Source organism: Molothrus ater, chromosome 14 (assembly GCF_012460135.2).
Source record: "Molothrus ater isolate BHLD 08-10-18 breed brown headed cowbird chromosome 14, BPBGC_Mater_1.1, whole genome shotgun sequence".
Taxonomy (NCBI): Eukaryota; Metazoa; Chordata; class Aves; order Passeriformes; family Icteridae; genus Molothrus; species Molothrus ater.
This window is the reverse complement of record NC_050491.2, coordinates 896,716-957,663: the sequence shown is the minus strand read 5'-3', so window position 1 is coordinate 957,663 and position 60,948 is coordinate 896,716. Positions and strand designations below refer to the sequence as shown.

Sequence of the window (60,948 nt, the reverse complement as noted above, 5' to 3'; positions counted from 1 at the left end):
TCAAAGAATGGAGCTGTTTTATTGTTGTTTGATAAAACTGTCCTGAAGAGACATTACACGCACCAAAGCTTTGGGAGATCCCAGCTAAGCTGTATTCTGTGCATTTTTCTGGATCACATGCACAGGGAGAGACCCTTTCCCCCCTCATTCATCCCTTCCCTATTCAGCCCTTTTCCCCTCATTCGCTCCTCTTCCTCTCTCCCTTCCCCTCTTCCCTCACTTCCTCACCTTTTTCCCTCCTTTCCTTTCCTCCCCCTCACTCTCATAGCCCCTCACTTACCCCCTTTCTACCATCACTTACCCCATTCCCTCTCACTGCCTTTTCCCTATTCACCTTTTCCCCCTTTTAAACCTTTTCCCCTCATTGATCCCCACTCCTCTTCCTCCTCACTCACTCACCTCCTTCCCACCACCACTCCTTCATTTTCCCCTCATTCATCTGACCCTTTTCCTCCTCTCACCCCTTTCTCCCATCAGACATCCCCTTTCTTCCCTCACCTGCTCCGTTTCCCTTTCACCCTCACTCCCCTTTCCCCCTCAATCGCCCCTTTCCCTCACTTACCCCCTTTCTGCCATCACTTACCCCTTTCTCTCTCACTCCCTTTTAACCCTTTTCCCGCCACTCCCCCCTTTTCCCCTCATTAATCCCCATTTCCCTCATCCATCCCTTTTCCTCCTCACTCACGTCCACATCCCTCTCACTCCACTCACCTCCTTCCCATCATCACTCCCGCTTTTCCCCTCATCCATGCCCTTTTTCCCCTTCTCACCGCCATTCCCCCTCACTTCCTTTCCCCCCTTGCCCCGGCCCTTGTCCCCTCACTCCCGTGCCCCTCACCGGGGCCGCCCCCCGCCCGCCGCCGCCGCCTGAGGCGGCCCCGCGCAGGCGCAGCGCCCCCATCCCCCGTTCCCCACACAGGGGCGGAGGCGGCGCCTCCCGCCGTTCGCGGGCCGGGCTGAGCCGCCGGAGAAAGGCGGCACCGGCACCGACCGGGCGGGCGCCCGCCCTCCGACCGACCGCCATCCGCCTGTCCGGCCGTCTGTCCATCCATCTATCCATCCATCCATCTATCCATCCAGGTACCGTCCGAGGGGGGAGGTGCCCGCCGCGCTCGGCTCTGCCGCGCTCGGTGCGGACCGGCCGCGCCCGTGCCCCCCGCGGGGGTCGCGTCCGCCGGTGCCGCACAGCGCGCTCCCCCATCACGGCCATCGGAGCCCGCTCAGAGCCCTCCTCAGAGCCTCAGCCCGTCCCTTGCCTCACCCCCCCGGCTCTCGGAGCTGCACGGAGCTCCCCCAGCCTCCCGGCCATCACAACCCCCCGGCCTCTCAGAGCCCTCTCACAGCGCTCATGGCCATCACAGCCCCGCAGCCCCCTCACAGCCTCCCCTCCAGCTCTTCCAGCCCCACGGCCATCATTGCCCCCCAGAACCCCCCACGCAGTCCCATGGCCATCAGAGCCCCCCACAGCCCCCTCATAGCCTCCCCCCTGATTCTCAGAGCCCCCGAAGCCTCCCCAGAGCCTGCACCTCCCTTGAGCCCCATGGCCATCATTCCCCCAAGACCCCCTAAACCCCATGGAAGCCCCCCCAGGCCCCCCCCAGTCCCTTCCCAGCCCCTGCAGCTCTCGGAGCCCTCCGAGCCCCCGGCCCTGGCGGCCCGCGGGGTGAGGGGACCGTTACCCTCGGTGAGACACCCGGATGTCTGCTCGGCAAACTCCGAATTATTGTCTCCGACCCGCTCACGGCTGCCGCCTTTTTGCCTTCTTCTAAACGTATTTTATTTCTTTCCCCCGTTACACGATGAAATTAACTTTCACAGGTTTGTATCTCTTCCCCCGCATGTCTATGCGGGGGTTTTTTTTTTTGGTGGTTTTTAGGCTTAGTGGTTGTGGGGAAAGACTGAACGCTTTTCAGCTGCTCTTTCCCCTCAGTGTGTGTTTTTTCCTCACGTTAGGTTTTTTTGCAGCTCCTCACCCTTGGAAGAGAACCAGTTTTTTTGGGTGACCCATCTCCTTAATTCCCTCCTTGAGCCACTGTTTTGCTTGGACAGTGGAACTCCTAGAACGCTCCACTGGTGCATCCTGAGAGTTGCTGAGCTTTGGGATATCTCTGGGAATCACACTGCCCCTTCCTCGGAGATCTCTTTGGAAATCTCAGTGCAGTTACCCGAGGGCATCCTATGGGTTTGGAGGAGTGGGAATCCACGTGAGGAGCTTTTTGAAGCTGGCACATGGGTGGGAATGGGATTGCTTGGTAACTCCACAGTAAATTTCCTTTCCCCAAAGCAAAATGCCTTCAGCAGTGCTGCTTACAGGCACAGGTTTGGAATATGGGTGGAAAGTGTGCTCTGTTCCTCACAGCTCTTCCTAAGGGCTGTTTGTATTTTTTTATTAAATTGAGTGGAAGTTGAAAATTTACATCTTGCAGATAGAGGACCAAAATAATAATAAAAAATCAATTAAAAACCCCAACAAAACAAAATGTATTTTAAAAGAAATTTACCCAACTGTTGCTGTTACAACAGCCTAAATAATAGAGAGATGCTGAGGTACCTATGGGGGTGTCTGTTTGTAACCTTGCTTTGTGTGACACTGAGTTTTTGTGGTTTCCTTTGCCTGCTGTCACTTAAAAACAGATGACATTTTCAGGCAGCAGAGGGAGGGGGAAGAACATCCACAGCCACAAAAAGGCAGGGTTTGATTGCAGTTGTAACAAGTGCATCAATTTTTAAACTTTGAATTGGTTGTGTTGACTCACCCCCTCTTCTCCTCCTTCTGCAAAACAGAGAGGATTTCTGACTTTTAACCTTTTTATTTTTTTACTTTTAACCTTTTTTTAAATCTTTTTTTTTGTGGTTTTACTCCTCCATGGACCGTTAGTTTAGGGGTTTTCAGTGAAGAGTCAGTTTGGAAATGAATGTGCCCAGTGAAACTGAGAACTCACGTAAATCAAGTGGAGGGGAAAAGCAGTGTTTGCCCATGTTGTAAAACTAGTGTGAAATACACTTCAGGGTTTTTTGGCTCAGTGGAGTGTGTAATCTTAAGTTGGGTTTTTTTTTATTTTTCCCTGTTTGCACGCCTCTCTTTTCAATTTTAACAGGAAAATACACCAGTAAAAACATTACTTAAGGTTATTTTCATGTACCACAGTAACTGCAGTTCCTGTTGTTATTTTGGCATAAGGTGATACAGAAATTTTTCCAAGTTTTTTCTGCTTTGCCAGGATAGACCTGGTAATGAACAAAGGATGTTTTCACCATTTTCTTGACACTGTTGTTGTCTGACGTCAGCACCTTGTTAATGATGTTTCCTGACTTTGCTCCATCAGTGCTTTTCTCAAGTGTTTTGTTGGTAAACAGATGGAAACTAAACTATTGTGGGGGATTAAATCAGCTTCCTTCTATTAAACTCATTGATAGCAGAACAGGTGCACATCCTTGCAGTTCAAAAAGAGGAATTTGTGGGCTTTGCAGCGTTCAGCCCTAATTTCAGTCATTCTTTTTGGGTTTGGATGAAATTCAGACACCTTCCACCCCAGTGTCATTAGCCGATGCTTAGAAAAGCCAGAATTTTTGGTGTCGAATTCCACTTGCCTAAAGCTCTCGTGGCTCTTTGCTGTGTTTGGTGCCTTGCAGCGGGAGCGGGCATCCCGGAGGATGGTGGTGCCCGGGAACGCGCCGCTGATCCAGCAGGACCCCGCTCTGGAGCCGGCCCTGGGCAGGGACGCCCCCGAGCACTCGGCCATGGGCCCGGAGCCCCCCGAGGACGTGGGCCCCGAGGTGCGGAAGCTGCGCGAGCTGGTCCGCAGGCTGGAGCTGGACAATCAGCACGCCAGGAGCAGGAGCAGCAGGAGCCTGCTGGGGACAAACGTGCCTGGGGACATCCGCGCCGGGGTGGACAACCACGAGCCCGGCCTCAACGGGATGGAGATCAACAACAGCATCAACGCCATGGCCGAGCAGCAGGAGCTGCAGCTGATGGCGGATCTGCACAGCCAGCTGAGCAAGATGAGGCAGGAGGAAGGGGAGAACAACTTCAGAAGAGCCCTGGATGCCCCAATGCAATACAGCTGCAACAGTGCCCCCGAGGAGGTGTCTCCCAATGGGGGGCAGAGGCACAGCAATGGCCAGTGTCCCTCGCCTGTGGATCCAAGTGACAGCGCTGAGCTCCTGGGCAGCCTGCTCATGGCAGGGATCCACACCCCGGCTGCAATCCATGAACAGAACCCCGGTGAAAAGGGTGCAGATCTGGAGGGGCTTCCGAGTCACGCGGATCTGGATGAAGTCAAAGTGTTAGAACTGGAAAATGGCCCTGAAGAGGAGGATTGCTGGTAGGTACCCCCAGGCCTGGGGGACAGGGATGTGCTGTGGTTAGGTGAGCAACTCCTTTAAAGCTATAAACTGATTTCTGTACAGGACCTGGATTTTTAGCAGCAAGTATGCAGTTCTCATTAGTGACTGTTCTTATTTTTATGTCCATTGTGCCAGACCATTATGTTTTAAAAAATAACTTTACCTGTTGGTGCTGGTTTTTCCCCCTTCCTTCCAGCCACTGCTGCAGCTTCCTTTCCTTCTAAGTTTCGTTATATATAGCACATGCAGATGAATGAATAGTGGAGCTTTTAAACCTTATATACAACTGTCAAATACCATATTTTAACAACAATTTTGTCAATAAGAATCCATAGACCATCTAGAATTTGTGGCTTTTGCTAGGACCTGAGGAGACAAACCATTCCCAGCTCCTGGAGGCTGTTTCTTTCCAGTTAAGCACCTCTTTTGTTCAGAGACATGAACTGAACCAGATCAATGATGTAATCCTTAACTGACCCGACTCTCTGGGACTCTCCCCTCCACCACCAGCCTTGTTTAGAACTTGTTTTATGAATCAGTACATTAACAACCTTTGGAAGGGCAAGGGAAATGTAACATTTAAGGCTTATTCCAGCTCCTGCAATAGCTGGGACTTGAGATTTTACCCGGAGTTGTTAATTTGCAAGGAAGGAAGAGCCGCAGGGCTCTGCAAATTGGGTTTCAAATTTGTGTAGCCAGATTAATCTGGCAGCAAGGACAGGGCTGCTGAACACAAACCAAACCTTCAGCTCCAAACATTCATTAGCTGTTAGAAGGGAAGGTAAAGTTTTTGTTAATAGAATGGAGCTCAATGAGGTCATGGCATCAGCTCCAGCCTGAATTTGAGGTTACATTTAAAACAGGATTTTTTTTTTCTTTGCAAGTGTACTTTTAAAACCCAAATACTTGATCACTGGAACTCTTCAATATACCTCAACAGCATTTTGAGCTGATTTCTTAAAACTATATAAGGGAATATATTTAACAGGTTGCATATGGAAGATGAGCTTTATTATTTCTGTGTTAATGGAAGCAGCCAGGTTTATATTCACATTTATAGAGCCTGTGACAGGGGAGAGTTCAAATTCTGTTGAGTCTCAGAGGCTGAGATTTATCCAGGCAGGGGATGCTGCCCAGTGTATTAGGAGAGATTCTGTGCTCAGAGTTCTCTTCTTTGACCTTTCCTTCAGTTGGTGGCTGGTAAGGCCCTTCTTTCCCAGGTACCCTTCACTCTGCACCTTGTAGGATCCTTGTGGCTTTGTTAGTTCTGTTTTATGCCAGATTTGGTTGGAACAGGGTAACCTGTGACAAAGAGGCCCCTGAGGAGCTGGATAAGGGTGGTGATCCAGAGCACTTGTGCAAGTGCTGTTTCCATAAATTATCTTTGATTGTGCTGCATCACTTCCATCTGTTCCCTTTTCCTCTTGTCAAACAAACCTGCTGAAACAGGAAGCTGCTTTTAGTGGTGGCTTCTCTGTTCTGGAGCTCGTTCTGAAAGTGGGGAATGAATCCTGTGTACAATCAATAGTGCCTGTGCTCACTGCCAAATATCCCAAACTGTCTCCATAAACACATCCCACATGCAGCCCCTGCAGGTGTTTGTGCTTTCCCACAGCAAGAACCAGTAAACTGCTTGGAGGGGAGGGAGGGTTTTCTTAAAGCAAACAAGAAGAAAACCCAACAAATGCCTTTAATTCTCTGTGAATTTAGGATCAGCTCTAACAAGGTGGCTTTGCTGATGGGGGCAATTCAGTGCTGCCTGGATTGAGCAAATCCAGAGGGAATGGCTGAGTGTATTGTGTATTTGCAATCCTTTTTAAAGCATTGTACATCCTTCTTCCCTGGAAGGAGGATGGACTGGAGAAGGATTTCTTGCTGTTCTCTGCAGGTGCAGGTGGAGTCTCAGTCCCTTCTCTATTTTGAAATTATTCTCTTTATTCAGCTGGAAGTGTCAGAAGTGTCTGTGCAGCTGACCTGGTCAGCAGCTCTGAGGTTGTGTTTTGGAGCTGTGTTTGCAGCGACTGAGCTGTGTGAAACCCGAGGCAGAGCCCACTCCCAGCTGCTGTAACTCTGCCCTGGCCTGCCTGGCCTGGGCTGCTCCCTCAGCTCCCTTTCTCAGATAGCTGCTCAAAATTGTAAATATCCTGGAGACCAATGCCATGGAGCTGGGCTCTGGCACTGAGGAGCTCAGTGATGCTCACCTTGGACTCGAGCACAGGGCAGCTCCGGAGCTCTTTTGGAAAGGCTTTTATCCAAATTCCCTCTTACCCAGGGAGCAAACCAGATCTGCTGCTGATAGCATTACATGGGTTGTGTTCCCCAGTGTTTGTCATTCTGGGGTTTTTCCATGGGGTGAGAAGAAGAAGGAATCCCTGGCACTCAGGTGAATCCCTGAATTGCTGCTCTCGTTCCCAAAAGTCTCTCTTGACTGAAACTGGGTCATGCTGTCTTCTCCTCAGTGTTGAGTTGTCTGCTGCCTGAATCCGTGCTCAGCACAGCAAGTGGGGTGCCCTTGAACTGGTGTTTGCAGGGAGCAGGAGTGTGTTGTGCTCTCAGAAATGCCAGTGCAGGAGTTTCCTGGGTATGCAATTCTCAGCCTTAGCTCTGTGTCCAGTGACCCTCTTCTACATTCATGTTTAAGTCTTTAATTCAGTGTACTGGAGGAAAGCATTGCTGCTTGTACCATCAGAGATAGGGAGAGAAATTCTGGGGAAGTTCCACCAAGTGAGGATATGATGCTGCACAAAATCCAGGAATTCTACCAGTGCAGCCCCTTGTGCCTCCAGCCTGGGGGAGAAGGTTACTTACAGAGTGTCTGAGTAATCCATTTATACCCTTCACAGGCTGTGCTGTAGCTTCCCTGGGATCTCTCCTGGTCACAGGGTGCTGCTGACAAGATCTACATGACTTAGAAACAGCGATTTTCAAGGTCCTGTTTTCTCAGACTGATCATTTTATCAGGTGTTTTTACCTCTGTTGCATTCAATAATGCACAAGTGACTTCTCCAAAGCTTTCCTGACTGGTTTGAGGTGAGTGCTGCCTGTTTGTGCTGGGTGACATCTGCCCTGCTGGGACATCTCTGGCACAGGAGCTGCTCAGAGCCCCGTGCAGCTCTGTGGGAACGTCCCTGGTGGCAGAGCTGAAAGGCAGAACCTGCCTGGCGCTGACATCGCGTGCAGAGCTCGGCCTGGGAGGGAGAGCTGCTTCTGATGGCAGGGCCTGGCTGAGCCTGGCTGAGGCTGGGAGTGCTCCAGGCTGTGCCTCCCGTTCCTCACATCTCTGTGAAATCAGGGGGAGCAGGGAAATCCTCAGGGTCAGTGCCAGAGAGGTGGGGAGCAGGCTGGGCCTGCTGCAGGATTGCTGGGGGGTGTGTGTGTGGGTGTGGGTGTGTGTCTGTCTGTGTGTGTCTGTGTGTCTGTCTGTGTGTCTGTGTGTCTGTGTGTGTCTGTCTGTGTGTCTGTGTGTGTGTCTGTCTGTGTGTGTGTCTGTGTGTGTGTCTGTGTGTGTCTGTGTGTGTGTCTGTCTGTGTGTGTGTCTGTGTGTGTGTCTGTGTGTCTGTGTGTGTGTCTGTGTGTGTCTGTGTGTGTGTGTGTGTGGGTCTGTCTGTGTCTGTGTGTGTGTGTCTGTGTGTGTGTGTCTGTGTGTGTGTGTGTCTGTGTGTGTGTGTGTGTGTGTCTGTCTGTGTGTGTGTGGGTCTGTCTGTGTCTGTGTGTGTGTCTGTGTGTGTGTGTGTGTGTGTGTGTGTGTCTGTCTGTGTGTGTGTGTCTGTGTGTCTGTGTCTGTGTGTGTGTGTGTCTGTGTGTCTGTGTGTGTGTGTCTGTGTGTGTGTGTGTGTCTGTGTGTCTGTGTGTGTGTCTGTGTGTGTGTGTTTGTGTGTGTGTGTGTGTGTCTGTGTGTGTGTTTGTGTGTGTGTGTGTGTGTCTGTGTGTGTGTGTGTCTGTCTGTGTGTGTGTGTGTCTGTCTGTGTGTGTCTGTCTGTGTGTGTGTGTGTCTGTGTGTCTGTGTGTGTCTGTGTGTGTGTGTGTCTATCTGTGTGTGTGTCTGTGTGTGTGTCGGTCTGTGTGTGTGTCTGTCTGTGTGTGTCTGTCTGTGTGTCTGTGTCTGTGTGTGTGTCGGTCTGTGTGTGTCGGTCTGTGTGTGTCGGTCTGTGTGTGTGTGTGTCTGTGTCTGTGTGTCTGTGTCTGTCTGTGTGTCTGTGTGTCTATGTGTGTGTGTCTGTCTGTGTGTGTGTGTGTCTGTCTGAGTCTGTGTGTCTGTCTATGTGTGTCTGTGTCTGTGTGTGTGTCTGTCTGTGTGTCTGTGTCTGTGTGTGTGTCTGTGTGTGTGTGTCTGTTTGTCTGTGTGTCTGTGTCTGTGTGTGTGTGTCTGTGTGTGTGTGTGTCTGTGTGTGTCTGTGTGTCTGTCTGTGTGTCTGTGTGTGTGTGTGTGTGTGTGTGTCTATGTGTGTGTCTGTGTCTGTGTGTCTGTGTCTGTGTGTCTGTGTGTGTGTCTGTCTGTGTGTGTCTGTGTGTCTGTCTGTGTGTCTGTGTGTGTGTCTGTCTGTGTCTGTGTGTCTGTGTGTGTGTCTGTCTGTGTGTGTCTGTGTGTCTGTCTGTGTGTCTGTGTGTGTGTCTGTCTGTGTCTGTCTGTGTGTGTGTGTCTGTCTGTGTCTCTGTGTGTCTGTCTGTCTGTCTGTGTGTCTGTGTGTGTCTGTGTGTTCACAGCAGCACTCTGGAGCTGCACCCCAGCTGCCTTGCCATCACTGTGGGCTGCTGGCTGGGGCAGGAGATTAATTTAACTTGAGCTTTGGAGCTGCTCTGACTTGGGGACTGATTTTTTGGTGTTTTGTTCAGCTGGATTAGTCCCTAAATAGACATGAGAAAGTGTCTTTGCAGTGTCATTTTTTCCTCTCTTTGCAATTTCTTAGGAATAAAGCTCAGTCCTCTCCTTGGGCTAACAGCAGAATGTTTTTGTGTGGAGTGTTGTCCACAGGATTTTCCCCATTTTTTCCTTTTATGTTTCTGTCATTTCAGAACCTGGATATTATTGTTTCACTGTGACTTTCTCCTCCTGTCTTGTCTGTGTTAGGATTTCTGTTCAGCAGGAGTGTTTAGATTTGAGATTAGCACAGTATAAGCAGAGTACTAAATGTGAAAATCAGCTCTCTGAAGTCTGATATGTAAAGGAAAGGAAAATGAATGTATTACCTGTTTGAAGTCCATGCTTTGGAGAGGAATTCAGCTGCCTTTCAGCACTTGAAGGAGGTGTATCTCATACACCTGAATCGTTCTAAACCCTTTCAGCTGTTTGAGTTCTACTTGCTGTGTTGGTATAACTCAGAGGCCTGCAAATCAGTGCAGTGATTGCCATTTTTGGAGCTGCTGCAGACACTGGTGCCAAGTGCTTTGGAAGATGGATAATAACCCAAGCTGTGTCTTCAGCAATGGCCTTTGCTTTACGCTCAGTTTAATTTCCTAATGCACTGGTTCTAGAGCCTTCTGCAGCCTGAATTCTGCTCTTACAATTTATAGATTTCTGCTGCAGATCCTCTGCATGAGCAGGATCTAAAATTCCCAGGATTTCACTCTTAAAGCTGCTCTGATCAGTTTTTCAGTGTGAGGATGCTTTTTCTCGGTGCATTGTGCAAGTTGAGAAAGTTGTTGTGTTTCCTGCATTCTTGGGTTTGGGTTTTTTTAAAGCAGGAATTTCAAAGTCCAACAATAGTGGCCATTAGCTCCAGTAAATCCTTCTGTGACATTGATTCCATAAGGGAAGTAGTATCTCTGGAATATTCCTTGGTTTTAGTGCTCTGGATTATGTCAGAATAAAGTGCAGAGTGTATCCCAAATTTATTTGTGAATGGCTACAGCTTAATGAAAGAAAAATCCTTGTGGCACTGGGTCCTTACCAGAGATGTTTGTCACAAAATACTCTGTTTTACAGGGTAAACACAAACATTAGTAAGCAGAAAGTAAAGATACTTTATTATTGAAGGGTTTCCTCTCAGAAGCTGAATAAAATCTCATTTGTACTTAATAATTTATACAACAAACCCCCAATCCATCAAACTGGGAATATTTGCCCAAATGTTTACTTTGTGCATTTTGCATGAGGCCTTGTAAGTATCTAAATAACCAATTTTCATTTGCAGTTTGACAAAAGAAAACATTCAGAGACATTTAGAGGGAACACCCAAAGTGCTGAGCTGAGGAACTGCAGGGTGGTGAGGCTTGGTCCTGAGCAGGGCTGTGTTCAGCTCTGCCTGACTCTGGGGTGGCCCTGCTTTTCCAGTGCTTCTGGGATTCAGTTCCCCTGGCAAATCAAGCAGCCTGGAGGCTGAAAGTGCCAGAAGGAAAAATTCTGACTGTTTTTAAACAAATCCAAGACTTTTTACCTTTTCACCCCACCCTTTTTCCAAGGTTTTAGCTCCCTGGATGTGAGGCTGGGTTAAGTCAGCCTCTGGTGGGTGACACTGTTCACTGGACTTTCCTGAGCCTAGGAAAAGGTGACTTCTGGCTCTTAATATGGCCAGAGAAATATTCACATTCACATATTTGAGGGGCTGGAGCTTTTAGTTTAGTGCTGTGCCAGCACCTTTGGAGGAATCAGGGTGCTGAGCCCTTCCCAAAGCTCCTGCAGAAGGAACATTGGAATCCTGGTGCTGTGAAATCAAACCAGAATTCCTTTTGTTTTAAACTAAGTTGCCTGTCAGTGCTCTGAAGAATTGAGCTGTGTTCACTTAATTGGGTTTGGGGAAATTGTGAGAGCTTCTCTTGCCAATGGATTTGTCAGCAGAAAAAATCAGAGTCCTGTGGCAGAGCCCAGAGGACTCCACAGCTTTCCCCATGTGGGAATGGCTCTGCCAAGCAAACAAGTGTTGCCATCCTCAGCTGGGATGGAGCAGGGAAGGAGCTGGGCAGGATTCTCTCCCTGAACCTGGAATATGTGCAGAGCAGCCTGACCTGCCCTGAGGAGGCTGTTGGCCTCTTTTTTGTCTGCTGGTTTTAGTGCTCCTTTTGTGGTCTGAGCTGTACAGTAAATCCAGGGAGAGGGAGCACTTTGCTTCCTGGATTTGATTGGATTTGAGTGCTTGTAATGCTCATTTATCCATGCAGAAATGCAGCAAGATTGGCTGGGGGGGTCTGTCCTGAGAGGTACCTTTGGAGAGTCAGGAATATTTGCATTCATTCTTCAGCATTTATTTTATCAATAACAAATTAGCCTTTGGATTTTTTTATTTGCATTTGGGTTTGTGTAAACCTTGGTGGGGAAGAGCTTCTGTTTGAGTTGTGACTAAAGAGGCTGAGTCTGTTCCCTGAAAAAGATGGCTCTGGCCAGAGGCAGGGCTGGCAAGTCAGGAGTGGTGTGTCAAAAAATAGAGAATAAATGTCCTTCTGCAGGTGACAAACAGAAATAGAGAATAAATGTCCTTCTGCAGGTGACAAACAGTATTTGGAGAGCTGTTGCATGCAGTGGTGCTCATAGCCCCAAAACCTGCCATGTCTGGGGAGTGTTGCTTTCTGCATTCCCTGTTACCCCTGCCTGGATCAGGGTTAGGGTCAGGACAGGAGCCAGGGCAGTAGGTCAGGCAGACCTGTACAGCATTTTCAATATCCCAGCTGTTTGTGTTCTGTCTTGGCCAGGTGTTGGTGTTCCAGCCAGGACACCTGACAGCTGTAAGTCCCACAGTGTTTCTCTGTAATTTAAACCTAGGTTTTCAGGAATGAGTGGGATAATGACTGACATTCCTGCTGATTTACTGCAGTTTTGTTGAGGAAATCAGTGTTCTATGGGTTGGATCTGAGCTGGCTGTGAGAGAGTGAGGAATTGGAGCAAAAAGGCTCTGTGTACCTTGCTGCAGGAGTGACAGAAGTTGGGAGAGAGAGGAGGAGGCAACTGAAGCACAGGCAGACATCTCTTGAAGTCTTAACTCCACCCCCAGGGTTCCTTTATGCTTAAATACTGGATTTTGGCCTGAGGAAGGGGAAATGCTCTGGACACAGGTATGGCTATGGGTGTTTGCTGGTGACCAGGAGGGTTCTCTGTCAGCTGGGAGCAGTTCCTGAGGTGAAGCAGCACCAGGAGAGGGAGGTGCTGGTGGGAAAGCAGCAGTTGTGGGATTGTGTGCATGGGAGAGCTCCCGGCTGGCCCAGGAGCTCCTGGAGCTGCTGCTGGGGATTTTCCAGTGCAGAGGGAGCAGCTGAAGGCTGTGCCAGCAGCTCCTCAGAGCCTCAGGAGAGGGGGACCCTGAGAGCCAAACCTGATGTCCACAAATCACAGAATCCCAGAAGGATTTGGGCTGGCTGGGACCTTGAAGACCTTCAGGCTCCAGATCTGGGTCGAGGTCTCACTGCCCTCTGCACCAGGGTGTTCTTCAGGTGATCTGCAAGAATTAAAAACAGTTTCAGTTTTGGAGGTACAGAGGACTGATTTTTCTTTCCCCTTACAAGTTTTGAATGTGTTGCTGAACAGCAAAAACATTAAAAAATAGGGAGCTGCTTTTTGCTTTTAAAAATACAAATGTGGGATGTGTAAATAAAATACTTGAGTTGCTTTTATAGCAAAGGCTCTCCCAGATTTGACCTTTCCTCAGAGGAATGTTCTGCTTGGGAAATCTGGTGAAGATGTTGCTTTCCACCCAATCCCTTGTAAATAATCTAGGAGTTGAGGATGAATAAATCTGCCTGTCCATAAGGCTGATCTTGGGTGTCCATGCAAAGCCGTGGAAGTGTCAGAGATGTGGCAGACACTTAGGCTGCAGGAGAATGTATCTGACATTACAGGGAAGATAAAGCACAGCCACACTTGCTGCCTGGCTGGGAATGTCTGAATCCTCCAGTGAAGGGGTTTATCCCTGGAACCTGGGAATGCACCTTTGGCTGTCTCAGAGCTGCTGGGAGGGCACATCCAGAGGCTTTTAAACAACAACCACAACTCCTGGAAGGAGATCACCCTGCAGCTCACGTTAGGAGCACCTCACACCCTCACTGCCTCTGAGGGGGGGTTTTGGAAGAGGGCAGTGGAGGGAGAGATAGGTGAGTACTCCAACAACTGTTGCAGTAGCCTAGGATGGCACCTTGCCTTGCAGAGCCTATGGGTTTCTCTGTGAAGCCATTGATTTTCCTGTTGGGGCAGTAAATTTTCTTACTGAGTCATAATATGCTTTTTAAACCTGAATTTTTTAATTTGGGTAACTGTTGGTTCCTCATGGCTACACTCTAGCAAATGGCACTTTGGTAGCTGTGTGCTTTGAATTAATGAGCATTTCTTCCTGTCTCCTTTGAATCCTTGCAAAGGCTCTATGTGTCTCCAAGGAAATCCATGGATGAGAAAACAGCCTCTCCTCTGAAGTGGTGCCGGCAGGTGCTGGATAACCCCAGCCCTGAGATTGAGGCTGCCTGCAGAACCCTCATCAACAGGCTGGACCAAGGTAGGGCAGCTGCAGCCTCTGCTGCTCTGGGCTCCCTTGCAAATCTCATTCTAAGCAGGAAAATCGAGCTTAGTGGTGTCAGGCTCTTGAATTTTTAAGTTTTGTTAATATTTAAACATTTTTAAATGTAAAAAATGTGTAGAGGAAAAAATGTGCTGCTGGGGAGTGGGAAAGGAACCATGGCAAACTGTTCTTGCAGCTTCTTGCTGGAGAAGAACTCCTGGTGCTGAGTGTTCCTAGTGGTGATGATTCCTCCTCTGGATATCCTACTGGATATTCCTGCTGGATCTTCCCAGCTGCTCTTACCCAGCTGAAGAAATTGTCTGCTGCTCAAAGCTTACAGCAATGAAATACTAAACTTGGAGAAATGGTGTCACTTGGAAACCAGGTTTTTCCTCCAGTTTATCATCCCCTAAAAGCACTTCCTGGTGGCTGTGGGTTGTGTTAATCCTGAGGGGAAATCCCTGATTTCATCTGCCTGAAATAAAAACCTGGAATGTTGTGTGCAGTGGGGACATCTCTGATCACAGGCAGTGTTCTGGAGCCTGGCTTTGGGGCTTTGCTTTTCCACCTGGGCTTTCAGTGGTGGGACAGCTCTCACAACAGATGCAGTTCACAGGACGAAAATGAATTTATTCTGCTCTACCTCTGTCCTGCATCACCTGCAGTGCACCTGGTGCATGTCCTGCCTGTGTCAGCCCAAATGGCCCTCAGGTTTGTGTAAAATGGGCTGGACACTGAGGTCCTGACAGCCTGGACCCTGAGGGGTTGGAAAGGAATGAGGAACTATTTTTTACCTTCTCTAGATTCCCTCTGATGCAGCTCTCCTGGTCAGGACTTGCTGCAGCTGCAGGATTATTGCAGGCATGTGCTGCAGTCTCCTCTGTCCAGCTGGACTCAGGAACCTTCAGACAACAAAAGCAGTGTGTGGAGAAGTGCCACTGCTGAGAGAGTCACTCTTTGAAGTTCATGGATATCCCTGAGCTCAGGAATGCAGCCCCAGCCGGGTCCTCACGTTGCTGTCTGAGGGTTTGTCTCCATGGGAATGCAGAAATTCTGATTTCACTTGAACCAACAATTTGAGCCCTGTGGTTTGCAGTCTGAGGTGGCTGCTTTGGGGATTGGTTTGGGTTATTTTAGTTTTCATTCTAACAGTGTTTGGCACTGCTTGAGATCTCAGGCTACTCTTGAGTTTAACCTTGGCATTCCTGATTGGAGATAACTGAATAGACTTTGAGAACAAACTTCATTTGCTTTCATAAACCCTCTGTGCTTAGAAATTTGAATGAAATCTCTCTTCTCTCTGAAATGTATCAGGCTTCAGTTGTACTTAGTCTGACCTGGTAATATTTGTGGGAGAAACAAAAAAAAAAGAAAACTTAATATGATGAATCTTCCTTATATTCTTAAAATCTTCATTATATTCTTAGCTGATATTCTCACAGTAGGGAGAACTGAGTTCTGTGTGCAGTTGAGCAGCACCTTGAGTATCTCCAGATCATGGTGTGAGTAATTTCCTCAATGTTGTAGCTGCTTATTTCCACCTCCAGTAAGGATGGGGGTACTTGGTTTTGCCACCTGCCTTATTTTGGTTCGTTTGTGAACATGTGAGTGTGTGTGAGCTGAATGAGTTTAATTCAAAGAGCTGGTTTTTATTTATTTTATTTTATTGGATTGGCATGATTTCTGTGGTTTAACACTGTCTTTGTTCCATCACAAAAATTCAGAATAACACACTTGTAACATAAAGTTCAGTGAGGTCTCTAAAATGAGGAGGTGTGACCATGTTCACAGGGGTTCTTGATTGAGGGAAGAGATGAGGATCTGACTCCATGTTTCAGAAGGCTGATTTATTATTTTATGATATATTTTATATTAAAACTATACTAAAAGAATAGAAGAAAGGATTTCATCAGAAGGCTGGCTAAGAATAGAAAAAGAAAGAATGATAACAAAGGCTTGTGTCTCAGAGAGTCTGATCCAGCTGACTGTGATTGGCCATTAATTAGAAACAAGCACATGAGCCCAATCCCAGATGCACCTGTTCCATCCACAGCAGCAGATAACCATTGGGTACATTTTGTTCCTGAGGCCTCTCAGCTTCTCAGGAGGAAAAATCCCAAGGAAAGGATTTTCCATAAAATGTGTCTGTGACAAGGGAGTGTAGAGGTGGCAGATATTGATGGAACTAGTCATCCATCCAGCACTGGAGCTTGGTAAATGTTTGGCTTCTTCAAGGCCAGGCTTGTCAGGAGTTCCTCTTGGAGTTCCTCAAGGGGACAGAAGCAGTTAAAGGACACCAGTGGGGGACTGGGCACTGCTGCATTCCCTGCAACGTGGCAGGGAGCAGCAAATACCTCTGCTGCAGAATTTAATCCTGTTCTTGATCTTGCTCTCTGTTTCCAAAATAATTTGCTAACCTTTGTGGCTTTTTTGTATTTTTCCTTCTAGCCAGTAGATGGAAAAACCTGTATTGCAGCCCCCTGGCATCTCCCAGCGCACATAACCTGAATGCCGAGGCAGGCTCCTGTAGCAATGCACTAAACTCTCCTGGGCACCTCAAATCGACTAACAAAGCACTACTAACCTGTGGCAGCTCAGGTATGGCATGGCACTGCAGCACTGGGCTCTTTAAAATGCAAGGAGGGGTAGGGATTGGCACAGGGAAAAGTTCTCATGGCCACTCGTGGTGTTTTCCCCTTTTTGTTTGCTCCCTTCCTCACCCAGGTTTCATTTGTGTGGGAGAAAACCTCCTTGCATTCTAAATGTCCTGTAGTTATTTCTTGGTTTGGGTTTCTCTACTTTCTCTCCCTATATATATATATTTATATTTATAAATTGTACTAATTTTAAGTGGCTTAAAATAGAAAGCAGCTGTTGGGGCAAAAATATATTGCTCTTGAATAAAGTTGTAGACTGTAGATGTGATCTTTATAGAGTCACTTGGATTCAGTTTTCTGGGGAAGGTTTCTCTTGGGAATATTGATTAATGCAGGGAACAAAAAGCTGCCAAAGCCTCCAGGGTAAAGCCTTCAGTTGCCTGAGTGGGAAGCTAAAACAAAACACCAAAAGTTTTCCTTCAGCCTTAATTGTGTGTGGAGAAGATTCCCTACCTTAGAGGCAGCTCAGCCACGACTCTTGTTACAGCCTGATAATGAAGCTCCTCCAAGATGCTGTGGCCTGCAGCCTCCCTGTGCCTGAGGAGGCAGGAATACCCTTCCAGGAGCTCCATTTGTTATCCTTGGTGCAGTTCCTGCTGTTCCCTGCACAAAGGCTTTGCCTCTTGGCTCTGTTATCAAAGGACTCGTCCTTATTTGTTTGTTTTGTGTGAAATTGCTAAACCCTACTTTGCATGTTTCAAAACACAAAGCATGTTTAACAGTCTCTGCCTCCAAACTTGATGTTAAATGAACTTTTTTTCCCTCTGAAAAAAGAAGAAGGGTTGCCTGTGGCTGTTTTCACAGGTGCAGGTTTATTTCTGAGGTCTGATTTTCTGCTATAAATAGAAATTAACACTTATCTCTATTTTGCAAACAAAAGGATGCACGTAGGACTGAGGATTTTTGCCAGCTGAGGTCTGCAGGGAAACATCTCTAAGGCAATTTCTTGTTTTTCATATGAGGCTGGGGGGCAATCCAGGTGTCTGAGCACCCTTTCACCCAGAAGCAGCTCCTGATGAGTAAAACCAAAATGTCTTTGGCCTCTGCAGATGTGCTGGGTGGAAGGGCAGGGCCAGGACAGGCTCTGTCCTTTCAGAGCACAATGAGTTCACTTCATCTCAGGTGCCTCTTCCCTGTGCCTTGTGCAGGTGCTAAGACGAGTTTAAAGTTTCCTGTCAATCTGACTGACCCAAATCTTCTTTTATTTCCAAGAAAAAACAGATTTTCTACCCTTCAAATGGAAAATGTTTAACTGACTTCCCTTGAAAACCAAACCAGCCCCTTTGACAAAGCCCAGATGTGGTTTCTGTTTGAAAACCATCATCAGCTCAGCTTTACTGATGGAAGGAGGAGCAGTTTTTCCCCCTCCTTGGCTATTTTTAACTAGACCTTCATTTTGAAATGCAACAGCCAAACTAAACAAAGTTGGATTGGGAGTTTTGCTTTTTAGAAAGCTGGTCTCAAGGTCCAGCTGGATTTTTAATCAGTGTTGAATGTGCTGTTAATTACAGCAGGAAACCTGTGCTTGTTCATTCCACCACATCCTACAGGTGCAAGCCCAGCTGAGGATGGATTTATTTCAACTCTTACAGTCTTTTCCTGACACCAGGAGGAAAGAAAGGGGATTTTATAGTGCAATATCTTGACTTGGAGTGTGTATTTGTGCAGCATACACCCAGATGCACCTTTAAGGTAGAGCCACACTTGTGTCACTGTATTATTTCAGCCTCCTGAAGCTCACAGTTTTCCTGCAATGTTCTGAGAAGATTTGAAGGCAGGGCATTTCCTGAATACTCAGCAGTGATGTTAAAATAAACTATTTGCCAGCAAAGCTGAGCAGTCCTTTCCAACTGTGATCAAATGCAGCAGGCAGGAAAAAGCAGCAGGTTCCCAACATGAATTCTTCAACCAGCTTGGAAGAGATTAAGTGCTGACATGGAAAACACAGGTGTGAAGTTCAGGTGTAAAATGAATTTCTTACATGGGCACTGACCAAGCTGCTTCCTGCCAGTCAGCCTCACTGTCCTCGTTTGAAAAGCACCTGAAAACTGCAGGTTAGAAACGGAGCATTGGAATTTCTAAATTCTTATTTCTCACAGCTGCACTGCTGCATTGCTGGGATAGATCCCTGCTGCTCCTGGTGCGTTTGTGGGTGTGTGACTGGGTTTGTGTCCCTCTCCCCCAGGGTACCTGAGCATGCACTCGGCCCTGAGCTCCCAGTCCTCGGTGGACAGCGAGCTCAGCACCTCGGACGACTCCATCTCCATGGGCTACAAACTGCAGGACCTCACTGATGTCCAGGTCATGGCACGGCTGCAGGAAGAGAGTAAGTTTGGTTTGTTTGGTTTGGGTGGTTGGGGTTTTTTGGGGGGTTTTATTTGAGTTTGGTGTTTTGTTTTTTGTTTGGTTTTTTTTTTTTTTAAGTTGCTTCTATATTGTCAGGCAGGAAAACTTCAATAACGGCATAAACTGGTGAGAAGCTGTAAATAACCCAGGTGCCACATAAGCAGGTGTGTTTTCATGGGAGGCAGACTTGAAATCTTTGTTCCCACCTTTGAAATGCTGGTGGGTGCAGAATGAATTAAACTAAAAGATTTAACCTCTACATGAGACTCCCATACCTGTAGATTAGACTCCTGTACCTACTTAACCTGCTGGAGCTTGTTGGCAATGTCCACAGTCTCAGGTGGGATTAGGGAGCACTGCAGGTCCCCTGAATGTTAACCCGTGCTGTAATTAAGCAGTGCTGTAATTAAGCAGTGCTGTAATTAAGCAGTGCTGATGCAGGTGATGCTGTTCCTGCTGATGGATTCTGGAGAGGACAGGTTTTAACCTGACTCTCCTTCCAGAGTGAAACAAATCACTACCAAAGCATTGCTCTGGCGTTCGGGCTGTGTCGTTGGAATTGGTGCTGCCCGTGTCCCCCGTGTCCCCAGGCCTGCGGCAGGACTGCGCCTCCAGCTCCGCCTCCGTGTCCCGCCGCAGCTCCAGCGCCTCCCTGCACTCGCTGCGCCGCGGCACCTACAGCGACCAGGAATTCGACACCTACAGCCTGGAGGACGAGGACGACTGCGACTGCTCGCTGTCCTTGCGCAGCGCCCACCGCTACTCGCCGTCCCCGCTGAGCTCCCCGCGCTGCCAATCGCCCTCCTCGGGCGCGGAGCTGGGCAGGGCCGCGGCCTCGCGGCTGCGCGCCCCGCGCAGGGCGGTGCAGAGCCCCATGCAGGAGCGCCTCAAGTACGCCAACAGCGAAGGTGAGGGCGATCTGAGCCAGGGACGGGGCTTCTGGCACACACGGATCCGTCTGCAGGGCTCCGGGCTGGGAGTGCTGGTGGTGCTGGGTGGGAGGTGCCCAGGGGTCCAGGCCAAGGGACACAGGGGCCGCCGGATCGAGAGCAGGATGGCTATAGGACCAGGGCAGGGATTGCCCCCTCTGCTGGGCATACCTCGAGTGCTGTGTGCAGTTCTGAGCTCCTCACTCCAAAAAGGACATTGAGGGGCTGGAGTGTGGCCAGAGAAGGTAATGGAGCTGGAGCACCAGGAGTGGTCGAGGGAGCTGCAGTTGTTTAGTCTGGAGAAGAGCAGGCTCGGAGAAGACAGCACTGCTCTCTACAGCTCCTGACAGGAGGGTGCAGCTGGGCGGGGGTTGTTCTCTTCTGCCGTTTCCCAAGTGAAGGGACAAGAGGAAATGCCTCAAGTTGCACCAGGGGAGGTCCAGGTTAGGTGTTAGAATCAACTGTTTCCCTACAGAAGTGGTCAGGCCTTGGAATGAGTTGCCTCAGGAGGTGGTGGAGTCACCATCTCTGGATGTGGCTTAGGGGGTGATCATGGTGGAGCTGGGTTGATGGGATGATCTTGAAGGTCTCTTCCAACCTCCTTATCCTGTGGTCTCAAAATCACTGCTGTTTACTGGAAGCTAAGAACTAGGTACAGACTGCTCTGCTTTGGAGTGCATGGGTTTCTGCAGCGCCTTAGAGCAGCAGCAGGGGGCTGAGGCTGTGTCTGCTTTCAGAGGAGCTGAGGCACAGCATGCCCAACCTGGCCCGCAGCAGCCTGCGCGCGCTCGAGGCCGTGCGCAGCAGCCGCAGCCTGGAGTCCGACCTGCAGGTGCCCAGCAGCCGCATCCCCAGGACTCAGCAGCGGTCAGCAGGTCAGTGCCTCACCTCCCACACTCCTCCATTCCCTTCTCCCTTTAGCCAGCCCTCTGAGGTGCTCTTGTGTCCCTGCAGGTCTGACTCCCAGCAAGCTCAGGTATTCCTCGGGGGCCGCGCAGTCCCCGCTCACGGGGCGCCAGCCCAAGGCGGCCTCGGGAGCCAACTCCCTGCTGCCCGGCAGGCAGGTGGGGAAGCCCTGCAGCTACACGGCTCCTGTCCCCCCAGTCCGCAAGGTGCAGCTCCACACGGGCTCTCCCAGCAGCAGTTGCACTTCCAGAAGCAGCACCATGGTCACTGTGGCCAAAGGCTCTGCCCTGAAAGCACGGCCGGGCGTGGGAGGCGTGGCCGTGCCCAAGGGAAAGGCACCGCCCCCGTCCAGGAGGTGAGAGGGGCTGCAGAGCTCTTTGGCACTGTGCTAACTTCATGCCATGAAGTTCATGCGAGAAAGCAGAGCATGGGGAGTGGTGTAACAACACTCAGAGTTTTTGTTCTTGTTGCTGGTTTTTTAACAGCTGTTATGCTACAATTCATTATTGAGGAAAATTGAATTGATTCAGTTTTTATGATATGATTGATACCAGACTAATAAGCAGCCAGTGCTTGTTGATCTTTAATGTCCCATTAGAGCCTTACATTGAAATCTTTAAAAACGTGAAAAAGGGAAATTTTAATTTCCTAATTTATATCAGTACTCTGCATACCCAATTAATTTTCATGTGTTCAGTTGTATTTGCTTGGAAAAATATTTCTCTTGGACTCAGTCACGGGCTGAAGTCACAACAGTGTTAATTTGGCAGATGTCAATGTCTAAGTATCCAGTAACAGCCACTGAATTTCTTAAAGTGCCTCAAGTTGGTGTTTGCTGATGCTCAGGGCATCACCCAACCCTTCACCATGGCAGGGGGATGCTGGTAACCCAAGCCCCAAACCTGTGTCCACTACAAGGCTTTTCCTGGAGCTGTCCCTGACGTGTTGCTTTGTCCCCCCAGGTTCCTCCAGGCAGCACAGACCCCCCAGGCCCCCGAGGACGACTCCTGGAAGGATGGGTGCTACTGAGGGCCCAGAACACCTCTGTGGAGCAGATCCCAGCTGGCTGGGCATGACCTCACTGGGAGAGGCCCCGAGCCCCTGCCCCTGCAGACTGCTGTACATAGCCCTCATTCTGTGCTCTCCACACCTCCCACCTCCCTCTGCTCTGCCAGGAGCCGGGGCTGGGACACACAGCTCCCACCCTTCACTGAACCCTGAGTCTTCCCAGGAAGACTGGAAAAGCCTTATTTCATCCACACCCCAGCTGCAGCCCTGGGGAAGGTCTGTCACCATCCCCTCCCAGGGATGCTGCAGAGCTGGGGGTGTCCTCAGTGCCAGAAGCAGCTCTGAGCTGGTGCTGTGGCAGAGCTCGTGGGGAGTAGAAATAGTGACATAGGTGTTAGATTTGAGACTTTTTAAACCCAACCTGATGTACTCTAATATTTGTCTGGAATTCAACTGGGTTTGGTTTGTTGGTTTTGGTTTTTTTTTTACTTCTGTATAGAATGTATTTCTGCTACTTTTTATTGTTTGGTCTAGAGCTGCAGCAGGTTTTTATAACTGTAGAACACTGAGCTGTTGTATCCAGGTGTCAGCACAGGTCACGAGGAGCAGTACACAATATTTGTGTGGGGTGTGAACAGGCAGGGACAGGGATGCCATTAAAAACTGCTGGGCACCAGCACCTTACCTCAGCTGAGTCAGCTCAACACCACTTAAGAGTAAATTTTTAAAAATCCCTTTCCCTCACAACTTTTCTTGAAGTGTTGAAGATCTCAGCTGGTTCCCAACTGCCCTGACTTTTGTAGAAGTTTTCTACTGTCTCTTAAGGATTCTGTTCCAGTGTCCTTTTTCTCTCAGCAAGTGCTGGATGCTACAAATACAGTCTTAGTCCAGGAAATATGCACTGATAGCAATGTTCTCCCTGCCATCAATGTGACTTTGATAGTGTAGTTTAATAAAATGTTATGGTGCTGAAATAGATCTGCTTTATTCCAACAGTGAGTTTTGTGCCACAAACGAGGCCTCTCCTGACAGGAAAGAGCTCTGCAAGGATAGACAGGGCCTCAATAAAGTCTGGTAGGATGCAAGGAGTGAGATTTACCTTTAATTCCTCAGGGATCAGGACAAGGCACTCAGTGTGTGCCATTTCTGAAACCTCCACACGTGGCCTGAGCAGAAACAGAGGCAGGAAGCAGCACAGGGGAAGTTCTGCACTGCAGGGATCTCTTGTGATCCAGGAAAAGAGGAAGAGACACTTAGCCAGTTGTGCCCCCAGTGCTGTGAGGGGCCCAGCAGTGTTCCTGTGCCAGCACCCAGCCCTGCCAGGCCAGGGCTGGCACCAGCAGCACTCACAGGGCAGAGAAGGGGCCCAGGAGGCTCAGCTGGAGCTGCTGCTCTGTCCCTCCCACCCTGATAAAGCTCCATGGGGTGCCAGCACTGCCCTGTTGAGGCTCTTCCCTCATCAGAACACTTTTCTGAGACCTCTCCCTGCTGCCACAGCTGGGCCCTGCTCACACTGATCTTCCCAGGGCACAGAAAGGTAAAAGAGCAGCAACATCTGTCTGATTTCTGTTACTGGAGGCTTCTCCTGTTGCCTTTTCTGTGCCCTGTGTTCCAAAGTGGATTTTCCAGGCACTGCCTTTCTCCACCCACCTGAGTCAAGAGCTGCTGCTCCTCATGGACATGTAACAGTAGGGGCAGAACAGAAACGTCCTGAAAGAGTCAGATATTAACTAGTTGAAGGCTACATCCCAGTTAAAGCCACTCAGGCAGGTGGGATTGTTTCTGTGTTTTCCAGCCTGGCTGGCTGTGGAGATGCAGACCTGGATGCAGTTCCAGGCTGAGCAGAGCAGCAGGAAAGTGCTGAGGTTGGATTTGTTTGGATTTCCAGGTGTTTCCAGTACAAACCTGATGCTGACAGGCACTTGGGAGAGGCTGTCCCACTTCAGGAGGGAACACAGCACAGCTCTGACAGAACCATCACACTCAGGAACTGTTAGTTTAATTTTATCCTTTCATTTTTCTGAGCTGTTCCCACACCAAGTGCTCTCACTTCAGCTCCCAATATTGTCTATCATCCCAAGCCCTGGCTGATACCATTAAAATGCAGCTTTGCCTCAAACTGAGGTAACAATCAACAACTCCCAACAACTTCTGCAAGTCCAAGAGGAAATCCAACTCCCTCATCCCCAAGCATGAGCCTGCTTCCAAAACCTCCCCCTGCATCAGCTCAGAGCATTCCTAAGGTAGGTGTTCCATAGAACCATGGAACTCTGCTTTCTGTACAGGAATTTTATTGAAATCAAGGTAATGGTTTTTTACACTAATGCCTCAGTGCATCCTCAAGAAGGAAAGGAAGGATTTTCTTTAAAAATTGTTTGTACATAAGACAAATCATCCAAATGAACATGGTACAGCACAATCCCTAAAACATGCACAGCTGGACCTGGGGCTGCAGGAGCAGGAGCTGCAGGGAGGGGGCTCCAACTTCACATTCAGAACAGAAAGAGAAGCAGGTGCCAGTGGCCACTGGCACTTCATGGATATCAAGAGCCAATCGCCCTTGGTGAAACTTCAGCCTAGCAGAAGACAAATCCAAAGGAGCCACTGTTCCTAGGAGACTGTAACTCTACCTGGGCCCTGCTGGGAAGCTCCATGGTCAGTGCCACACGGGAAGGAGCAGCAGAGCCACCTCCCCACCCTGCCAGTGTCACCAGGACCTCATGGCACCAACTCTGTGCTCCAGCTCAGGCACCACAAGAAGCCTCCCCTTCCATCCCTCGACTTCTCTGGGCCAAAAGCAGATTCCTTCCCCCCTGAAGCATGTTTCCATTTTTTCCCTGGGAAAGGAGCCCCTCAGCTCCATGACAGAAGTGCCCCCAGCCCTTTCCCAGGCCCCAGCAGCTCCAGCTCCTCAGCCAGGCCTGGCTTGGGATGGAGGTGTGCAGCTGGCACAGAAACAGCACCCCTGAGCCTGCATTTGGTTACCAGCCTTGGGTTTGGTTTGAAATCCTCCCACAGGAGAACGCTCATCCTCGGGCAGAGCCCTTCTCCCTCAGACCTTGGAGAAAGTCACCAGCCACCAACTCCACCATTTGTCTGTCCTCCAGATTCAGTGCACACCTTCCAGGAGAAGCACAAGCAGCAGCTCCCTGGCACCTCAGCAAACCAGACTGGCCCCAAATTCACCGTAGCCAGTGCCAGAATTATACTCATTGCAGTCCAGCCTCCAAAGAAGAGCAGGAGAAATCATCTGTGAGGAAGCAGATCCTGAACCGTGTGCAACCGGCCCCGTTGCTGTGTCCCTTCAGCCTCCAGCCCAGGGGGAGATGAGGAAGAAGTGAGGATGAAGAGGCAGCCATGGCACACCCTGAGGTGACCCCACACCCTCCTCCTGCCTGCAGGATCACTGCAGGAACAGGGACACCTCCCTGCTCCCTGTCCCCAGCAGCAGCACCTCCACCTGTGAGTGCACAAAGCCCAGACCCCTTTTGTTCCTACCAGGGTGACACCGTGACCTCCCCATGGTGCAGCACTGGGAGCCACCAGATGTGGCCAGATGTGCAGGAGAGGCTCTGTGGGACCCCAAACCCACCTGTCCCTGTTAGTTTGACCCAGCCCACCCTGAACCTTCTCTGTGGGACAGCTCCATCCCAGGGGGAGAGCTGCAGCCACTCCTGTCCCCAGCCAGGAAAAGCCACACGGACACGGGGCCAGCATGCACAGAACCCTCTGCAGGGGTGGCATTGGGACAGCAAAAGGAACACAAAAATCCTTTCAAGTAATTAACCCAGCCCACTCTTGAGGTCACAGCTGCAGAGCAGCAACCAGCTGGGTCTGTCTGGGTGATAAGGCAAAAAGTCTGAAGTCCTGGAGGGATGGGAGGTGGAAGGTGGCAGTGGTGACAGGCAGGAGTCACTCTGGAGGTTCCTTCTTCACACTCTGCCTCATCTCCTGGTGAGCAGCTCCAGTTACTTCTGCACACAGCTGGGCTAGGCCAGGCCACCATACACAGCTGACAGGATGATGAGCAGGATCACCTGGGGAGGGATGAGGGATTCCCAACATTCACTGACTGCCACAGCACAGACATGGAAACCTCTGATGGTCAAAGCCTTGAAGAACCTGTCTAACACCCTCCTGTCCCTCCACACCCCTGCAGCTAAGAAGTGTCCCCATGGAGGTGACAAAGTGCTTCCCACCCTGACCCTGCAGTTGCTCCATCCACAGTCCTCACAGCTGGAGGGGAACCGTCACACCAAAAAAGCCACTTCAGAGTCACAGAACAAGATCCCACCAGGACTGAGAGCTCAAAAGCCACCCCAGCACAAGCAGGGCACCTCCAGCTGCTCCTGGGGCAAGCAGGGGCAGCTCCTGGTCAGGGTGTCCCCATCTCCCCTCAGAGGGTCACAAAGGTGGGAAAAGACCTCCACAATCATCGAGTCCAACCTTTGATCAAATCCCCCCACATCCACCAAACCATGTCACAAAGTGCCACATCCACTCATTTTCTGAACCCCTCCATGTTGACCCCAGCACTGCCCTGGGCTGTCAGGGAAGGAATTTTTCCTAATATCCAACCTTAACCCCCAAGTGCAACCTGAGCCCATTTCCCCACTTGCCTGGGAGAAGAGGCCAACCCCACCCCATCACAACCTCCTTCCAGGTGCTTGAAGAGCCAGAAGGTCCCCCCTGAGCCTCCTCTTCTCCAGGCTGAGCCCCTCCAGGCACTCCCTGCAGTACTGATTGCCCAGGCCCTTCACCCTCTCCTCATACAAGCCCATCAGGAGGCCCTGCCCTGGTTCTGCCCTCCCAGGCAGAGCTGGGCACACAAAGATCCCAGGACAGTGACAGGGGTTTGGAGTTTCCAGGGGCTCAGCCTGGCACAGCAGCTCCAGGCTGCACACTCACAATGGACACGATGATGATGACGATGGTGAGCTTGAGGTTCTTCATACACATGGCTCGGGCAAGGTTCCTGCTGGTGGTTTTGAAAGTGACTGACTGCAAGGGAAAACAAGGGAAATCCCAGGATGGATTGGGTTGGAAGGGATCTAAAGCTCCTCCAGTGCCACCCCTGCCATGGCAGGGACACCTCCCACTGTCCCAGGCTGCTCCCAGCCCCAGTGTCCAGCCTGGCCTTGGGCACTGCCAGGGATCCAGGGGCAGCCCCAGCTGCTCTGGGTAACCTGTTATGGAAAGCTTGTCCCATCCCAAGTGTCCTCTCTGTACCCTGCAATTTCATGCATTCACAATAGGGTTTGGGCACCAAACGACCCCAACGCCCCCAGGCTGGGTCAGTGCAGCCATTATTCCCACACAGCCCAGGTAGGATGCACCTGCCCCTGGGAGCAGCCACTCCAGCAGCTCCTCCCACTGGGCAGTGCCAGCTTTTCCTACAAACCACCTTCCTGAGGCTGCAGCATCCTGGCAGCTGCAGTTCTGCCTTGGGGTACATTCCCAAGGTGAAGAACACCAGCCCTGGATCTCCAGGGATGCGTCCTCCTGGGCTGTGGGACATTCCCACTGAAGGATGTTCCATCCCTCCATCTCCCTGTGCTTTCCAAAAGCCTGCACTCCCTGGGCCAGCTCCTCCATGAGCTCAGCCCAGCTGGTGAAGGAATTCCAGTCCCTTTCCCTAAAGCTTTACCTGAGCTTTCAGCCCTGCCACCACCTGAGGACAGGGGAAGGTTTGAACACCTGGGAGCTCCAGGACTGCTCCCTGCTGGATAAACTCCTGGCACCTCTGCTGCCCTCCAAAGCAGGAGGGCTCTGAGACAGCTCAGGGATGTTTGGATCCCCACAGCCACACACAGGAGCTCCTGGCACTCTCCCAGCCCCAGGACTGGATGCCACAGGAGCTGGGCTCCGAGCCAGGATGCTGCAGAGGAGGATGCTGAGCCAGGGCCAGGGATTCCCAAAGGAAAGACAAAAAGCTTCCAGAGTGCACAGCACTTTGCTAGATAACTGTGCTTTATAATTACTTTAATTTGGGGTTTTTTTTAGTCTTCGCTTCCTCAGAAACACTCCAAGAAGCTCCAGAGTCTTTAAAGATTATTTAGATGCAACAACTCAGCTTTTTTAATTTGAAATCAGCCACACTTTCCCTGCTGGTATCAGAACAACTCCACAGATGCACATTTTCCAGTTTATTTGCAGCCAGCTGCCTTCAGCCAGGCTGCCAGGGAAGTGTAAATTGTGATTTTATCTCTCCTATCACTGCATTTAACGAGAGGGTCTTCCCCACCTTGGACACAAGGGATGAGGACAGGGATGTGTCACCCTTGGCTGGCTGTGGCACAGGGAGCAGGGGGAAGCTGGAGCTTTCCCAAACTGGGAAGCAGCTGGGAAACAGCTTGGAGGGGAAAGGATTCCCTGCAGGCCTCAATTCCTCTGTGCCCTTCAAGTGTCTCCAGGAGCTGTCCCCACCTCCCTGGTGCAGGAACACAACTTCCCCACTCCCAGGACTTCCCCAGACTCACCGAATCCACAAGATTCTCTGTTTTATCAATCAGCAGCTCCAGCTTCTCTCCTCTTTGTGCCACAAGGTCTGGAGACAAGAGACAAAAAATCCAGCTCTGAAGGTGAAATCCCCAGAGCTGCTCCCAACACCCAAACCCAAGCCAGGAGCTCCTGGCTGCAGCTTCCAGCCTTCCTGGGATAACCAGGGCCTTAGGGAACAGCCTCACATCACACAGGCTGCATTCTGGGACTGAATTCTGCTCAATTCCAGATCTCACCCTCTATTTTGAGTGGTCAGACTTGGCAACAGCCAAACCCCAAATGAAAGCAGGTGCAGAGAGCATTTCCCAGGGAAGCAGTACCTATGTTCCGGACCATGATCCCTTTGAGTTCATCGATCTGGGCTTGTGTCTCTGCCACCTGGTCCGGGCCCTTGCTCTCTGAGTGGTATTTCTGCAACAGAGAACATCATATTGTACTCCTTGAGCTTGGTCTTATGAGCTCTAAGAGGAATTTGTTACACTTGAGATAACTTTGCTACTTGGAATGGTTTAAAATTAGTAGGATGGTTTTGGAGGTTGTGTTGGAAACAGAAAAAGGTTTTAAAAAAGGCAAAATAACAAAGATAATAAATAGTTTAATGAAGTGTAATAAAAGGCAAAATAACGAAAGGCAAAATAACAAAAGACAAAATATAGAGAAAAACTTGTTTATTTTGTCTTTTGTTATTTTGCCTTTTGTTATTTTGTTATTTTCTTATAGAGAAAAACTTGAGTTAGGGGTAAGAGATTTGTACTCTTATTAAAACACTCTATAAAAGTGATTATTTCTTTTATTTTCTTTTTTTTTTAGTGAATTACTGAGGAGGACCTCTTGGCTTCTGGCGAATTGGGTAGCTCTAGGTCTGAGGTGAAGTCTTCAAGGTTTTATGGGTGTCCTTTTACTAAATTGAGGAGAGAAACTTTTGGGTTTTTGCCTTTGTAGGCAGACAAAGAATAATTTGGTCACTCCATCAACAGGGGGCACATTCCTGCAAGAACAGGGAAAACAGGAGCCTCAAAGACCAGGAGCCAGGGAAAAGAGGAGCCTCAAGAAGCCAACAGTTTGGGAACACCACACTAGATGGAGAAGGTGGCCAGTCTGACTGCTCTCCCCAAAGGAATGGAGGAGCCAGGAGCCATCCCATGTCCCAGAGCCATCCCAGAGGATCTGCCCTGTCACCTCCTGGGTACAGCTGAGCCCTCACTGACAGCTCTGCTGCTGCCAGCCCCTCTGGTGTTTATCCTGAGCACCATTCCTGTCATCCCTCCCCCTCCATTCCCTTCACAAGTGACAGGGACTTCTCCCAGACTGTTCCCCCAGTTTGGGGATCCCAGGGATCCTCTGGTGACTGCACAGCTCGGGGTGGGTGAGAGCAGCATGAGCCAACAGCAGGCTAAAGGAGCCTGAGGGCTTGCAGGATCCAAGGCCCAGTCAGCATCAGGGAACTGAGCTCTGTTATTCCTGCATGGATTTTAGTCACTGTTCACATCACAACAGCTCTGCTCCATGATCACCCACGTAGCTGCTTAAATCCTGATTTTCTTCTGGTTAGGAGTTCAATTTCTGACAGCACAGGGAGCCAGAGTCTGACACTGCCACCCCCACTTGGGCAGTCACAACTCGTGACTCACAAGCAGCTCCTCCTCCTCCACCTTCTCCTCAGGGGGAGATTCCCAGGAGGTTTCAGGCTGGCCACAGTCAAAGCTGGGCACTGGTTTTACTGGAAGCACAGCCTCCCTCTCCAGGATTATCTGAGCACTGCACTTGAGCTGGGGCTGGATCTCTGCCTCACACAGGAACCTCCTGGAGGCCACCCCAGCAGGGAATGTCAGCCCTCACATCCCATGGGACCAGGGGAGGGAAGGGCTCTGTCAGCACTCAACTCCCCTCAGCGGATCCTGCATGCCAGCAATGTGGAAAAGCTCAGGCAGGCAGCTCCTCCCGTGCTCAGGGAGATGGAAAGGTTGGGATTTTAGAGGAATATCAGCCCCATGGCTCCCAAGACAGCCTGGCCTTTCTGATAAGGCAATTCCAGCTTATTCCAGCCCCAAAGAGCTTATGAAGTGATGAGTCAGCACTTTGGGTAGTTTCAGTCCCCACACAGCAAAGCCTGGAGGAAAAGCTCCTTCCTCACACACAGGAAGTTAATCCTATTCATTTTGCACTGGCATTGCTATTCCCTGCTCTCCCCCTGCTGTGGAAGGCAAGGAGCAGCTCCTGGAATGAGCTCCTGTGCCTCTCCCTGCTCCAAACCACCTGCACAGCCCCAAATTCCAGTGCAAACTTCAGGCAGGAGCAGCACAGGTGCAAATCCTCCCTCAGAGCCCTGGCCTCACCCTGCAGCCACCACACAACTGGTCCAGCTGGGACTGCTCCACAATTCCTGCACTGGGGAGGGCTCTGCTGTGCCCACAAAGGGCCCCTCCTCCTGCAGCTGTGACACCCCCAAACCTGGCTCCTTCCTTCCATGGGATAAACAGCAAAAGAGCCAAGGCCTCCCTGGAGAACAGCCCCAGCAGAGCTCTGAGAGCCTGGGGACACAGACCACAGGCTGGGGACAGCCCTAAAGCCACCATTCCCAGGACACCTCATCTTTAATGCAAGGGACACCTCAAATCCCCCTGTCCTGGACTGTGAAGCAAATTGTATCTATTTGCCATCTGTATGGCAGTTGGCTTCTGTCAAGTGGGCAGTTTTCTTATCTCTCCCACACCCACTCCTCCCTCAGGGGGACACCTGCTGATAACAGCCATTGAATGTCCCTGCATGGCTGATAAGAGCTACAGCATCCCATTGGGAGATGTGAGCCCAGAGGAGGAGCCAAGCATTCCTACCTGGATATAATCTGAGATTCTGGAACACCAGCACAGCTTCTGCACCGGATTCCCCAGAGGAGCAGCAGCTGCCTCTCCTTCCCCTGGATCTTGAGAGGAAGAGACTGCACCTTTCTCCAGGATCCCTGCTCCAGCAGAACCAGCCCTGACACTGCAGGAGGGCTGAGCCACAATTCCAATGGGACTGTGCCAACAGCCTGACCCACAGGGTGTCAGAATGTAGCTATGATATTTTTTGAAAAATCTTTTCTTTAAGATTTTTTTCTCTTGAGAAGCTTCAAGAACAAAATGTAGACAATAATTATCTGCTGCCGTGGAATGCAACAGGTGCATCTGGGATTGGGCTCATGTGGTTGTTTCTAATTAATGGCCAATCACAGTCAGCTGGCTCAGACTCTGTCCAAGACACAAGCTTTTATCATTCTTTCCTATTCTATTCTTAGCCAGCTTTCTGATGAAATCTTTTCTTCTATTCTTTTAGTATAGTTTTAATATAATATATATCATAAAATAATAAATCAGCCTTCTGAAACATGGAGTCAGATCCTCATCTCTTCCCTCATCCTCAGACCCCTGTGAACAGGGTCACACACTGGATTTCCCAGAGGAACAGCAGCTGCCTCTTGCCCTGGATCTTGAGAGGAAGAGACTGCACCTTTCTCCAGGATCCCTGCTCCAGCCCTGACACTGCAGGAGGGCTGAGCCACAATTCCAATGGGACTGTGCCAACAGCCTGACCCACAGGGTGTCAGGTTGTGTTCTGACTCTGTCAGTGTCGGTTTAGTTTACTGCATTGTTTATTTTATCTTTTCATTTTCTTCCCTAGCAAAGAACTGTTATTCCTGCTCCCTTATTTTTTGCCTGAGAGCCCCTTAATTTAAAATTTATAGCAATTTGGAGGGAGGGGGTTTACATTTTCCATGTCAGGGGAGGCTCCTGCCTTCCTCAGCCGACTCCTGGTTTTCCAAGGCAAGACACCCCCAAGCCCACCCGAGGAGGGTTTCTGGGGAGGCTGGGCTGCCAGGGAGCTCAGGGCCTCACCAGCTGCGCAGCCAGCACAGAGGAGAACTCGCTGTTCATGGCGTAGGGCAGGGCAGTCTGTGCCCGCGAGCCGTACGTGGTCTGGAACCGCTTCTTGATCTCGTTCAGGAACGTGAAGGCTCGGGAGCGCTCAAAGTCCTGGCAGCAGAGAGCACACACAGTCAGGAACAGCAGCCCCAGGGCTGGGGGCTGCACTCCAGCTCTGGCTGGGGCACTGGCAGCCCCGGGGCTGGGCCAGCTCCACTCCTGCACTCAGCGGGAGCATTTCCTGCAGCACTCCCAGAATTCAGGAGCACCAGGCAAATTCCACTGGCAGCTGGAGTGGTCTCTGCACCACCAACCCCCTGCACTGAGACAGAAACTGGGCAAAGCCAAGAGCTTCACCCCAGAACTCCCAACCCACAGGACTGGAAGGTCCCTCCCATGGCAGGGTTGGAATGGATGGTTTTGAAGGTCACTCTCAACCCAAACCATGCCACAAGTCTCATGTGAGCTCTGGGCTGAGCTCAAAGCTGTAACCGGAGTTACAGCAGCTCCAGAGGGCGAAAAGGCACCTCAGAGCAGCCCTCACTAATAACTGCCACATCAAAACCAAAATTGCCCAATTTCCCAGGGCTGTAGCTGTGTCCCCAATACTCACATCATCTGTGATGCACAGGTAAATGATCCTGTCCTGGCAGATGTAATGGAACAGGTAACTGCAGGGAATTGAAAGGAACAAACAAAACGTCATTGGAAGCTGCCACATTTCCAGAATTTCATTTTCCAGGTGACAATGCTGCCTGTGGGGCCTTTGGGGGCTGGCAAGAGAAAATCCCAGTTATTCTATGGAGCTGGCACAGATAAACACGTCCAAGGTAAATGTCCAGGGAAGTGAGGCTGGGGCACAGGTCTCTGCCCTGAAGGTCTGTTCCTATAAAAACGTTCAAAAATCCTTGCACATCCACAACTCTCCTGGAAAGAGGGAGGTGAAACTTGTCTGGTACCACCCTGTAGATTCCTCAGAGAGGCCAAGAACAGAGAGAGAGAAACCCAAGAATTCCTGATGCCAGAGGGCTGCTTTTCCTTGGAGATTTATACAAAAGACTCAGAAGTTCTTAGAAACAAAAAGAACTCATTAAATGAATTTAAGGAGTTCAAAGTTCAAAGAAACTCAAGTTTTTCCTGTTTCAGAACAGGATGAACTATCTTGGACAGAACCCAGGGAGTTTTTCAGCCTATAGGCTGGGAGGCAGAAGATCCCTGGGAGGTTCCAGACAGGAGGAACAACTCCAAGTGCTCATCAAGCTTCACAGCTCCCACATTCTGCCCAGTTACCTCCAAAAATGCACCACAGCACTCCTGAAACTCAGCTTTCCACTTGGCTGAACAGCACTCAAGGCAAAGTCATTTTAAAGGAATAACTTAAAATATTCAAATTTATCCTTAAAATTCCAGCAGGAGAGAAGAGCTGCAGCATCCAAGGTGTGTCAGACTCCAGAGCAGGCACTGCCTCCAGAACATCTCCCCCAGGGACTGCTGTGCTCCTGAGCACATGGGAAGCCCAGCCCAGTTCTGCATCCTCAGAACAGCTCTGACACAACAGCTTGGGCACCAGAGATGATCCAGCCATGCTGCCAATTCCAAAAAAAGAGCTGGACTGGGCTCCAACACCTCTAAATCTGTTTTTTCCATGGTTGTTCTAGTTTGTTCCTATTGACTCACCTACTTCCCACGTGCAGGAAGTCACAGATGATGAAGCATCCTGTCCTACCAACACTGTCCTACCAACACTGACCAAGAGTTCAGAGAGCTGGGAAAATCCTGGGAAAAACCCCTCTGTCCTGCAGACTAGATCTGGGGCAGCTCAAGATGTGATCTGTGAGCACAGCTTCTCTCAAAGCCCCCAGGAAGGGTGACAGCTTCACCTAAAGCCACGTTCAAGCCTCAGAAAATCCAGGGGAAGCTTCCAGAAGCCAAACTCCAAAGATTCCACACCTGGGCACCCTCCAGCTCACTTTGCAATTGTATAAAGATGAAAAATTTGATTTTGTATCAACTGCTTTGTGCTGCTGCTGGAGCTGAACTCAAATCCTGGTTATGCTGCAGAGTTCTGAGGGACAGAAGTAGCTACTGAGCTGGTGGCACATTCCATCAAATGGGAATTTGGATGGAAAGAAACTGCAGAATCACAGAAAAACCCCCAAACACACCCCACCCAGTTTGTCCCTGCCCTCATGCATCCCCACAGTCCCCCAGGACAGGAGTTACTCACTTGCCATGGGAATAGGTCAGTTTGTTGTTCTCAGATGGGATTTTGGCCAGGATCTGCTCGGTGACCTCCAGGAAGTTCCCCCCACACCAGGCGTGCTTGGCCAGGATGGTGGTGCCCCTCGCCACCACTGCAAACAGGATGGCCATGGCTGCTCTCCTGCTGGGGACAAAACAGGGACATCAGCACTGGGGGCACCTGCACAGTGTCCCCTGGCACAGGGAGCAGGACATGGGCAGGAATCAGCCAGGACATCACAACCACCAAGTTCTCTCATTTCCCCTTTTAGCTCTGCTCCCAACGACACAAAACCCTCTAGAAAAAGGGTTTTCATTACCTCTGGTGCCCTGTGAGGGTTGCAGCAGCATCAGCTGCTACACAGCTGCACAGCTGATGCACAGCTCCCTGTGGAGCCAGCATCTCTACCTGAAGAGCAACCAAGGCAGAAATCAGACCCTACAAGTTTATGAGAGTGAAAGAAAACTAAACCTTGGAAAAGTCCCATGAAATGCTGCTCACAGCAGAGGGAAGGGCAACCCCCACAGCCAGAGCAGCTGGGGCTGCCCCTGGATCCCTTGGAAGGGGCCAAGGCCAGGCTGGATGAGGCTTGGAGCCACCTGGGGTAGCAGAAGGTGCTGGGAGTTGGAACTGGATGAGCTTCAAGCTCCATTCCAACGCAAACCATTGTGGGATTCCCTAAGTCTCCAGAGCTGGAAAAACACCCCTGCTGCCACAGAAAGGGACACTCTTAATCAGCTCAAGTATCAGCACATTAATCTATGGCCAGAGCCAGATCTAACACACGGAGCACATGTCAGAGCCCAGCTGGGCCAGCTGCCCTGCTCATCCTGCACATCCATAAGCCTCTTTTCTGCTCAGCAAGGACTTAGAACGACTTTGGACCCTGCAAAACCCAAAAATCTCATTTTTCACTTTGTGCTTAGGCCCTGCTTATTACCTGCTCTGTTCTGTGCACGATCACAGACCTCTCCTGAAGCCCCAGGAGAGCTCTCTGGGAACAGCCACAGAGCAGCAGGGCTGCCTGGGCTTCTGGACCCAGATTTTCCATCCCCCTGGCACTGCCTGGTGAGAATTAGGGATCTCTTCTGGATTAACAAGGCCAGGAAGGGAGATCCAACCACCACCCCAGCAGGGCTCACCTGGGCAGGCTGAGTCCCACAGATCCAGGCTTGGCACCAACCAGAGCATCTCCAAACCTCCCACAGTCTGAGCCCAGCATTGGAGGGGAAAAGGATAAAGTCATGGATTTACTCACAAGACAGACTCCACACAACCACCTGGGAGCACTGCCAAGGGGAACAGAACCATGGAATGGTTGGGGCTGGAAGGGACCTCAAGACCATCCCCATGGCAGGGACACCTCCCACTGTCCCAGGTGCTCCCAGCCCCAGTGTCCAGCCTGGCCTTGGGCACTGCCAGGGATCCAGGGGCAGCCCCAGCTGCTCTGGCTGTGGGGGTTGCCCTTCCCTCTGCTGTGAGCAGCATTTCATGGGACTTATCCAAGGTTTAGTTTTCTTTCATCCTCATAAACTTGTAGGGTCTGGTTTCTGCCTTGGTTGCTCTTCAGGCAGAGGTGCTGGCTCCTGCAGGAAGCTTCCAAGGAATTGCTTACTCCTTTATGTTTCAGCTCTGAGTAATCTCCACTTTGGCTCATTTTCAGGTCAAAATGCTCCTGTCTTAAATAATATTGTGAGCTAACTCAGCCCAGGGAATTCACTGCACCCTCCTGTCCCTGCAGAGCCACTGGACACAGAGGGTTTGGGCAGCCCAGGGCTGTCCCAGGCCCATGGAGCAACAGCAGGGCACAGCCTGGAATCACAAACACCCCTTGAGCAATCAGCTGAGTGTCCAGCACCAGAAAACCACTGTCTGCTCCTGCAGTCACCCAGGAGCCACAGAAAGGAGCAGCTGCAGCAGAAAACACATCCCAAACCCTCCCCTTGCCCTGCAAGGACAGCTGAGACTCGGGGTACAGAGCCCCCACACACACAGATACCTCAACAAATGAGGATTGTGAAGGGTTTAGACAATTCCCACAAATCTCTGCTCTTTTAACAGTGGATTTTGGTGGAACCTGAGGTGACACCTCGGCAGCAGCAGCAGTGAGGTGGCACTCACTGGCACTGGAGGATGCCACAGACCTCAATTCCCTGAGTTCCTGGCTCTCCCTCCCGGGGTTCACACCCTCAACTCCCTGAGTTCACAGCCCTGACTCCCCAAATTCCTGGCCCTCATCGTGCTCAGGACACAGGAGCTCTGTGCCTGGCAGGAACACCAGCCCCAGCTCTGAGCAGAAGGGGTTAAATGAAGTAGAAGACATTAACCAGGAGCATTTTCCTCCCTGAGCAGCCTGTACCAGCCCTGTGTTACTCCTGTTAGTGACACAAATCTGTTAAACTGCCACAGAACGTCCTTCCTCAGCAGTTAGGAATGAAATCCCTTCAAATCAACCCCTCTGCAGAGCTTTTTCCTATCTAAACTTATAACATTACACAGCTGGAAGCAGCCAAGACTTCCAAAAAGACCCTGCAAGATGCACAAGCTGCTGCCTGAGGTCCCTCTGGGGACTGAACTGAGGTATCCTAGAAACCCAGAATGGTTTGGGTTGGGAGGGACCTCAAAGCCCATCCATAGCCACTCCTGCCATGGCAGGGACACCTCCCACTGCTCCAAGCCCTGTCCAGCCTGGCCTTGGGCACTGCCAGGGATCCAGGGACAGCCACAGCTGCTCTGGGCACCTGTGCCAGGGAACAATTCCCTCCCAATACAAGGGCACAGAAAAAAGGCACAGAAAAACCTCTTAAGGAACATCAGAAACACAGGCTCAGTCCCAGCATGATGTTTAGAACTCCTGTAAGGATGATTTACTGTTTTCCAGCCACTCTTCTGGCCCAAAGATTCCCAGCTTAGTGCCAGTGAGCCAGGGAAGGTCCCTGCCTGCACTTGCAGAAATCCTCTTACCAGAAAGCAAAGGGCACCACGCTGCCGTTTAAGCACAGAATAAGGGAACAAGGGGAGGTGTTGCAACCCAGCGAGTTGCAAACTCCTGCAATAAAGAGATCGTTTGAGCAGGGTGAGCTCAGCAGAAAGCAGCCCAAGCTTCCCTTTAACCTCTGCTGGGCAGCTGGAAAAATCATTATTTCATTACAGAATATTCCACCGTGAAGTCCTGGGGCTCTCCTGTTCATTTTGAACCTGAGAATTGTAACATTTGTGCTCCAACTGATCCCAAGTTCAGCCTCCCTTCTGCACACAGAATTTACTTCAGATGCCCCCATTGCATCACTAGGGAAACAAATCACCAAGGAAATCAATCCACGTGCTCTTCCAGCCCCATCACCTTTGGAGGCAGCATTGCAGGGGAGTGAGGACACACAACACCACGGTGACTGAGTAAGCAGCTCTCTAAAGAGGGAACACGTGCAGCCCAAAGCATGGAATCAGGGAATTGTTGGGGTTGGAAAAGCCCTGCAAGAGCACCAAGTCCAACCATCCCCCAGCACTGCCAAGACCACCCCAACCCATGTCCCCAAGTGCCACATCCACACGGCTTTGAAATCCCTCCAGGGACGGGCACTCCACCACTGCCCTGGGCAGCTGTGCCAGGCTGGACAGCCCCGTCCAGGCCAGAATGTTCCCATTATCCCACCTGAGCCTCCCTGGCACAGCCACATCCTGTGATCCTGCGGCTGCTCCCTGGGAGCAGGGCCCGACTCCCTTCAGCCTCCCTGCACCCCGCACCAGCACACCTGTGGTTAATTAATTAACCCCTGCAGTGCTACATCCGCAATGCCATCCACCCCCAGACACACCGGTAACACCTCAATAACACGCCGGTAATACACGGGTAACACCCCAGTAACAAGCAAGTAACACACCAATAATACCCCAGTAACAGGCCAGTAACACACTAATAACATCCCAACAACATGCTGGTAACAGCCCCGGCAACAGGCTGGTAACACGGCAATAACACCCCAGCAACACCCCAGTAACACAGTGATATAACACCCCAAAAATAACCAAGTAATACAGAGATGTAACACCCCAGTAATACACCAATAACAGAGAGATATAACACCCCAGTAACACAGTGATATAACACCCCAGTAATATCCCAGTAATATGCCAGTAACACCTCCGGTAACAAGCCAACAGTACACTAGTAACACGCCAGTAATATCAATAATATCCCAATAACCCACCAGTAACATCCCAGTAACACGGCAATAACCCACCAGTAACACAGTGATGTAACACCCCAGTAACATGCCGGCAACACCCCCGGTAAACATCCCAGTACCACACCAATAACACCCCAGTAACATGCCGGTAACGCCCCCGGTAACAGGCCAGTACCACACCAGTACCAGGCCCGCAGCTCTCCCGTGACACGCCAATAACACCCCGGTAATCCCCGGTCACCCGCCGTGCCCCCCGTGCCCGTGTCCCGCTCCCGGTGCCGAGCGCGGCCTCCTCCCGCCGGCAGCGCCTGCGGCCCGCTGGGGCTGGGGCTGGGGCTGGGGCTGTGCCCGGCTGGAACCCCCGCACCCGAACGCCCGGCCCGGCCCAGGCCAGCCCAGCTCCGGGCCGCCCCGGCCCCCCGCACTCACCGGCGCTCCCGGGCCCCGCCGGCCCCGCTCGGCCCCGCCCGGCCCGGCCCGGCCCCGACGCGTTTCCGGCCGCGGGGCCGCCGGGAGCCCGGAGCTGCGGCCCGGAACCGCCATGGCCGGCAGCGGCAGCGCGCCCGTGCTGGAAACCGTGAGGGGACACCGGGAGCGGCGGGTGGGATCAGGGTCGGGATCGGGGGGGCCCCGCTCCCTCCCTTCCCTGAGGTGGAGCGGGGGCCGGGCCCTGCTCCCGAGGAAAAGCAGCCTCACGTTGTGCCGGGGAGGGTCAGGTTGGATATTAGGGGAAATTCCTTCATGGACGGTGCTGTCCGGCCTGGCACAGCTGCCCAGGGCAGTGGTGGAGTGCCCGTCCCTGGAGGGATTTCAAAGCCGCGTGGATGTGGCACTTGGGGACATGGGTCGGGGTGGCCTTGGCAGTGCTGGGGGATGGTTGGACTTGGTGCTCTTGCAGGGCTTTTCCAGCCCAAATGATTCCCTGATTCTGTCGTTCCCAAGCCTGGCTTAGTGGTAGGGCACCCTCTCGTGTGGTGGGGTGGCTTCGGCATCAGGACAAATCATGTCAGGGTGGCTCCAAGGGACACCCTGTCATCATCCTGTGGTGAACAGCAGCAGCTGGAGGTCAGGACTAGCCTGGTTTAAAACTAGGTGGAATTTTGGAGCTTTCCCTCCTCTCTGAAGGTGTTTTGGTCCCACAGCAGCACCAGAGGTGGCCCAGCGAGACCTGCAGCCCTCCCAGCTACTCTGGGAAGCTGAGCACGGGAGCTGAGCCTCACCCTTCAGGTGTCCCCTACCTCAGGGAGGTCACAGCTTCTCTCCTCTCGCACTGGTGACAGATCCAGGCGGATGGGACGGACGGGAACTGCGTCACGTTCGTGCTGCACGACGAGGATCACACCCTGGGCAACTCCCTGCGCTACATGGTCATGAAGAAGTGAGTGGGGCCTCTGAGGGACATCCATGCCCTGCTCCGGCCTTCTCCCAACTGACCCACACCTCAGCTGTCCCTGGGATGAGACAAACCATCCCAAATCCCCTCTGTGCACACCCTTACAGCCTTTCTGTCAGACATGGAGCCCTGCTCCCACCTGCTGCTCCTCCTTTTCCTTGGGCTGTGTCAGGACTCTGAGAACACCAACAGCCCTTAAAGGGCCTGACCAGCCTCTCCTGAGCCTCCCCCCACACCCTCCCCTGCCCAGGAACACAAGTTAAGCTTAGCCCAGGGCTTTCAGTCCCTCCTGAGCAGCTGGAGGAGTAACTGGGTCCTGGACTCCGTTTGCTGCCCAGAGAGGCTGTGGATTTCCCATCCCTGGAACTGTCCCACCAGCTGGACAGCACCCTGGAGCACCCTGGGGCAGTGGAAGGTGTCCCTGCCCATGGCAGGGGCTGGGACTGGGTGGCCTTTAAGGTCCCTCTGATAAATCACTGTGACAACGCAAAAGAAGCTGCTGGCCAAAGCTGGGGGCAAAACCCCAGCACTCAGCTCAGCTGGAGGGAGAGGCCCTGCAACATTTTGGGAGCTCCTCCAGTGCCCTGGACCACTCAGCCTCTGGCAGCAGCAGGGCAGCAGCAGGTTTGGTTACAGAGAGAATTGCAAGCATCCAGGATCCTGTGTTTGGATCTGCAGAGCTGGCACTGCTCTGGTTGTGGTGCTAGCCATGTCTTTGCCCTGCAGAGCTCCAGCTCAGCTCAGAGAGATGGGTGTGAGGGAACAAGGACACACAGGGAGTTTCCCCTCAGCACATCCCTCCCCTAAGTCATTCTGGAAACATCCAGAGCCCCAGCAGGCCTGGCATGCCCTGAGCCTCTGACTTCCCTGGGATTTGCCATGGATTGGCCCGGGTCTCACTGCTCCCTCTCCTCTCTCCTCTCTCCTGCTGCCCTCTTGCAGCCCTGACGTGGAGTTCTGTGGCTACTGCATCACACACCCCTCAGAAAGCAAGATCAACTTCAGGATTCAGACCAGAGGTGAGCCTGGGGCTGTCCCTCCATGGCTCAGACCTGTTCTTATGGAATTCCCCCTGCTCATGCCACCTTCCCAGGAGCCTGTTAAATAAAGAAAAGCCCTTTCTCCCTGCCCTCTGCCAGGCACTGCAGTGCTGAGCCCCTTTGCTGAGCCTCAGAGGCTGCTCCCAGAATTCTGCTCTGGCTGCAGTGGAAGCAGGATCCCTGCCTCCAGGCACCTGGGCTGGCTGGGAGCAGCCCTGGCACCCCAAGCTGTGGGGCTGGGGAGGGGGCACACCCCTGGGGAGGTAAGGACTGCCCCCAGCCACCTCCCATGTCCCTAATCCATCTTTTCCCAAAGGGGCCCTTCCTGCTGTGGAGCCATTCCGGAAAGGGCTGAATGACCTGATGGGTGTTTGCCAACACGTGCTCAACACCTTTGAGGTGAGGCATTCCTGGAGGGCTCAGGGTCAGTTCTGTCCCTTGGGCCATTCCTGGAGTGTTCCAGGTCAGTTCTCTCCCTTGGGCCATTCCTGGGGAGCTCAGGGTCAGTTCTGTCCCTTGGGCCATTCCTGGAGGGCTCAGGGTCAGTTCTGTCCCTTGGGCCATTCCTGGAGTGTTCCAGGTCAGTTGTGTCCCTTGGGCCATTCCTGGGGAGCTCAGGGTCACTTCTGTCCCTTGGGCCATCCCTGGGGAGCTCAGGGTCACTTCTGTCCCTTGGGCCATTCCTGGGGAGCTTAGGGTCAGTTCTGTCCCTTGGGCCATTCCTGGGGAGCTCAGGGTCAGTTCCATCCCTTGGGCCATTCCTGGCGTGTTCCAGGTCAGTTCTCTCCCTTGGGCCATTCCTGGGGAGCTTAGGGTCAGTTCTGTCCCTTGGGCCATTCCTGGAGGGCTCAGGGTCAGTTCTCTCCCTTGGGCCATTCCTGGGGAGTTCCAGGTCAGTTCTCTCCCTTGGGCCATTCCTGGGGAGCTCAGGGTCAGTTCCATCCCTTGGGCCATTCCTGGCGTGTTCCAGGTCAGTTCTCTCCCTTGGGCCATTCCTGGGGAGCTTAGGGTCAGTTCTGTCCCTTGGGCCATTCCTGGAGGGCTCAGGGTCAGTTCTGTCCCTTGGGCCATTCCTGGGGAGCTCAGGGTCACTTCTGTCCCTTGGGCCATTCCTGGAGAGTTCCAGGTCAGTTCTCTCCCTTGGGCCATTCCTGGGGAACTCAGGGTCAGTTCTGTCCCTTGATCCCAGAGTGGGAGGCTGAGGCCTGTGTTGGAGACACCTTTGGCAGGAGAACCTGGGAGGTTTTTTGGCCAGGCTCTGCCTGATCCATGGCATGGCCTGGCTCCCTTTCCCTTGGAGTGACTGGAAAGCTCAGTCACTTCCAAAAGCACCTGGAGCTCTGTCAGAGCTTCCCAGCCTTTCCAGGCTCTGGTCAGAGCAATCCCAGCAGAGCAGGGTGGTGGCTCTGTGCCACCCCAGGGACACGTTGGTGACATTTGTGCTTTTGTTTCAGAGGAGCATGAAGGAGTTCAGGACACAGAAGGAGGAGGAGATGCAGTAGCCTTTGGGAATGGCGTGGATGTAACCTCTGTTGAATTCCCTGTGTCCAAACGAGGTTTTTTTGTTGTTTTTTATTACTTTGCTGCAAAATGTATTTTCTTTAATAATAAAGTTTATTCATTTAAATGCTTCAGAGCTCATGATGTGTTCTGCTCAGCACAGGGATGGAAGGTCATAGAACGTGGAGACAGACTGCTCCACAGATTGGGAAAATTTTCCAAATTTGGGAAAATTTTTGCTCCACAGATTGGGAAAATGGGCTGGTCTTGATATTCCTCAGTCTCTGTTTTCCTTGAAACCCATTTGTCTTTTATGATTTATTTGTAAAACATTTGCATTTCAGTGAAAGTTAAGCTAAAAGCCCACCCCAACACCTGGAGAATGTTTTAATTGCAGGTCTCGTCTCTTCTCCCCTTTTCCTCTCTCCATTTTTTTCTATGACAAGGTAGAAGGGGCAAAGAAGGAAAAGAGAGAGATGTGGGAAAACCAGCAAAGAATCATCAAAAACCTGATAAATACAACTTTTTCATGTAGTTTTTCTGGAAGTTTTGGCAAGAACATTAGAATGGAGTCACATGGATTCTCAGTCACATGGAATCACATGGATTGCAGTCACAGACTGATTTGGGTTGGGAGGGACCTCCACTCCCTCTCCTCCCACCCCTGCCATGGGCAGGGACTCCTTCCCCTATCCCAGGGTGCTCCAAGCCCTGTCCAACCTGGCCTTGAGAGCCGCTGGCAGATCACCTGGGGGATGAATTATTGCCAATAATAAATTTGAGAGAGCCCTTTCCCATATTTTACTTTGCTCTAGTGGCTCTTCCAGCTGAGATTGGACCTTCTCCACTGCCTTTCCCACCTCCACATGACCACAAGGACATCTCTGTGCCTCACAGGGATTTATCCAGGCTTTGCTTGGCTTTTACAGCTGGGAATTGTCACTCTGCCTCTCCTCCTCACCCCACAGAGTGACCACCCCACCATTCCTTCCCTTCCCACACGCATCCCCCCGCCCCACATTCCACCCCGAGGCAATGGCCAGAAGTCCCTTGGTTTTCCTGTGAGGAAATGAAAAATCCTGTGAGGATGTGAATGCCCTTCCCTCTCCTGAGGGGACGTCTGGGGTCAGGGGCTGGGCTTGGAGCAGGTCCTGGGGAATGCTCCAGCTCCTTCCAGCTGGGTGAGGACACGATGGCAAAGCAGATCCAGGCCCAGCCAGGAAGAGCCTGGGGGAGGATCGGAGGGGTCCTGCTGTCCCTGTGCCTTGTCCTGGACAGTGACACGGGTTTAGGAAGAGCTGTACTTGTTGCTCAGGCGGGAGCTGCTCCGGTCCAGCCCCAGCTCCTGCCCCGTGGCTTTCCACTTCCCAACAGATCCCTTCTCATCTGTGGGGGTGATGCTCAGGGCCGGCCTCTGGCACCAGCAGCACAGGCAGGACTGGGGAGACACAAGGGGGAGAGGTCATACGTGGGATGTGGGAAAAGAGGAGGAAATATTCCTGTATTGTGCCAGCAGGTGTCCCTGCACAGAGCCTGGCTGGGAACTGCTGAGCCTTGCTGTCCTGCAGCTCTGCTGGGAGCAGGTTTTCCAAGATACAGCTGGTGAGGGTGGGAAATGAGGACACCGAAATTTGGGTAATTTTTTGTAATTGTGTGTTCTCGTCATTAGGGGACAGAAAATACAGGTAATGCTTAGCTCCCATGCCAACAGGTGGGCTCAACTCCCATCCCATCCCATCCCATCCCATCCCATCCCATCCCATCCCATCCCATCCCATCCCATCCCATCCCATCCCATCCATCTCCTTCCCTTTCTTTCTCAGGGCTTCACTACTCCTGACAATTATCTCCCAAAATCTTGGGTTCAACGTCTGCAGCAGCCCCAGCCCCATGTCTGATGGTTTGTGGGGATGTTCCTGTTCCAGAGTGACAGGGAGTTTTTGGGATTGTCCTAAATCCTGCTCTGGCAAAAGCCTCCCCCCAGCAGGGCACTGAGCTCTGGTGTACTTGGAGAAAAGAGATATCCAACAGGGAAAATTTGGGATGAGGAATAAGATCAGGTGGTGCCCCTGGGCCTGGGGGGTCATTCCTACCTGGAAGCAGTTCTTGAATTTACGGCTGACAAAGTACAGAGCCACGGGGTTGATGCAGGAGTTGAGGGAGGCCATGTTGATCCCAAAATAATCCATCACCAGGAGGAAGCTGAAATGGGAAAGGAGAGAACAGATGTGTCAGAAGCTCATGGAGAACAGAGGGAATTGCCAAACTGCCTGGCCTGGGATCCTGCTTCTGTGGAGGAGCAGTGACTGATAACAGAGCTGAGCACAAATCCATCCTTCCCTGAGAAAAACCACTTTTCCGTGCATGGAGCATTCCCTGAGGAAGCCAAGAGCAGGAGCTGTGATTTCTCCTGGCGCTCCTGATGTTCCCAAACCCCAGCACAGCAGCAGCCCCTGGCCTGGGCTGGATTTTGGCTGATGGGTGGAAGGGGAGGGAGACAGGCACCTCCCACCTGGCAGAAAGTGAGGAGCCCTCAGCCCTGCTGGGAATGTTCCTGTGCCCAGGAGACCTCAGCCTCACAGAGACATTCCAAAATTTAACTTAAACCCTTCTCACGTCCCCCCACCCTCTCTGTGCCCATCAGGGGGACGGTGCAGTCAGGGCAAGGAATTACTGAAAGCAGGAGGTGGAAGGCAACCCCCCAGTCTGGTCCCACCCAGCAGGGCCTGTGCTGGTGCCAGGGGGGCTCCCAGGCCGGTGTCCCCTGCTGGGGGCCCTACTGTCGGGATCTTTGGCTTGTCACAGTGACCCTGAGAAGAGTTAGAAAGTCTCTTTTCCCAGCCTGGGCTTGAAGAAGGAGTCAGGGCTCTTCATTTCTCGGTCTCAAGGTTGTTTATTGTATCTTATCTATGAAATTCTTTCTCCTGCCCTGCCGAGGTCCATCCAGCACGACAGTCAGAGGCACCCTGCCTGCCCCCAGGGCAAGGTTATGTCTTTATACTAAAAACTACCTATACAATGTTTACAATTACTTTCCCAATACCCATCACCTGTGTTAGACAGTGAGCTTCTACTCTAAACCAGTCTGTGAGTGCCAACATCACAGCAGAAGATGGAGGCCAAGAAGAAGAAGGAGAAAGGCTGGACATGCCCAGATCCCTCCATCTTGCCTCCTGAACCCCCATACCAGAAACCCCAAAATCTACTTTTCCACCCTGTGATAACTTCACTATTATTCTACCTAAACTGTTGTGGCTGGCTGATCTTCATCTAAGGTTGGTAATTTGCTCCATGGGTCATAATCAAACCCACAGGTGTTGTGGGCTCTGTGCCAGGGCTTCTGAGCCCCCTGGCAGGGGTCTTGGCCATCCTGGACAGCCAGAGGGATGTTCTGGGTTGCCACACCCTACCTGAGCAGCTCGCAGCGGTTGGGGTCTGTCTGGTCGTAGATGGTCTTCTTGAGGATGCGGCTGAGGTGCAGGGGCAGCCAGCAGAGAGCAAAGATCACCACCAGGCAGAACACGGTCTTGGCCACCTCCCGGCGCTGCCAGACAGGGCAGGGGGAGGATGAGCACAGGGGAATGGGTTCCAAATTGTGGAATCGTGGAATGGTTTGGATTGGAGGGAACCTTACAGCTCATCTCGTCCCACCATGGGCAGGGATATTTCCCACTAGCCCAGGCTGCTCCTGGAATTCTGCATCAGGTCCAGGCTGCAGAAAGGGGCAGGGCAGCAGCAGCTCCACCTGGACAGACCCCTCCCCACCACTGCTCCTGGTGGCTCTGCTGGGATGGGTACCCTCCATCCACCCAGCACGCTGCTAAGGTGGCAACCAACTGGAGCTCCTCAGGGAATCATTCCCAAAGCGTGGGAGGGGACAGTGAACTCAATCCTGCACCCCTTGTCTGGGATTTGGCACATCCAGCCTTTGGTCCAGTGTGGCGTGGGCTGGGATAAATTACCAGGAGAGCTCTAATGAAGCCAGAAGGGTTTGGGGTCATCCCTGAGGCCGGAGATTATGGAGCTGAAGCCCTTTTCCCTGGTGTAATCCCTGCACCAATGTGCCAAGATCCACTGTGAGGCTGTGCCAGCTCATCCTGTCCTTCAGAGGGATGGGAAGCGTCCCCCCTCCAAGAGCACTCCCTCTTCTTTGGGAATGCCAGCATTCCTCCTTGGTCTCTCACCCGTTTCATGTGGTCATTCAGAGCAATCCTCATCCCGTTCCTCTTGCTCAGCATCTCACAGGACATGAGGGTGTAGAAGATGCCCGTGCACACCAAGGGCAGGCAGAAATAGAAGCCAAAAAGCCACCAGTCCTTCACATCCCGGTAGAACTGCGGGGGAAAGGGAGAGAGGGCAGCTGGAAATGGGGCCAGGGCAGCAGGGGGAACTTGGGATGCACACGTACCTTCCTGGAGCGGGATTGGTATTGGGGTTGGGATTGGGATTGGGGTTGGGGTTGGGATTGTGATGTACATGTATCCTCCTGAAGCAGGATTTGGATTAGGGTTGGGATTGGGATGCATGGGTACCCTTCTGAAGCTAGATTGGGTTTGGGATTGGGGTTGGGATTGGGATGAACATGTACCCTCCTGAAGCCAGATTGGGTTTGGGATTGGGATTGAGATTGAGATTGGGATTTGGATTGGGACTGGGATTGGGATTGGGGTTGGGGTTGGGATTGGGATTAGGGTTGGGGTTGGGATTGGGATGGCGATGCACAGGTGCCCTCATGAAGCGGGATTGGGATTGGGATGGGGATGCACAGGTACCCTCATGTAGCGGGATTGGCATTGGCATTGGCATGCACATGTGTCCTCATGAAGCAGGAGTGGGATTGGGGTTAGGATTGGGACTGGGGCTGGGATGGGGATGCACAGGTACCCTCATGAAGCAGGAATGGGTTTGGGGTTGGGATTGGGACTGGGGTTGAGGTGGGGATGCTCAGGTACCCCCATGAAGCGGGATTGGGATTGGGGAAGCGGGAAGCAGGATTGGGATGGGATGGGGATGCTCAGGTACCCTCATGAAGCGGGATTGGGATTGGGATGGGGATGGAGATGCTCAGGTACCCTCATGAAGTGGGATTGGGGTTGGGATGGGGATGCTCAGGTACCCTCATGAAGCAGGATTGGGATTGGGATGGGGATGGGGATGCTCAGGTACCCTCATGAAGCGGGATTGGGATGGGGATGGGGATGCTCAGGTACCCTCATGAAGCGGGATTTCTGCTCCGAGGCCAGCATGCACACCCACAGGTGCTGCTCCCAGTAGCTCAGCTCCACCATGTCGAAGGCGATGGCCTCGGGCACTGCCAGCACGATGGCCACTGCCCAGATCAGCAGCACCTCCACAGCCTTCCACATGGGGATCCCAATGCCCTGGATCCGGCTCCAGGACGCCACGGCTCGGTACCTGCCCGGGAGTGGGAGCAGAAGGTGCAGGTTAGAATTGTCCCCAAAGGTTCTTTCCCTCCACCTCTGGACCTTCCCAGATGTGGGAATGGGAAGCAGGGGCTCAGAGGATGGATGGGGTGGGGGCTGTCCTTGGCCACCCTTCCTCACCACCCCACCCACACCACGATCCTCCCCTCAGCCTTTCCCAGCAGGATTTCAGCTCTGTCACCAGAGAGTTCCTGCTGGATTGCAGCTCCATACGAGAGCAGTCTGTCCCCATCTTGGCACTGGCCTGGGAATGAGCTCCTGGTTCTGCCTCTGGTTCCCACCAAGGGACAGGGCAGGCTGGGCAGGGCAGGGGTGGCTGTTGTGTCTCACCTGTCGATGCTGAGGGCGCAGAGGCTGAGCACTGTGATGCCCACGGAGGCTTTTTGGATGAAGGGCACCAGCTTGCAGATCTGCACCCCGAAGGGCCAGTCCTTGGCCAGGAGCTGGGGAGGATCCACAGGTTACCAGGCTGCTTTGGGAATGTGCTCCCAGCTTCCTCTCTGTGGGTGCACCCGCGGGCTGTGGGGAGCCCACAGAGAGCAGGGAGAGCTCCCTGAGCTTCCGACCACTGGGAATGTGGGCACTTTCCCATGGTTTGCTGGAATTGGGAAACTTTCATTTCCCTGACTGGACACAGAGATGAAGGATGGTCCAGACACCAGTTCCTGACTCCAGACCCTGGGGGGTTTTGAATGGAGTCCTAAACTCCACACTAGGCTGCTTTGGATTGCTTTCAAAATGAGAATCAAAGTCGTGCTCTGACACAGCCAAAATCCAGCCTGGCCAGCTCCAGAGCCGTGTGTCTTGAGCCTTTTGCAGATTTTGACCCCTAAGCACACAGGATGGGCTCTGTGGCCCCACTCTCTGCCAGCACAAGCAGAGGTGGGGACGATGTGTCCTGGCAGCTGGAGAAATCCAGGCCACTCATTCCAGAGGAGACTGGACTGAGTTCACAATCCTTCTGTCCCCCTGACCCCTGGAGCCTTTCCTGAGGCTACCCCAGAACCCATTCCAGCTCTTTCCTTGGGCCTCAGCAGTAACACAAACCATGGAACCCCAGAAAGGTTTCTGGGGCACCTCAAAGCCCATCCCATCCCATCCCATCCCATCCCATCCCATCCCATCCCATCCCATCCCATCCCATCCCATCCCATCCCATCCCGTCCTTTGCCATGCTCAGGGACACCCTCCACCACCCCAGGCTGCTCCAAGCCCCATCCAGGCTGGTCTTGGACACTTCCAGGGATCCAGGGGCAGCCACAGCCCATGCAGGAGCTCCTCCCAGGCCGCCCGGGATGCAGAGCAGCCCCATGCCCGCCGTGCCAGGCGGAGCTGACCTTGTAGACGTTGATGGGCAGCGCAATGAGGATGTAGAGCAGGTCGCCCAGGGCCAGGCTGGCGATGAGCACGTTGGGGCCGTTCCTCATGCACTTGTTCTTGTAGATGATGCGCAGCAGCGTGGAGTTGCCGATGATGCCCACGACGAAGATGGTGCAGGACACGATGGTGTTGATGTACTTGAAGGCGTGGCGGATGTCGGCGGGCCGGGCGCACACGGGCAGCAGCGGCGGCTCCGAGGGACGGCTCCCGGCGGCACCCGACGCGTTGGACACGACCTGCACCGGGCCGTGGGGCTGCTCCTGGCCCAGCTCCCCCAGGGGCACCGGGCTCTCCTGCACCGCCCCGGGGGTCTGGCTGTGAGCCCCAGAGAGGAGGCAGCTCAGGACCACGGCCAGGGCGGCGGGGAAGGGGATGGGTCCTGCTGAGGAGGGGACGGCGAGGCTGGGGGCTGCAGGAGTGCTCATGGTGCTTGTGGGGTGTCCTTGGGGTCCTGCTGGGATCTGCCAGGGGAGAAAGGGAGCAGCGAGAGAAATTGTTTAGCAGAGGATGGAGAGATGGGATATTGGAGAGAGGAAAGTTGTCCAGCCTGCAGAGGAGGAGGCTGAGGTCCCATCTCATCGGGGTCTGAAAGCTCCTCACAAGGGGCAACTCTGATCCCTGCTCGCTGTGAGCAGGGACAGACCCAGGGAACAGCTGGAGCTGTGCCAGAGAGGGTTAGGTTGGAAATCAGGAAAGGTTCTTCCCCCAGAGGGTGCTGGCACTGCCCAGGCTCCCCAGGGAAGGGGCACAGCCCCGAGGCTGCCAGAGCTCCAGGAGGGGTTGGACAGCGCTGCCAGGGATGCCCAGGGTGGGGTTGTTGGGGTGTCTGTGCAGGGCCAGGGGCTGGGCTGGATGATCCCTGGGGGTCCCTTCCAAGCAGGGATATTCTATTTTATGATTCAATTCCATTTATGAGTTGCTGGAGAGCTCCATCATCCCAGCAAACAAACGATGCCAGATCAGATCCCACCAGGTCAGAGCTGTTGACCCTGAGGGTGGGGTTTGTGCTGCTAAATTTAAACAGCCCAGTAGAACAAAGTGGAAGGAGAACAAACTGTCCCTTGTGCCTCTGACGTGGCCCTGCAGTGGCTGGGACACCTGTCTGTGCTCAGGGACTGTGGCAGCAGGGACTGCACCTCCTGCATTGCTGCTCTGGGGACAATCCCAAATCCCACCTGTGCCCATCCCACTCCTCACTCAGAATCCCAGAATCACTGACATTGGAAAAGGCCCCCAGGAACATCGAATCCAAGCTGTGCCCAATGCCCATCTCCTCACCAGCCCAGAGCTGAGTCCAGGTGTTCCTTGGACACCTCCAGGGATGGGCACTCCAAACCTCCCTGGGCAGCCCCTGCCAAGGCCTGAGCCCCCTTTCCTTTGGGAAATTCCTGCTGTGCCCACCCTGAGCCTGCCCTGGCCCATCCTGAGGCCGTTCCTTCTCCTCCTGTCCCTGTTCCCTGGGAGCAGAGCCTGACCCCCCCCCTCATGTCAGGGAGCTGTAGGGTTTAGTTTTGGGACATTTAGTTCCTGGCAGGTTGAGGTTGCAGTTTGGGGGCACCTCTGTCAATGCCTGCCCATCTGGGCAGCTCTGCAGCCCCACCTCAGGCTCCAGAGAACCAGCAGAACTTTTCCAGCTCATTCCAGGGGGAAACTGAAGCCTCACCACCATCCCCCTGCCCAGCTGGTCCCACGGCTGCCCCTGCAAAGGGAGGGCTCAGCACAGCCCTGCTGGGGAAACGCTGCAGGGCTTTTGCAGCAGTGCCACACTGACCCCTGAGCTCTCACCCCATGCATGTGCAGCAGCACAGCCCCTCCCTGCCCTTCCTCACCCCATCAGCTGAGCCCCTTCCTCCCCAGCCCCTGCCTGCCCTGCCCAGGGCTGTAACTCTCCCTGGGCTCCTTCCAGCCCTGGCTGCTGACACAGGGAAAGGTCTCCAGGGCTGGAGCACCAGGGAATATCCCCAGAGGGGTTTTGCTCTGCTCAGCTCTGACCAGGCAGGAAGAGCCCAGGGGCTGCCCCACAGCCACGGGAGAGAGCTGAGGGTGGTGGTGGCTCCATCCCAGGGGTGGGGTTGAGGAAGGGGCTCTGGGAGATCCAGGCTGAGAAATGAGCCCAGAGAAGGAGCAAACTCCAGCCTGTTCCTCAAACAGGGATAAATCTGGGGGCTCCTGGTTGGAGTGAATAAGGAACAATTTTGTCAAACTGTGAAACTTCCCAGCTCTGAAGGGAGAAGAAATTGCTATGGCTGGAGTGGGAACTGGAGCCTTTGTGAGAGCCCCTGGGATTTCCCTGCTGCGGGGAACAAGTGAGGCAGGGACCAGGGAGCCTGACTGGGACCAGAGCAGGGGCTCAAGCTCTGCTCTGACTCCTCCAGGCAGAGCTGGGATCTGATCCCAAACCCGCTGCACCCCAGGAGCTGCTCCCAGGAGCAGCCAAGGCACTCCCAGGTGTAGCAGGGCTCTCCCTGCCCATGGCCAGGGGAACCCCGGGCCCAGCACAGCTGCCACCCTGGGAGGAGGTGGCCAGGCCAGGCAGGAGCCCCCAGGACTGACCACAGCTCCTGTGGACACGGCCGTGCCTCCCCAGGGGCTCAGCCTTTGTGGGAATGCCTGGGCTGGGCTGGGAAGGGTGAAGAAAGGAAAGGAAAGATGGATAAATACCCCAAAGGATCACAAACCTGGGCACAAATCCCTGCTCTGACCTGTTCTGATTTCAGCCTGGCTGAACTCCCCCAGCCATGCCGGGCACAGGTGCCCACTGGGGGTGTCCCCTCCCCACAGTGCCCACGGGGTTGCAGCTCTCAGGAGAGGGCAGACCCCGCTCAGAATTCGTGCCCGAGCTCCCTGAGGGCTCTCAGGGGCAGCTTTGGATGGCACAGCCTCTGGTGGCTGGGGGACAGAGGTGGCACTGGCAGAAAGCACCCGAGCACCCCTGGAACAGGGAACGTGGCCAGAGCCCCCCACAGCCCTGGGCTGTTTCATGAGCCCAGCCTGGCCTCAGAGCTCTGGTAAAGAAAAATGCAGAGGCATAAAAACCCTGGGGCTTGGCAGAGGAGCTCATGTGAGGGAGGATCACAGGACACGGCTCCTGCCCAGCCTCTCCATGACACAACTACAAAGCACCGGAGAGGAAAAACACTTCCTCCCCAGCTCGCCTTAAACTCAATCAAATCTGTTATTAAACCCAAAATTTAGGCAAAGAGAAACTGTTTCCTCCTGTCCAACTGCCCTTTTACTCCTTGCTCTTCCCATCTTGGAGTGCTTGGAAGCACAGCCCTTCCTCAGCTGAGGGAAACTGAGGCACAGGAACATCAAGAAGCTTGTTCAGATGGGAAACCAACACCAGCACGGTTAAACCCCAGATCCAGAACTGCTTTCACCCCTCCCAGTGGGAATTTTAACTGTGCTGAGCCCAAATGGCAGCTGAAGCCATTGGAATCCTGACATGGATTCAGGGAACCAGGGAGAGACTCCCAGAGAGAAACTCACACTGAAAACTGTCACCTCAACCCTCCAGAGCCTGATTCTGCCTGAAAGGTGCCGTGAGTGCGATTGGAATCCCTTTCCCTGGGAGCCCAGGAGAGCCCAGGAGAGCCCAGCGCGTCCATCCTCACATCCAGCAGCCTCATCCTCCCTCCATCCTCCTCCATCCTCCTCCTCCTCTCCCTCCCTTCCAGAGCAGTTCCACCTCTCCAGACTCATCTCTGCAGACACCAAACACAGCTTTTCTGTGGGTAAATATTGCAGCACGATCTGTGTGGAGAGAGAGAGGTGGCAGCAGCACATCCCACCCTCAGGGCTCCCTGCCCTGAGCCCAGCCTGCCCCGGGAGCAGGAGGAGTTCCCACCCCAGGTGTGCTGGATTTCTCCTCTCCTGCCACATCCTGGACCTTGTCCAGCCACCGTGGTGCCTCCAGCACCTTCCCCAGAGGGGGCTGCAAAAATTCACCCAGACACAAGGAATCATTTTGTCTGCAGATTAATGCACAGGAGATCAAAGCTTTCCTGGGAGTCGTTACCTTCCTGCTGACCCTGGAATGTGGGAGCTGCTCCTCAGGGCTCCTTCCCCCTGCTGGGCATGTCCTGGGGGAGCTGCACTGTTTTGGATGCTGGAGTTGGCTTTTGAGAGGGGCTGGAGCTGTGGAAAATGCTCCTTCCTGCCGTGGGTGGTTTTATAGAACATCCCAGGGCTCCCCCAGCACAGCCCCTGCGACCAATGGCTGAGGGCGGGATGGGGATGGAGGAGGGAAAGGCGGGAGAAACACGGGATAGCTCTGGGAAGGAGTGAAAATAATAAACAAATAAAGCTGCTCAGGGGGTGGCACTGTCTGCTCCATGAGTGACACGATCCTCAGCTCAAGATTTGTTCAAAGTTCCTGATGAGAACTGGAGCAACCTGGCTTTTCTCAGTGGTCAGGGTTTGTAAATAGGGTAGAAATCATCTGTATATGCAGGAGAAGCCAGGTTTAGTGGGGAGGACACGGAGGTAGAGCCAGGTTTAGTGGGAAGGACATGGAAATAAAGCCAAGTTTAGTGGGAAAGACATGGAAGTAAAGCCAGGTTTTGTGGGAAGAATATGGAAGTAAAGCCAGGTTCAGTAGGAAGGACAGAGAGGCAGAGCCAGGTTTAAGTGGGAAGGACAGCAGGAAAAGCCAGGTTTGCTGGGCTGGGCTGGATGGACACAGCCCATCCCTGGCCTTGCCTGGAGCACTCAGCTGCTGCCCTGTTTTGCCCAGCAATACCCAGAGATGTTTCCACCTTGTGTGTCCCAGAGCTGACTCTGGAGCTCAGTGGATCATTCCTGCACCTTGGTGCATTCCTGGGACTCTGGGGCTGGACTTTTGCTCTGGGAGCAAACGAGTCCCTTGCCAGCTGGAGGCTCTGAAGGGCAGCAGGAGGTGACCTGGCCCTGTCCCCCCTGCCCTCTCCATCCCAGGCAGAGCAGGGAGCAGCCCCTCGAAGGGCTCCTCTGCCCAGGGCAGAATCCATGGATTTAGCTACCCTTTAACCCTTTGGCCTCTGTGAGGAGCTGCAGCTTTTCCTGGGCTCTCTTCCCCAAACAGAGAAGTTTGGGGTGTGCAGGGCCCCCCTTCCTGCCTATTCTGGGCCAGTCACGTTCCTGCACGGGACAGGGCATGAATGGCCCTCTCTGTTCTGCTGGGGACAAAGGATGGCTCCAACCCCTGGGAGACCCCCAGGAAAACCCAGCCTTGCCCAGCCAGAGGGGCCCTGACACAGCCTGGGGTCCGAGGCTGGTGCTGAGTCACTGCAGGGGTGAGAATGAAACCCCACAGCCACGCCACATCCCGTGCTTTGTGTCCCAGCAGGAAAGCAGGACAGCTTCCAGGGATCCCTGAGGCCTGGCAGAGCCACAGCCCAGGGCATCCATCCCTCATGGCTTTGCCAGCTGTGGGAATGTGCCAATGGCTTTGTAGTCCAAGCCACGGGAACAGCTTTGCCAGACAGGGTTGGGGAAGGGGAATGGCTGCTGCTCCCAGCTGGAATCACAGGGTTTGACCTGCAGTGGACAGGCTGGAGCTGCCCCACAGAGGCTCAGCTGGGCTCTGCTTTGGGGTGAGGAGATTGAGAGGAATCTGATTTACAGGTGTGGCCATGGAGCAAAGAAACATCTGGAGAACCATTTGGGAGGTTCTCCTTTCCCCTCCCAACATCTGGGTGCTCTCCCCATGGCAGGGGGAATGCAGCTGTGTGCCCAGGGATGTGCACAGGAGGGGACGGAGGTGCCTCCCAGACCCCCCACTAATTGCTCTAATTATAGCACTAATTAGGGCACTAATTGCTCTTCACAGCCCTGGCCCCGTTTCAGTTCAGCTGGAGGAGCCCCAGTGCCCAGGTGTGGGTCTGTGTTATCCCAGATGCTGTGGGAAGTCAGGGATGCCTGGCAGGAGGGAGCATCCCTGGAGGCAGCACAAACAGAGCCTCTCCTCTGGGAGCTGAACAGGAGAGCTCAGAGACAGTCCCTCGGGAATTGAGACAGGTAAAACATCACAGAGAAGCGACTGCTGGGGACCTGCAGGGACAAATCCTTCAGGAAGACGTTTTTCCAGGGCTGTCAGCTGGCAAATTCTGCTTTTGGGAGGCCTGGTGTCATCTGACTGAAATGCTGGGTGTATTTCTGCTCAGGCATCCTCTGGGAAGGCTTGGATTTAGTTCTGCAGCACTGGGAATGCTGAAGTGGAAAGCTCAGAAACTGCCTCCCAGCCCGACACCTCCACTGGCATCACTTTAAATAAATAAATAGAAGATTGTGCCTGCATTTCTGGTCATACTCCTCAAGTCCTGCTGCCAGCATTCCCTTTGCCCTGCCTCTTATGCCAGAGGGGTCTGGAGAGCTGGGGAACAGCTCTGGCATCTTTCCAGCAGTGCTTTTCTGCTGCAAATATTTTCATTCACATCAAGTTCTGGTCTCTGAATTTCCCCTTCTCCTTCCCTCCAGGCTGATATTCCCTGGTTTTAACTCCTGGAGCAACCCAGCAGTGCAGCAGCAAAGAGTGAGGAGAGCAAGAGGTGGTGCCAGTTCCTGCCCTGCCCTCTGCTCCTTCCCTTTCCTATCCTATGGAGAACTGAGCCTGAAGCCTCAGAGCCAGGAAAAATGTCCCAGTGGCTTGGGAACCATGGGAGCAGTGGGGTGCAAACCCCCATTTGTCCCCTATTCCTGCCCTGCTGCCCATCCTGCAGCCCAGCAGGAACTCCAGGAAATTCTCCCTGGATTAAACTCTGGAACCTCCAGCAACTCCGGGCTGGTTCCCCGACCCGGGCATGTTCAAAGAGCTGGAGCAGGGATTATTGCAGGGTCTGCAATGTGTGCAGCCGGGATGGGTGGGTGTCTCTGTGGGTGCAGGACGGCGTTGTTCATCCCCACGGGATTTTCCCTTCCCGGGAGGAGGGAGGGGATGTCTCTGGAAGCGCAGCCACATCCCTGCTGTTCCCACGAGCCCGCGCTGACCCCGCACTTGAAGTTTTTTTTTTTGCTCATAACTTTCTTATCAGCCGGGGCCGAGCGGAGTCGAGTTCTTGGAGCTGTTGGAGGGGACGGGGCGTTTGCAGCCCCGCCCGGGACATCCAGAGGGACACGGGACAGACGGAGGGACACGGGACACCGGGGGGGGGACACGGGACAGCGGGGGGGACACGGGACAGCGGGGGGGACACGGGACACCGGGGGGGACACGGGACAGCGGGGGCGACACGGGACAGCCGGAGGGACACGGGACAGCCGGCGCTGCCGCTGCTGCTGCCGGGGTCGCACCTCCTGTCCCCGTGTCACCGCTCGGGGGTGGCCGTGCCTGGGACGTCGGGCACAGCGGGGATGCGCAGCCGGCCCTGGTGACAAGGATCAGAGGCTGAGCTGTGTCCGTCCCTCGGGGCGCAGGAGCCTTAAGGAAGTCGCAGGGGCTGGGGACAGCTCTGTGTCCCAAAGATGTGGAAACCAGCGGTGGGAGGATGTTGATCCTGGCCTGGTGGGAAGAGGGAATAACATCACAGAATCATGGAGCTGTTGAAGTGGAAAAGACCTTTTGGCCACCAAGTCCAACCATCAGCCACCACCATGAGTGCCACTAAACCTTGTCCCCAGCTGCCACATCCGTGTGGTTTTAGCCCACTTCCAGGGGTGGGAATCCCACCACTGCCCTGGGCAGCTGTGCCAGGGCTGGACAACCCTTCCTGTGAAGAATCTTTCCCCAGTTTCCAATCTGAGCCTCCCCTGGCACAGCCTGAGGCCGTTTCCTCCCATCCTGCCCCTTGTTCCCTGGGAGCAGAGCCCGATCCCACCTGGCTGCTCCCTCCTGGTTTCTCCAGGAGCCCCACAAGTCCTGAGGGCTCTCCAAAGGCAGAGGGGAGGCACCTCCCAGGTGTTCACAGGGTGGGGATTGCTGCTCTCAAGGCGGTTGGTGACTGCAGAGGATCCCCCAAAGTGCTGGTGGAGTTGTCCCTCCTCACCCCGAGCTCTGCCATGGCTCCCAAGAGGGTCCTTGCTCTCCTGGGTGTGGAATTGTGGCTCCTCAGGATCCATAGGTTGCTCCACAGCTGATCTGGTGCCAGGCTGGACATGGGAGCGAGACCCATGGACACAGAAATGGGATTTCTGCCAGGGTTTTATGTGCCACAAGGTGCATTTCCCTGAGGTGTTTTTGGGGAGGTGTCCCACAAACCTCCCTCCGTTGGAAGCACTGATGCCATTTGCTAATGAGCTTGATTAAAGGTGGGCTACTGGCTCCTGCAGCAGAGCTGGGATGTAATTATTACATTAATTTCTCTTTAGCAGGTCTTTGACTGAATCCTAAATGCTGTGGGCTTTAAACCTGAGCAAACTCCCCTGCCCTGTGTAATTGTTCTAACCTTTAATTAATCCTTTGCTTATACACACCTATGTATGTAAAAAATATTGTTATTAATTGATAGAAAATGGGAGTGGATTTGGGCTTTTTAATTTCTGAATCCTGTTTATTATCTTCATTCATTTTGGTAAATCTACTTCATTTAAGTAGTTCAGCTCCAGAACTGTGAATATTTTGAATTCAGGGCCAAACTTCCTAAAAAATTTCAATTGAAGTAAATCCAAGCACTATCAGTACTGGAGTGGGTCCAGACACTTCCTGTGAAACCCACAAAGATCTGGGGAGATCTCCAGATCCTTCCAGTGGCTGAAGAGCTGGGGCAGATCCTCTGTGGCTTTGGCAGGACCATGCCAGCAGCAGAGCCCCCATAGCCACACCGAGCCAGAATCTCAGTGGGACATTCCCTGGATTATTTCCCAGTGTCTCCCACCTTCCATTCCCTCCTTCTGCTTAACAAGCTTCTGAGAAAAGCTTGGACAAATGGGTTATTGCTCCTGAAATGATTGCAGATAATTATAGAGAGATTAATGGCCTCTCCTCGAAGAGCCACCGACGGCTTCAAGTGCTGTTGACCTTTCCAGGAAACGGGAATGGGGAAAGGCAGCAGGAAAAGGGCTGGATAAACAGTGTGGAATTTAGAGGCTTCATAGTTCTGGAGAGGGCAGGACTGCTGAGACTCCCCATATTCAGCCCATGGAACCCCCTCAATGCTCACCAGAGAAAGCTGGCAATGGGGAAGTGAAAAATGCCTCTTTGGCAGTGGAAAAAACACCTTGGGAATGAGAGAAAGGAGAGGAAAACACCAGTGGGGATCCCCTCCCTGGCATCTGGGAGAGGACCCATCCTTCCTGTGGTCTGGGCTTTGGTTATCTCTGGGGAAGGAGGGTGAAACAGCCAGGAATTCCAGGCTGCCCTCACTCTGGGATTTGCCAGATCACTTCCACACACTGGTGGCCAGCTAAGGGATGAGCCAGGAAAAACCAGAATTTAATACAAGTGGTGGCAAAATCTCACCTGGGCACTGCTGAGTTCAGACTCACCCCTGAGCCTGGACCCTGTGGGAAGAGAAAAACATGGATGCCATCCAAGAAAAGGGAGAATCCCTGACCCTGGGACTCCCCACTGCCTAAAGAGGATCTCAGCCTTTTTGGATGAGTTTTGCTGTGGCACCTCCAGCAGGGACCTGGAGGAGGGAATGAACCAGCTGAGTTTTAGAGCTCTGCCCATTGGAGCCACCCCAGAGAGACAATAAAAGGAAGGGTGGAAATTGCTTCAGGAGCGTTGCAATCCTGCCAGGGGATGTCTCCTACTGAAGGTGAGAGCCCTGAAGTTTGGCAGCCCCACCACAGCCTGGGACAGTTGTCTCTGGGTCAGGCACTGGCTGTTGAGATCAGTGTCCCCAAAAACGTTTGAGGAAGACAAGAAGTGTCCCATCTGTAATTCCCTGGCTGCTTCAAGGGAATCCTGGGAGGAGAGGTGGGAAGAGCACAGAGTGCACGTGTGCAGAGCTGGCTTTAGCAAGGAGCCATCAGCTAAAAATCCATCCCTGCACAGGAATCATCCCATCTCAGTGCCCCAGGGAGGTCTTCCTGCCCTCAGCAGCTCCAGTCCAGGATTTATTGCCATGAACCTCTAATCTTCCATCCTGCCTCCTGATGGGGAGGGGCAGAGCAGGCAAATCTCCCTTCAGAAATGTGTTGGGGAGCATCCCAAGGAGGCCTAGAGAGGTGGTGAAGGATGGAGGGGCAGCCCAGGAGCTGTGGCTGAGGTGACTTGAGAAGAGGAGGTTCTGGAACCTCCTCCTGAGGGGCAGCTCCAGTCTCTGCTCCCCGTGCCAGGAACGGGAATTGGGGCATGGCTGGAGCTGTGCCAGGGAGGGTTAGGTGGGAGATCAGGAAAGGTTCTGCCCCCAGAGGGTGCTGGCACTGCCCAGGCTGCCCAGGGAATGGGCACAGCCCCGAGGCTGCCAGAGCTCCAGGAGGGGTTGGACAGTGCTCCAGGGATGCCCAGGGTGGGATCTGGGGGGTCTGGGCAGGGACAGGGGCTGGACCCACAACCTTTGGGGTCCCTCCCAACTCAGGATATTCCAGGATGCTCTGCAGGAGGGGATGTGCTGTGCTGGGGGCACAGTGTGGAGCTGAGCCTGGAGCCCAGGGTGGGTCAGGGACAAGGGGGACAGAGGGGCTCAGAGGGGTTTCCATCCTGCTGGAGTGGGGCTGGACTGACACCGATGGAGGGGAGAAAACGCGATGGGGAAGAGGAGTTGCCTTGTAAACCAAGGATGGCCTGGGGACAGCAGCAGTCACGTGTGCCAGGGCTGACTGGGCCATGTGAGGAGCCTCAATGGGGCTCTGTGAGGGGACACTGGGCCCTCTGTGAGGGCTGCACGTCCCCACAGAGCCACTGGGTCACAAGCACCACATGTGACTGGACACTGCATTTAAGGACAGGGTTTTGGGGAGGCCCTCCCTGCTCCATGAATTAAGCTGGAAAGGCAGAGAGGGAATGGAAATGGGGGGTTTTTAGAGGATTTCATTATGAAAACACCCCCAATATCCCATTTAATGAAATGCTGGTTTCTGGGGAGCTTTGTGGGCTCCTGCACTGGAGCTCTGCTGCCATGGGTGGATGAGGACAAGGATTTCCTTGTGGAGACTCCTCATTTGTCACCCCCAGATCTCCTCTGGGAGTCAGGAAGGGCGAGCAGCACATGGGCAGGAGCTGGTGCCCTCTGTCACCTGCTGACCACACCACAGAATGGTTTGGGTTGGGTCACCCAGCTCCATCCCCCACCACGGGATGCCTCCACCAGGCCTGGGAGGTTCCTGAGGGGTCTCTCCACCAATGAAAGCACCCTGAAAACACTCCTGGGACACCCTGGAAGGAAGGACCTCCTTCAGGGAGCTGGGATGTCCTGAGAGCCCATCTGGAAGGTCAAAGGGAGGGGAGGAAGGAGCCCCACCTGAGAGCAGGGAAGTGGAAGGAGATGTCTCTGCTGGGGGCTGAGATGAGCCCCAGGGTTTCCCACTTGAGGAGGGGACAGCAAAAGTGGAATAACAATTCCAAATGAAGCCCAGTCCCCCCACCCCCACACAAACAGGATGGGACAGTGGCAGGGTTTAAAGGCAAGGCTGGGTCCTCCTGTTTATTTTAAGCTGGAAGCCAAGAGGCTCCTGCTGGTGACTTCAAAGAAAAGTTTGTTTCTGTGTTCTGCTAATTACCAGAACACCCAGACCCCGTCTCTGGGGCCTGGAGTGTTGCAAAAACATGGAAAGGTTAATTGAAGGCAAAGGGAAAAGGAGAATCCCAGATTTAACCTTCCTGGGCTGCCCTTGTTACGCTGACAGCACGGTGCAGGCAGATTTAATGACTCCTCATTACCCTGCTACCT

The 60,948-nt window shown here is 53.0% G+C and overlaps 4 protein-coding genes across 6 annotated transcripts; 2 read left to right on the top strand and 2 right to left on the bottom strand.

Moving 5' to 3' along the window:
• The first annotated feature begins 928 nt into the window (after positions 1-928).
• On the top strand, positions 929-22,587 carry LOC118698552 (SLAIN motif-containing protein-like). Of its 2 annotated transcripts, XM_036401908.1 has the most exons (9): positions 929-1,080; positions 3,634-4,328; positions 13,627-13,760; positions 16,212-16,361; positions 18,606-18,746; positions 19,357-19,674; positions 20,433-20,570; positions 20,650-20,956; positions 21,564-22,587. In XM_036401908.1, the coding sequence occupies exons 2-9, from the start codon at positions 3,655-3,657 to the stop codon at positions 21,628-21,630; spliced, it is 1,929 nt and encodes a 642-aa protein (XP_036257801.1). In that variant the 5' UTR covers positions 929-1,080; positions 3,634-3,654; the 3' UTR covers positions 21,631-22,587. The 2 variants fall into 2 exon arrangements, with proteins under 2 accessions (XP_036257801.1, XP_036257802.1); XM_036401909.1 differs by lacking the exon at positions 16,212-16,361.
• Positions 22,588-23,883: 1,296 nt separating this feature from the next.
• Positions 23,884-38,949, bottom strand: VAMP7 (vesicle associated membrane protein 7). Of its 2 annotated transcripts, none has more exons than XM_036401911.2 (8): positions 38,871-38,949; positions 34,240-34,395; positions 32,626-32,683; positions 31,986-32,123; positions 28,431-28,521; positions 28,089-28,156; positions 26,518-26,610; positions 23,884-25,646 (listed from the first exon to the last, which is right to left on the bottom strand). In XM_036401911.2, the coding sequence occupies exons 2-8, from the start codon at positions 34,383-34,385 to the stop codon at positions 25,599-25,601; spliced, it is 642 nt and encodes a 213-aa protein (XP_036257804.1). In that variant the 5' UTR covers positions 34,386-34,395; positions 38,871-38,949; the 3' UTR covers positions 23,884-25,598. The 2 variants fall into 2 exon arrangements, with proteins under 2 accessions (XP_036257804.1, XP_036257803.1); XM_036401910.2 differs by having other exon boundaries at positions 34,240-34,398; positions 38,871-38,899.
• Positions 38,922-42,505, top strand: LOC118698554 (DNA-directed RNA polymerases I and III subunit RPAC2-like). Its single transcript, XM_036401913.2, has 5 exons — positions 38,922-39,018; positions 39,722-39,819; positions 40,777-40,853; positions 41,191-41,273; positions 42,329-42,505. Exons 1-5 carry the CDS (start codon positions 38,983-38,985, stop codon positions 42,374-42,376), a joined length of 342 nt encoding a protein of 113 aa, XP_036257806.1. The 5' UTR covers positions 38,922-38,982; the 3' UTR covers positions 42,377-42,505.
• A 914-nt stretch (positions 42,506-43,419) lies between these two features.
• Positions 43,420-57,174, bottom strand: LOC118698684 (endothelin receptor type B-like). The gene is made up of 9 exons (XM_036402163.2): positions 57,160-57,174; positions 53,217-53,294; positions 49,156-49,659; positions 48,149-48,261; positions 47,585-47,789; positions 46,559-46,708; positions 45,785-45,918; positions 44,468-44,576; positions 43,420-43,812 (listed from the first exon to the last, which is right to left on the bottom strand). The coding sequence occupies exons 1-9, from the start codon at positions 57,172-57,174 to the stop codon at positions 43,663-43,665; spliced, it is 1,458 nt and encodes a 485-aa protein (XP_036258056.2). The 3' UTR covers positions 43,420-43,662.
• Between the last annotated feature and the right edge of the window lie 3,774 nt (positions 57,175-60,948).

Bases quoted from the DNA above. Each gene is read 5' to 3' on its own strand.
- LOC118698552 (XM_036401908.1), top strand. From the start codon at position 3,655: ATGGTGGTGCCCGGGAACGCGCCGCTGATCCAGCAGGACCCCGCTCTG. The intron at 16,362-18,605 runs GTATGGCATGGC...CCTCTCCCCCAG, and splicing joins ACTAACCTGTGGCAGCTCAG to GGTACCTGAGCATGCACTCG. The intron at 20,957-21,563 runs GTGAGAGGGGCT...TTGTCCCCCCAG, and splicing joins GCACCGCCCCCGTCCAGGAG to GTTCCTCCAGGCAGCACAGA.
- VAMP7 (XM_036401911.2), bottom strand. From the start codon at position 34,385: ATGGCCATCCTGTTTGCAGTGGTGGCGAGGGGCACCACCATCCTGGCC. The intron at 32,684-34,239 runs GTGAGTAACTCC...AATTCCCTGCAG, and splicing joins CTGACCTATTCCCATGGCAA to TTACCTGTTCCATTACATCT. The intron at 28,522-31,985 runs GTGAGGCCCTGA...TCTCTGTTGCAG, and splicing joins CTGTGCTGGCTGCGCAGCTG to AAATACCACTCAGAGAGCAA.
- LOC118698554 (XM_036401913.2), top strand. From the start codon at position 38,983: ATGGCCGGCAGCGGCAGCGCGCCCGTGCTGGAAACC. The intron at 39,019-39,721 runs GTGAGGGGACAC...CACTGGTGACAG, and splicing joins GCGCGCCCGTGCTGGAAACC to ATCCAGGCGGATGGGACGGA. The intron at 39,820-40,776 runs GTGAGTGGGGCC...GCCCTCTTGCAG, and splicing joins CGCTACATGGTCATGAAGAA to CCCTGACGTGGAGTTCTGTG.
- LOC118698684 (XM_036402163.2), bottom strand. The intron at 48,262-49,155 runs GTCAGCTCCGCC...GATCCTCCCCAG, and splicing joins TGCCCATCAACGTCTACAAG to CTCCTGGCCAAGGACTGGCC. The intron at 47,790-48,148 runs GTGAGACACAAC...ACTCCCGGGCAG, and splicing joins TGCGCCCTCAGCATCGACAG to GTACCGAGCCGTGGCGTCCT.